Here is a 68,550-nt window from a genome sequence, read left to right on the forward strand (position 1 = left end):
TTAAAGTTTTTTTTTTTTTTTAAAGATTTTATTTATTTATTTTTCAGAGGGAGAGCGAGCACAGGCAGACAGAGTGGAAGGCAGAGTCAGAGGGAGAAGCAGACTCCCCATGCAGCAAGGAGCCCGATATGGGACTCGATCCCAGGACGCTGGGATCATGACCTGAGCCGAAGGCAGCTGCTTAACCAACTGAGCCACCCAGGCGTCCCGGACTTGGGTCTTTTATTTTTTTAAATATTTATGTATTTGTTTGAGAGAAAGAGTGTGTATGTGCACACGAGCTGGGCGAGGAGCAGAGAGAGGGAGAGAGAATCTTAAGCAGACTCCTCACGGAGCTGGGAGCCCAATGCAGGGCTCGATCCCAGGACCCTGAGATCATGACCTGAGCTGAAATCGAGCCAGCTTAACTGACTGAGCCACGCAGGCGTCCTGAGGACTGGGGCTTTTACAACGGGAAAGTTCCATTTTGTGTTAAGTCTTCACTTGCTTCCGTTCCTCCACTGTGACCTTGAGTCAAAGTGTCCATGCACTTGGCTGTGAAGGGTCAGGCTTGTCCAAGGGCACTCCAGGCCCAGGTGATGAGGAGAGGAGGAAGAATCTGCACGAGCATGTTCTCAGAACTGGTCAGGAAGGGAGAGATGTGGCCCTGGGGGTCCCTGATGATACTGGGAAGGATGCAGGTTTCCAACTGGACAAGGGCTGGGCTTTCCTTACCGCATAGGAGCAAGACAGCTCCGCAGGCTGTGGGACTTGAGGGCTGCGGATGGGGCAGATCGGGCATCCACCTGGGGCCCCTGAAAGTTGAGGGGTCAGCTCTGGCTGCCACAAACATCCCCTTTCCTGGAAACCCAAACTCCTCACTGTGGCTAACCAGAGCCTACAGCCCTAGGGGCCCTGGGTCCCCCACACTCGGACCCAGCCATGCTCCCGGCTCCCCCCGAGCCCCCACGACCCCCCGGTCCAGCCACCAACTGTCACACACGTACCACTCCCTAACCCACCTCTGCATACGCGTACACACGTGCGCTGCCTGAAAGCCTGTCCATGTCATCTCTCACGGCACATTATTTTTAAAATTTTGGGTAACAATTTTAAATTTACCAAAGAGTTGCCAAGATAGTGCAGAGTTTTTGCATGCCTCTGCCCAAGCTTCCCCGGGCCAGATCTCACACAACCAGCGTCTGCCCATCAGAACTCAGAAACCAACACTGGGACGATACTACAGACTACACCGACTTTATTGGGAGTCTGCTAGTTTTCCCACCCATGCCCTTCACGGTTCCCAGTCCCCTCCGGGGGCTGCAGCACAGTCAATCCCCCTGTCTCCTTAGACTCCTGCAGTCTCTCCTGGAATGTCATGACCTTCACCCCTGTGAAGAGTCCTGGCATTTTGCAGAGTGCCCTTAGGTTTGAGCTGTGCAACATACCCATGATTCGACTAGAGTTACGGAATTTAGGAAAAATAACACAGGCCTACAGTGCCCTGCTCGCCTCTCCTTGGGGGTCCATTACACTAACACGACTTAGCCCCGGTGAGGGAAGCCCCCGCCCGCCCCCTGTGCTTGGTCACATTTACAAGCTCTCCCCGCTGTGAGGTTACCCTTTTCCCTTTCCGTACTGTGTGAGAAGCAAGTCACCAAGTCCAGCCCTCACTGCGGGGGGAGAAGACTGAAACTCCACTCCCTGGAGGGGGTTCTCCCGTGGGTTACTGGGATTCTTCTGTATCAGACAACGGTCGCTTCCCTCGTGTTTGCTTAATTACAATGCGTTTTCCTTATCTCCTCTCTGAGAGCCTCAGAGCTGAGAGGCTAGAACAGCTCTGCCCACCAGACTTTGCTCTCCTGATGCACCTGTCAGACCCCATCATTGTCATTACTTTCCTTGTGAGCCTCCCGACCACGGGACAGGTTTCTAGTCATCATTTCGCGAGTACTCGGTATATAGTAGGCACCTCTGCCAACAATTTATAGGCGCATCAACTCATTTAATCCCCACAACATGCCTTTAAGTAGATATTTTTTTTTTTTTTTTTTTATTTGTCAGAGAGAGAGAGGGGCAGAGAGCAAGCACAGGCAGACAGAATGGCAGGCAGAGGCAGAGGGAGAAGCAGGCTCCCCGCCGAGCAAGGAGCCCGATGTGGGACTAGATCCCAGGACGCTGGGATCATGACCTGAGCCGAAGGCAGCTGCTTAACCAACTGAGCCACCCAGGCGTCCCTAAGTAGATATTTTTACTATCCCCATTTGACAGATGAGGAAACAGGCTCAGAGAGGTTAAGCAACCTCCCCAAGGTCACACAGGTAGTGAATGATCTCCTGGAGGGCGGGAACTGTGTCACACCCACATCTCCCCAGTGGCTAGCAGAGTACCAGGCTTCATCAGGAACAGGCTTGCTTTGCAACAAAAAAACGGCAAAACCCCAGGCTGTTGTCTTGCTAACTGCCCCGGTCAAGTACCTCCCGCCTTCCTGCCCAAGCTTCCTAGGCCCCCAGTGGCCAGCAGCACCAGCAGAGGCTTCACTCCTGGCAGGAGGCGGAGGGAAACGCAATGAAGCCATTCCCCAGCCAGGAGCACTGAGCACCTGTCCCCCAGCTCCACTGATGGCCAGGGCAGCCCCACCCAGAGAGTGACCCAAGAAAGGTGTTCAGGAAAGGGCTCAGGATATCGGGGCATGCGGCGTTTCCTAAGTTCAACCTGGCTTGGCCGTTGTTCTTGGGGAAGAGTGAGCCCAGTCAGCACCCGCCTGCTCTGCTTTCAGAGCCGCTGGAGCTCCCTGTTCAAGCCAGAGACAAGAGGGAGATAAGAACAGTGATCAGTGGGACTGAAAAGAGGCCACATGGGGAGACCGAAGAGGGTCACTGACGGCAGGCTGGGCAGAGGGGCAATCACAGCTAGCAGGGGCCTCTGCTGTCAGTCCCCTGGCGCCTGGGAAGCAGCTGGCCGTGGGCCAGGCACCTGGGTGAAGCTGGGCAGCTCCCCCTGGCTCTGCTGTGCGTGTCTGGCCTGTGTAGACAGGGCATCTCCTGCAAGGGGCTAAAACCCATTCCTGTGCTGAGTCAGGGGGCCGGCCAGCGCCGGGGACCACAGGAACAGGACAGCCTGACAGAGGCTCAGCCTGGCGAGCCCGAGAGGGCAGGAACGAGGAGCAGGAGGCAGGCTCAGGCCCCCGCAGGGCACTCACAAGTTCCCCCGTGGGATACTCCTCTACTGGCCACTCTGCCAACGCCCTGAGCCGCTGCTGGCCCTGCTGCCCATCGGAGCTGCGGCCAGCGCTGCTGCCAGCACTGCTCTGGGTTGCTGCAGAAGCCAGGCTGGGAGCAGAGCCGGCTCCGGGCAGTGGGCCAGGTGGACGGGCTGGGTGGCCCTGGGGATACGTGGAACGCTGCCCTCCCAGGCCAGCCCGCTGTCTCCGCTGTTGTCCAGGGCCACGCTGGCCTGCAAAGGCTTTTTCCTGGGCTTTTCCCGGGAGAGCAGCCCTGGCAGGGGTGGCGGTGTCATATGGTACAGGGCACTGAGTTGGGAGTGAGTCCGGAGGTGTGAGTTCTGTGCACCCCTGGAGGATGATTCGGACAAGCTGTTGTTCTTTGTTCTCTGGCTCCGTTCCTCTTCCCATGAAACCAGGGCATTGGGCTGTATCCGTGGTTCTCATAGCCTGGTCTCTGGGCCAGCGGTGTCGACATCTGGGAACTTGTTAGAAGCACAAATTCTCAGACCGCATCTGAGTCCTGCTGGGCCCAGCCGTCTGTGTTCTGACCCTCCCCCTTCCAGTGCTGCCCAGTGTGAGAACTGCTGGCTTGGATCTCTCCTGGTCTTTTCCCGAAGCTATTTCAGTCTCTCGGGCGCCCGCTCGGTATGTGATGTGGCTACGGTGCGTTGTCAGCTCTGAGGCGTCTCTTCTGTTCCCTGAATGGCTACCATGCACTTGTCCCTTAATGCTAGTTCCAGTGCCAGCTCCTGTGGGCAGCGGCCCCAGACCACTCTCCACCAGCTCTGTAGTTGGAGGGAGTCAGGTGTCCTCTACCCCCTCTGCACCTGTGTACAGTATGTCCCCCTGTCACTGCATCGGTTCCTCCTGCCAAGTGGGACCTGAAGGCCAGGGGTCGGTCTCAGTCCCCCGCGGTCCTGGAGCACCCAGCCCACAGGGGTCTCCTTCCCGTCCTGCCCGGGCGCTCAAGGTCCCCCACCAAGTACCGACCCGCTCCGAAAGCCTCCAGGGGCCCATCCTGAAGCTTTCCTTTGGGCAAGGTTCCAGCTTGAGACCCATGTGACCTTTCTCCTGGAGCGTGGGGGCCCGACCTGTCCATGCAAACTGGTTCTCCCCCTTGGAAGGTCTGAAGACAGACCACACAGGTGCCGCCTGGAGACAGACAGCCACTGGAGGCCATGATCAGCGAGGGCAGGAGCCAAGCAGTCCCTGCTTCCCCACCCCCTCCCCTTGTGTGTGTGGGGGGAGCCACAGCAGGGCCCCCGCCCCGCCATTCCAGCCCCACTTACAGGGACTCACAAGTGTTCTTAGCACCTGTGGTCCAGACAGTCAGGACAAAGCAGCAGCATCAGGAGACTGGAGTCCAGGAGACGGGCCATGGTGTCCAGAGCCTGCAGGGTCCCGCCGGCTGGTGGCTCTCCTTCTCCAGCTCTTGGTCAGCATTGAGGTTGAATGTCTGAACCCTCAGCCCACAGTCACGCGGCTAGTCGGTTTGCAGCATGTTCTTGTCCTTGTGGAGCTTCCAGCCACCAGGGAGTTCAAGGCGGGGGGAAGAGAGAAGGATGGAACCCGGGGCCCACGGGGAGCCAGTGCCCCCACCCGACGTCAGCTCTGCTGCCCCTCCCCCAGCCGGCTCTTGCTTCCCAGCGGGGCCCTGGCCGAGGCTGAAACACTCGAGAGCTGGCAAAGGCTTGGGACCGCCAGTCAGTGACCCGGGGGAGAGGTGCCAAGGGTCAGTCAGGAGGAGGACCAAGAGTGCTCCCCACGGGCCCTGCCTCACGGCCGCTGCTGCCAGACCCAGGCCAGGATGCCGAGGAACTGGTTCCAAGCACCGTTTCTGGCGTTGAAATCAGCTCATAATCAGAAATCTGGGTTCTAGGGACGCCTGGGTGGCTCGGTTGGTTGAGCAGCTGCCTCCGGCTCAGGTCATGATCCCAGCGTCCTGGGATCGAGTCCCATATCGGGCTCCTTGCTCCGCAGGGAGCCTGCTTCTCCCTCTGACTCTGCCTTCCACTCTGTCTGTCTGTGCTCGCTCTCGCGCGCACTCATTCTCTGACAAATAAATACATAAATAAAATCTTTAAAAAAAAAAAAAAAGAAATCTGGGTTCTATTTCTCTGCCATTTACTCCCTTTAAAAAAAAAGAAAGGAAGAAAGGAAGAAATCTGCTCCTCCAGTTCAACATGGAAAGGAGTCCAGCCTGCCCTGCAGAATCATGGCTCTCAGAGACAGAATGAGCCTCTAGAAACAACCAGAGAGTCCCAGATTTGGGCATTTCACTGACCACAAACTTTCAGAACCAATTTGGGGGCTGCCAGTGTTCTGTTTTCACGGGTCACGGCCTTCTGTACCATCTGCCACCGCTACCTTTTCCTAAAACACAGACCGTTCCAACGCAAAAAAGGAGCGATCTCATCTCTGTAATAAATGATAGTCCTTAAATTGTACTTTACAACATGGGGGCAGGGGCGAAAGCAACAAAACCATGACAACAAACTTGGTCATAGTTCGGGACTGATTAGAATCACAGAGCAACGTCAGAAAACCGAGCTCAGGGAAGAGGAGGCCCGCTCCAGGTGACTGAGCACTTGAATCCCCGGAGCTAGGACAAGAGCCCAATGCTTGGTCTAGGGTCACTCCAACAGTATGACTGGGCCTGTGATGTGGCAGGCACTCGTCACTGTCCCTGGCTGAGTCAGCTCCAAATGCTTCGCATCCCACCAGGGCCCCTCCCGGGTAGATGCCTCCGACATCACCAAGAAGGCGGAGAATGCGGGAACACGTTGGCCTGCCTTCCTCTCCAACCCAGAATCTTCCTGGATCTCCAGCCATTTCTCTCCCTTGCCATGCTCTCCCACAGGCAATCCCTCCCTCCTGCGCAGGGTCAACTTCCCTGTTGCGCGTCCCCCATCCGCCCCAACACACACTTCCCCCGCCTCCTTCCCCCTGTCCCCTCAGCTCCCCGCCTCGGTCTTGCATCATTCACTTTTCTCCTCTGGCCCCTTGTCTCCAGCATATAAACATCCTCAGGTTTCTGTACTGTCATTTAAAATTCCTTCCAGGACGTCTGGGTGGCTCATTCGGTTAAGAGGCTGCCTTCTCCCGGTGCCTGGGTGGTTCCGTGGGTTAAAGCCTCTGCCTTCAGCTCGGGTCATGATCCCAGGGTCCTGGGATTGAGCCCTGCATTGGGTTCTCTGCTCAGCAGGGAGCCTGCTTCCCCCTCTCTCTCTGCCTGCCTCTCTGCCTACTTGTGATCTCTGTCAAATAAATGAATAAAACCTTAAAAAAAAAAAAAAAAGAGGCTGCTTTCTGCTCATGTCATGATCCTGGGGTCCTGGGATAGAGCCCTGCCTCGGGCTCCCGGCTCAGAAGGACGCTGCTTCTCTCTGTGTCTGCGGCTCTCCCTGCTTGAGCACGCCCACTCGCTCTCTCAAACAAATAAAACCCTTAAAAAAAAAATTCCTTCCAAAGTTCAAAGAAAACAAAATCAAGATGGCTTTCAAATACACGAAAAACTCTGAAGGAAACTCCATCAGAGAAATGCAATATAATATGAGTTCTCATTTTTTCCACTCAGCTGGGTAAAGGTCAGAAAACTTGAGAAGACCTGGCATTAGTGAAGAGAGAGAGGACTGGCTTTGCAGTCCCTCGTTGGTGGGATAACTCAGCATAAGTTCACGCTTGGAGGAAAACGTGACAATTTTTCTAAACTTAAAATGCATGTACTTACATACAAGAAGCGTCAAAGCAGCTGCGTTCGTGGTGACCCTGGGTTGGATGTCAGTCCACTGATGACCGGGCCAATGTCTCACGGTGTGTTCTGCAGCAAGAATGAATTAATTCTGGCTACAAGTGACTGCATGCTCGACCCCGGAGAGAACTGTAAGATTCTCCGGGTACAGGTGTCAGTACACGCAGAAGTGTCCTCTGGTCTCAGAAGCCACGATTGGGGTCTTCCTGGCTGGGCTCAGGGTGGATGGTGGTGGGACTCTGAGGACACGACTGCTGTTCTGTTTCTCCATCCAGATGCTGGTGACATCAAGCGTGTGCCTTGTACAGATTCAGTGAGCGGTACCTGTATGTTTCTACGTTTCCTGGATCTGTCTGGTGCTTCACTGACGTTTACCAAAAGGAAAAATGATAGAAAAGAAATGCAAAGGCAGCTGACGCGGCAACCCCATTCATGGGAGGGTACTCGGTAGGTGTCCTCGCTCGTGGGCAGACGATGCTTGGAATCTCATCCTGGCAAGTTAAGAGCCTGAACGCTCCGCTGATTTAATCAGGAGTAAAGTAAGTCACGACACATTCATACAATGGAGCATCTCTTAACCCTTAAAAAGCACACGCCCTATCTCTGAGAATGGGGAGGTAACACGCTCTAAGACGTCTTGTGAAATCAGAAACTTGGGCTCCAAAGGCGCACAGAACACTATGCGCTGGGTAAGGGCACGTTTGCACAGAGAGAGACTGTCTGGAAAGTCACACTGGAAGGTGGTGGTGGTCCGTCCACTCAGGGACACATCAGTCTGTCCACACTGTCTGAGGGCCTCAGTGCTGTCTCCGAGCGAACGAGTTGGAGCCGTCTTTAATTCACAAACATGGCACTATGCCTCTGGGTCCCCGCGGGACCAGCACCCGGGGAGGGCGGCAAGCACAGCCCCGTGGGCAGCTTTGTGGAGAAGCAGGATCTGGGTAGGGGGGAGGGGGAAAAAAGGAGGGGCCAGCAGGACCCAAGACCTGTGTGTCTGTCCCTAACCTGGGCTAGACAAAGGAAGGCTAGGTTCTCATGCTTGAAGAGCCCTGAGCCGGCCTGCCGTCCAAGATCCCCCGTATTCCCGCCGTCCCAGGGGCAGGCACAGAGTCTGAGAAGCTCATGTGTGGTCTTCATGGCCAGCTCCTGCCATCTCGTATTCAACAGAGACATGGCCGGCCATGTGATGGGGCCACACTGGCCTGGCTGGGATTTGCATCCAAGTCCAACTCCCAGCTCCTGCCCTTAGCCTTCTACTGAGCTGTCCCGCTGTGTGGGAGTCAGGGAGGGCATCCCTGAGGAGTCGCGCAGTCCTACAGAGCCAAAGTGGAGAGGGGCTGCCATGTTCATGCAGAAGGCAGGCCCTGTGCAAAGCAGGACAGAGCGACTGGGCCTGACATTGTTGGGGGGCAGGGGCTGCGTGCACAGAGCTCTGTACTGGAGCACTGGGGGCAGGGCGGCCAGAACCAAAGGGACTCATGTAGGGACGCATGTAGGAAGCTCTGGCCCAGGCTGGTCATGCAACATAACGGACTCCTGCCTAAGGAGTGAGGTTCAGTCCTGTAGCTACTTGGCTCCCAGCTGAGAGTTGACACACTGGTTTGGTACTGTCTCTCCTTCCAGAAGATCATTCTAGCAGTGAGCTGAAGGGCGGATGATAGGCAGTGAGGCTGGAGGCAGGGACACCTGCTGGGAGGCAGTGGCAAACAACTCAGGGGACAGAGGACGGACGGTGGCCTGGGCCGGGCGCGAGTGGGTGATGAGGGAAGCTAGCGGTCTGCGAGAGATTGAGGAAGAAGAAGGACATGAAGTAATTGGCAAAAGGAACCACGTTCAGGAAAGGGAAGGTTCCCTGGTGATTCCCCTCTCTGGGTGAAGTCTCGGGGTATCCGGTGATGCCCTGCCCAGAGATGAGAAATGCAGATTCGGGCAGACCGTGAGTTCAGTCTCAAGGACACAGAATTAGAGCTGTCTGTAGGATGGCCAAGTTGGGAGGGAGAAGCAGTAGGTGTTTTGCCTTCATTCATCCATTCAACCAATGGTTACCGAGTTCCTGCACTGAGCCAGGCACCGGGCCGCAGTGGGGAGGGGGGTTGTTCCGCAGTGACTGGGACAAGCTGCCAACCTAGGGAGGGGAGACAATTAATAAATAACTAAAGAAACAGAAAAGCAACAGATCCTAAAAGGTGCCAGGGTGAAACTGAAGAAGAAATGGAGAGTAGTTGGTTTGCTTACCCCTGTCCACCCAACAGCGCAGAACTATGAGGAGAAGCAGTACCCTGATCCCAGGGCCTCCCCTGCTGCCTTACCAGGAGACCCTGCATGCTCCTGTGGCCTGTCCCTTGGGCCCAGGGCTCCTCTTGCCCAGAGCAGAGCCCCCACAGCGCAGGCATGGATCCTATACCTAGTCCAGCAGTTTGCTTTTAGGGCGGAAGACACCTCACGGTGGCCTCTAACCCTTGGCTGCGCCCACCCGTATCACAGCTCAGCCACCGTGGGCCCTGTGGGTGGATGCGGCGTTGTCCCACGCCGAGCAGCAGGCTGGAGGGCTACACATAAACACAGCCTGGTCCCTGATCTTCAAGAACTTAGAGCTGCAGGGGCACCTGGGTGGCTCAGTGGTTTAAGCCTCTGCCTTCGGCTCAGGTCATGATCATGGTCCTGGGATCGAGCCCCGCATCCATTGGGCTCTCTGCTCATCAGGGAGCCTGCTTCCTCCTCTGCCTGCCTCTCTGCCTATTTGTGATCTCTGTCTGTCAAATAAATAAATAAAATCTTAAAAAAAAAAAAAAAGAACTTAGAGCTGCAGAAGAAGGTAAACCACACGCAGAGACAGGGGCAACCCAAGTACGCAGGGAAGATGCCAGTGCGCATCCCTCTCATTCAAGCCAGAGGACTTCCTGTAGGGGGTAATGCTTCCACCGGGTTGGGAAGAATGGGAGGGTGTCACCAGGCACCCTTCAGATCTTGGTTCACCCTACTCCCCTTAAAAGAGTGGAAAAGGGGCCCAGAGCTGCCTGGGAAGGGAGGTCAAAGGCAGACCCACGTCTAGAAGATTGGGCCCTGGGAGCCTGCAGAAAGGAGCCATGGATGCAGAAACGTCACCTGCAGCCAACCAGCTTTCCCTCAGGGATGCACTCCTAGGAGCCAACCAGAGGTAAATTGAAGAACAAAAATAAAAACAAAAAACAAGCAAGCAGAACCTGCTGGGTTCCCTCTACCGGACGAATTCACTCCATGGGGACCTGCGCTTGGGCAGGTCGCGAGAGGGACCTCTTTAAGCGCGCCCCCCCTCCCCAGCCCAGGGACTCCCCCCCCCCGCCCCCGCCCTTCCCTCCAGCAGCAGCCGCCGCGGCCGCCGGGACCTTTCCCCTACTTTCCAGGGCCTCAGGCCCCGCCCCCCACTCCGACCAAAACACGTGCCGCATCCCGCCCTGCCAGATCACGCCGCGGCCAGGCTCCGATCACGCGGCTCCCCGCGGCGCCCATTGGCCTGCAGCGTAAAGCTCGGGCGCGGATTGGCTGGCGGGCACCCGGCCCCGCCCCGGCGGGGCGCGGTGTATTTTGGTTTGCCTTCGCGCCACGCCCCCACGGCCGCTCCCTCCGCGGCCGCCCCGCCCCTCCCGCACCGCGAGGGCCGCGCCGGGGCAGAGCGGCGCGAGCGGGCGGAGGCTCCCGCGGGCTGCAGGGGCTCCGGGTCGCCGCCTCCCGCGGCGCACGTGCGACTGCAGCCGTGCGCCGAGCTCCCGCCCCGCGGCTGCTTTGTTGCCTCCGTGCCGCCGGCATCATGCACACTCCGGGCTCCGCGGGCCCGGGCGACGCGCGTGCGGTGAGTGGACGCCCATCTGAGCGAGGGGCGAGGCGGGGACGTGCCGCCTGTGCGGGGCTCGGGCGCGGAGGAGGGCAGGAATGCACGGGGCTTTGTGGCGGCCGCGCGGTGCGGGGCCAGAGCGGGCCCCAGAGCTGGGAGGGGCAGGGGACGCGTCCGGCCGGCCGGGGGCGTGTGCCCCGCGCCGCCCTACGCTAGCTTTGTCTGGCGTTTCCGCAGCGGCCGCCGGCTCCCGGCGCGGGGCTATTTCCAGCCATGACGTCACCAGGCCGTGTGAGGAGGCGGGGCGCGGCTGGCGGGAACGCGACACGCGGGCGGCGGGTGTTCGGCGAGCGGACGGTGGAGGGGGATAGGGGGCGGGGCAAAAGCTGGCGGGAAGGCGCTGCGGGGGGCGGGGTGGGGGCGGGGCAAAGCTGGCGGGAAGGCCCAAAGGCGAGGGGGTGGAGGCAGGAGGCGGGGCCGAGCTTGAGAGACGGTGGCGGGGCAGAGGGTGGGGCAGAGCTGGGAGGAAGGCCTTATATAGGGGGCGGAGCAAGTTCTTATGGAGGGGGGCGGGGCAAACCCGGAAAGGTGGTGTGTTGGGGCAGGGGCGGGGCAAAGCGGGTGGGGCGGGGCAAAGTTGGCGGGAAGGTGCAAGCGGAGGTGGGTGTCTTTGGGGTCAGGTGGGGCACTCTTCTTAGTCGTAGCCCTCAGGTGTTGGGCGTGAGGGCCCTGGGAGTGAGCTGGCTGGCTAGACCTAGGACTTCGGTCCTCGAGACTGCCGGGCCCTGAGGGCCTGAGAGAGAGGTGTGGGAGCCCTGTGTGCCTCCAGACATCCTGCCGGTGGTGGTCCAGGGGGAGGCGACAGCCCCATACCTGTGACCTCAGGGTTCCGAGGCCCCGGCTTTAAAGTGCTCTTTAACGTGCCCCCACTTGCAAAGGCGGGCACTTTACCAGCGTGCACTGCAGAGGGACCTGGTGGGGACGGAGGGATTCCATGTTCGCTCGGGCAAGCCAAGTGGAAACAGATCTTTAGAGAATGGACAGGGTCTTTGGGAGGACATCATTTGATTCCAGTCACTTCTCTTTCCACCCCTCCCACCCCTGCTGAAAAAGGATGGTTTGACAAAACAGGAAGGACAATTGTCTCTTGGGCTGTGCTAGATTTTTAAAATTCTTTTTCTTATCTCCTTGCTAGCCCTGTGGCAGTGAGGAGTGACTGTTCCTGAGTAAGGAACAAGGCTCAACCAGCATGGGCTCCCCTTCTTGGCGCTGTTAGAGTTGAGCCACTGGAAAGTTCTGCCATGGTAATGCCCTGACTTGAGAAGACTGTGCTGAGTGCCTCAGAGTTGCCAAAAATGCATCTGTAGGGACGCTTTTCTGCCGGCTTTGCCAACTCTGAAGAGCCATGTGTCCTCTCAGCCAGCTGAAGGCTTGGAGCTGGTGTCCGTTTCTCCTCCCAGCTGGACAGCATCACACTGGCCACTTTGGCTCATAGCTCCGGGATTAAAGTCTTAAATGATCATTGCTGAAGGAAAACACGAACTTAACTTTTCTTAAGAGTCAGGGTTTTCCATGGAAACTGCTTGCCAGCCAAGTCCAGTCATATTCACTCTTCAGAATGCTGGCTTAAAAGTGAAATTGTGGTCAATGTTCTGTTGACGTGTTTTCCTAGACTACAGAGCATGTTGTGTGTTGAGCTTCATGTGTGTGTCACGTGCATAGAGCAGGCGCTTGGTGTACGTACCCACGTGCCCATCAGGGTTACCCTGTCTCTCTCCCCTGGACTGAGAATCCTTTGTGTTGTGTCGCGTTTAGGTGGACATCATGGACATCTGTGAGTCAATCCTGGAGAGAAAAAGGCATGATAGTGAAAGGTCTACATGCAGTATCTTGGAGCAGAATGACATCGAAGCAGTTGAGGCTCTTGTTTGCATGAGCTCCTGGGGTCAAAGATCCCAGAAAGGTGACCTGTTAAAGATAAGACCCCTCACACCTGTCTCTGACCCTGGGGACTTCACCAGCACTGTGCATGTGGACACAGCCACGCCTGAGCTACCAAAGGACTTCGACTCTTTATCGACTCTGGTAAGAAATAGGGAGGAGAGCATTTTGTGTAGTGACTGGAGTGGGTTAGATGAATGTGCCGAAGACGTGGGTCCGGAGGGTGAAAACTTCTCCTACTTCTCGGAAATACGTTCTTTCCATTAATAGATCATAGCTTGCAGCCCCAGTGCTGAAATGTTCGTAGGGGGAAAGCTACAGAGTGATGTGAGAAAGTGAAATGTACTTGCTTTCCTGGGGAACTCTAGGGTGGGGGCTTGGCTTCCCCCAGGTGACTCAGCGTGGGATCAGGATACACGGGTGACAGCTAGAAGCGGCCCGTGCTTTGGCATCAGCCATAATTAGCTGGGTTGCAATCCTGGCCTCTTCCTCCCTGGAGAGCCTCACTTCTTACCTGTGCGAGCTGAGTGCAGTCAAGCCTGGTTTGTGTTTTTGTCTTCGTAACTTGCCAGAGCTACAGAAGCGTTGGGAGAGGTTGCTTCTCCGCTTGGAGAAATTGAGAGTGGGCTAACAGATGTGAAAATTAGAATCTGATTGTCTTGGGCTGGAGGCTTACCCTGGAAAGAGAGCATGGAAAGCGGGCTTGGGGAGAGGGATGAGAAGGGACTTGTGGGCAGGGGAGAGAGTTGTGCCAGTAGTGGGCCAGCAGCTCCTGGCAGACTTACTTGGCACTGAGCTCTCCCACAGGGAGGCTGACAGTAAGTGGGAGCAGGAGAGGCTTGGTTCACTTAGAGCCACTGGTTAGAGCATGGCCTTTGGAGGATCATTCTGACGGGTTTTTACCTGGCATCTGGTAGGCACTGGGTAAGTGTGTGTTAAATGATTAGCATTGGGATCTAAAAAATAATAATAATAAACAAATAAATAAGGTTTGAGAATCAAAAACTACTGTGAAAAGCTCTTATTTTGAATATAAATTTGCTTCCTCATTTGGGGTTCTTGTACTTCAATTGCTTGTTTCAGTAGCTGTGGAAGTCCAGGGGTGGAACTGACATTTTTAAAATTAAGCAAGTGGTTTGGTTCGGGAGCGAACAGGAAATGGGGAGAAGCTTAGAAAGTGCAGTCCTTCACGTGGTCTGGAAATCCACTGGGTGCCGTTGTGAGCAGGCGCAGAGGAGTCTTTCCTACATAATTTTTAAAAGGCATGAGGGGCACGGTGATCAAAGTAAGTCCTTTTAAAATTTAACCACAACAACCTTTTCACACGGTATTTTCTTTTTTTTAAAGTGCATGACTCCTCCTCAGAGCCCTGATCTTGTGGAGCCATCGACGGGGACACCTGTTCCTTCCCAAGTAACTGATTCCAAAGCGTGCATGGTCAAGACCATCACCCCAGCTTCTGCTGGGGCAGCCAAAGTGCTGAGCAGGAAGGCTGAGAGGGGCCCTCCGGATCTGAAGACGGAGTCACTGGAGCCAGCCTCCAGCACCCCCTGCAGGCCCATGGTGACAAGTGTCATCCGTCACACGGCGGGGAGTCCTGCTTCCGGTCAGTTGCCTACTACCCAGATTCCAGAATGCCAACTTTCCATCAACAGAGAAGGAGAAGCACAGTTTCTGGGACATCCTGAAGCTTCGCTGGGCACACAGCTCACAGACAGTCTACTGAACACTAACTCGGTGTCGTGTCAGCCTTGCTTGCACAAGTCTGGTGGCCTGGTCCCCGTTGACAAAGGCCAGCAGGCAGGGTGGCCTGTTGCAATTCAAACCTGCTCACCAAAGAATTATGAAAGTGACTTGCCAAGGAAAGCCACCCCTCTGATTTCTGTCCCTGTCCCCAGTTCCCCTGTCTTTTGCCAAATGATCCCTGTGACTGGACAGAGTGGCATGTTCTCAGCTTTTCTGAAACCTCCTCCCCAAGTGTCTGCAGGGACCGTCAAACCCATCCTTCCCCATGCTGCTGCAGTGCCCCAGCCTGTGTTCGTGGGACCGCCTGTGCCTCAGGGAGCTGTGATGCTGGTCCTACCCCAGGCGGCCCTCCCCCAGCCTGCCACCTCGGCGTCCAGTGTCGTGGCTGTGGGGAATAGCAAGTTCTTGCCCCTCGCCCCTGCCCCAGTATTCATTGCCTCCGGTCAAAACTGTGCCCCTCAGGTAGACTTTTCCCGAAGGAGAAATTATGTTTGCAACTTCCCAGGTTGCCGGAAAACCTACTTCAAAAGTTCCCACCTCAAGGCTCATCTTCGCACCCACACAGGTGAGTTTGAAGGCTGGTGGGATGTTAGAGCTCCAGAGCCTGCGGTGAAGAACCACACGCTGAGCCTTCCTGGACTGGGAGGGAAGCATGAGATCGCCCGGAGAAGGCGGAGGGCTGCCTGTTTTTCTTTGGTTCCGAAAAGCCTTCAGAGTCTTATAGGGATTGGGATTAACATTAGTGCAGCCATTATTGGTTTTTCTAGAACATGTCATCAGCTTATCCCAGTAGGTAAAATGTGGTGTAGTTCTAGGATTGTGGTCCCTTTGATAGGTTTTTAGGGTGACGCTCATGTTGCCCCTTTTGTTTATGTTGTAGGTTCCTCAGTCTTTCTGTGTTTTAGAAAATGTGCATTTCACATTCAAGAAACATCAGTGTAACTTACTTTGGTTCACTATGGAGAAAGGGCCCTACAGCATGGAAAAGTTTAAATTCGAAAATGTGCGAACTTGAAGGGGATGCGGTGTTCTTATGTTGAGAATGTATCGTTTCTAATTCAGAAGGAGAAGTCATCCAAGAAACTGTGACTTAGTAATACCTTTATTATCTTGTCAGCCTGCTCCGAGAGAATTTTTGGTGATGAGAGAAATACTCCCTGTCCAGTTAAGGTAGCCACCAGCTGCAATGTGGACAGTGTGACTAAGGAAGTGACTTTTTTCATTTTCGTTAAGCTTACGTTTCTGCAGCTCCAGGGTGCCGGTAGCTCTGGCTTTGACCAAGGTCTGGTAGACTGTAGGCCTTCGTAGGTCCCGTTAGAATATTTCAGATGTTCGCGGCTCTCTTGTTTTTAAGGCTCCTTTGGTTAAGGAGTCTGTGAAACTCGCCTGTCAGAGGTTCACACACACACGTAAGTTGTAAGCACAGTAGCAGGTCACAGTCTGTAAAAAAGACGTGTGTCATGAACCTGGTCGTGGAACCCCCTTCCACCAGAATGTCCGCTAACGGCCTGTAGGACAGCAGTGAGTCCCTGTTGTGTTGTCTTCCAAAATGCACTTCAGATGGGTGTGGGGCTTGGAGCTCATTAGAGCTCTAATCGTGCCGGCTCCCACTCAGCCAATGAAACAGAGTCTAGTGGGACGCCTGGGTGGCTCAGTGGGTTAAGCCTCTGCCTTTGGCTCAGGTCATGATCTCAGGGTCCTGGGATCCAGCCCCGCATTGGTCTCTCTGCTCAGCGGTGAGCCTGCTTCCCTTCCTCTCTCTGCCTGCCTCTCTGCCTACTTGTGATCTGTCAAATAAATAAATAAATAAATAAAACAAGTAAATAAATAAGAAATAAGAAAAATAAATAAAATCTTAAAAAATATAGAGACTAATCTCTAATCTAATAGAGTCTAATAATCTCTATTAAAAAGTGACTAAGCCACCCAGGCGCCCCTAAGGGGCTGCACTTGAGGTAGGGAATTATTCTTTTCAAGAATCTTCCCCCCTAACCTAAGCTATAACGAGAGATTTATTTTTATTTTTAAATACATTTGAGAAGAACCCTGGTGGTGTAGTCCGTTGGGCATCCAGCTCTTGGTTTCAGCTCGGATGATGATCTTGGGATTGTGGGATCAAGCCCCGAGTCGGACTTCACGCCCAATGCAGAATCTGCTTGAGACTCTCTACCCCTCCCCGCTGCACGCTCGCGCACACACCTGCACACACGCACGCGCACGCTCGCTTTCAAATGGGTAAATCTTTAAAAAAAAAAAAAGAAAATTCGGAAATGTGAGATTAGTTTGACATCTTTGGGCCCCGACCTACATCTCAGGCGCGGCAACAAGAAGGGGAGGATTTCTTGACGTTTGGTCAGCCGGGTGCGGAATAGCAAGACACGACTTTCCCAGAGTTTGACGAACAACATTTAAAAAACGTCGAGTTCCCCAGCTCGGGAAGCTGCCGAGTGCTTACGTTTCCTTGAACGTGTGTTTTCTCCCCCTTTAGGAGAGAAGCCTTTTAACTGTAACTGGGACGGCTGTGATAAAAAGTTTGCTCGCTCCGACGAACTGTCTCGCCACCGGCGCACTCACACCGGGGAGAAGAAGTTCGCGTGCCCCGCGTGCGAGCGCCGCTTCATGCGCAGCGACCACCTGACCAAGCACGCGCGGCGCCACGTGACCACGCGGAAGGCCCCGGGCTGGCAGGCGGAGGTGGGCCGGCTCAGCGCGCTCGCCTCGGCCGAGCAGCCGGGGGCCCCGGGGGCCGTGCCCGCCTCCGCCTGAGCGCTCAGCCGGGAGCTGCCCGGCAGTTCGTGGAGGCAGTTTTCTGGAGCAGGAACTGAGGGTTTTCTCTCCCCAAAAAAAGGGGGAGGGGTTGTTGCAGGAGAAAGGGGGAGCTGGTTCTGATGGAAGTATGTTAAACTTTTCCTTTTTTGGTTGGGACCCTGTTCAATCTCTTTTGGAGTTTCACAAGTTATTTTGAGGAAATGGAAGAAAATTGGATCATCTGAATCACCAGCATTCAAACCGACATTTCGGCAATAAAGTTTACAAAATCTGGATTTTTACAACCTTTCTATTCATGTTTTGTAGAACTGAGACAGGGTACTAATTTTTATACTGTTTTTTATTACAATATTTATATTGTTGGTGTTCCAACCACCAATTTCTAGATAGTGATTTTACAGTCTTCTTTTCAGTGTTCAACAATGGTTTTCATAATAACTCTACTTTTGGTAAATTTGGCACATTATTCAGCCACAGAAAAAGACAAAACAAAGAAACAAAAACCACGAGTCTGTCATCAGGCCTTTTAGGTCTACGAATTTTTTAGAACCAGAACTGGTTGAATAGGAGCTTCTTAAATGAGGGGGGAAGGAGGGGAAGAACTTGAGTTTAGCGTTTTCATAGCATTTTCAAGAGAAATTCCAGGCAACGATGCCTTAAGGCCGGAGCCTAAAGAATTAAAATTTTGGTTATGTAGGTCTAGTCATTTACCTGTGTCCATGGTGTGACTTGTAAAGAATGTACCCCAGGGGGTCATTTAAAATACCCGACAGAGACCCGGTGAACAGTGAGCTGTGGGGTCTGAGTGTCCTTTGGGGCCGTGGCTCTGCTGAGAGCAAGTTACTCAGTTTGTTTGTACCTCAAACACCAGAACAAAGATAACGTAAGCTCTCAAACCCAGCCGCTTTGTTTATAATCTGTTGACTTCTTTTTCTGTGGCCTTAGCGTATTTTTTGAGTAGAGTAACTTCTTAGAGAAGGAAAGGTCCTTAGCGGTTGGAGGAACTTTCCACCAAAATACAGTTTAGCTGGGGTGAAGCGGACCTGCAAACAATCCAGCTCTGAGGTTCTGAGTCCCCTAGTGATTAAACTTGGAGAACTACAGGAGAAATGCTAGTTACGTCCAGTCAACTTTACTCTGCTCACCTTTCGTTCATTATATTTGAAGAAAGTTGAAGAATGACTTGGAATGGGGTGTTCTGCAGTGTGCTTAGAAAATAGACCCTGGGCACCACTTTGGACCCGTGCGATCTCAGGTCCTGATTCTCTATAGAGGCCACAGTGCAGGGTCCGGGCAGTCTCTGAGCTGCTCACGGTGGGCGGCGGCAGGAATCCAGGCAACACAAGCCTGGGAAGGGGTTTTTTTTTGTGTCGAATGCATTTAGGTTTTGTCTCTGCCTCTTAGTCATTGGCATTTACTTTTATTAAAATGATGGTAACGTGAAATATTGAATAAATACGATTAGCTTTTATGTTCGGGTCCTTTTAGCCTGGTTATCATCACCTGGTGAGTCACTGTGTGTTGCTTGATACCCGGCAAGTCGCCCTTTGGTGTCAGCTGCTTGCGACGCGCACGGCTGAGTGCCGAGTGCTCGAGTGCTGGCGTGTGTCTGAGGGCTTCCAGATTTTTGGACATTTCCTAGCCGACTTTTCCTGCAGCTCATCAGACAATGCCGTTGCAAAAGAACGTAATTGAATGTATATAGTTCATGCTTCCCCCCTGCGCAGTCTTCTCCCACTTCTATCTTAAATCAACAAAAACATCTCTGTGTCTGTGCCGCTGAATGGCATTAAATTTGGGTATTTTTCTTAATTATGCCAAATAATGGAAGTCCGACTAACGTTCTGGTGGATGATACAAGGTCTCAGAGTGTTGGGTTACTTGTGGCGTTAGAGGTCAGTCTCCCAGCAGTGTTGTTTCTAAGGAATAGCTGTGTTAAAAATGGTTTTGACCCAAACTTCCATTTCCTGATGGGATTTAGAAATACCTTCTGTAAATGACATTCCCCCCACTCTGTTGACTGAGAACTGTAAATTGGGAGAGTTTCCATCGAAGGAACAGTGTCCCAGGAACTCGGGGCCTTGCGTTATCTCAGCGCGGAGGCCGCGGCAGCGCCTCTGGGCCCCGGAAGCAGAGCGCGCCCCTCCCCCCAGTGCACTTTATCGCCTGAGCAATTTTGCTTCGTCTTTTTTTTTTTTGACTTGGAGCCTTTTTAAGTAGTTTCAGTAATAAAATTGAAAATGCTTTGGAATTATGTTTTCTGTAACAGACTTTGACTTGTTATTTAAATGAGTATGTGTGATGTAACTTTTTGCTTTGAATCCTATAAAACCTTTTTGATTTGCAAACTGGACTTGTGTCCTGTGTCGTGTAGCCGCGTCAGAACGTACCCGCTGTCTTCCCAGCACAGAGTCTACAAAATTCACTGCGCGTTGGCCCTCCCCGAGCCTCCCCTCTGTTTTCCGGGGCTCTGCTCAGCTCCCAGGACGCCCTGTAGGTTCCTGGGAGGGTCCGCTGGGAAAGTGTGAGGGGCTGCTGCGGTTCTGACAGGATGGGACGGTGACAGCGGGGTGGCCTGCGACGGGAGGCAGAGCGAGCGGGAGAGTCTCTTCCTCCCTCCCTCCCCGTCCAGCCCGGGCTTGACAGGCTCCTGCCCTCGGGCCCACGGCAGCCGGCGCTGTGCCTCCACGCCCCGCCGAGCGAGCCGAGATGTGCTGAGCTCAGGCCCCAGCCGTCGTGCTCGTGTGGCAGCAGCCCCGGACAGAGCCGATCACCCCCGCCGGCCACACTCTGGCCTTCCTTGTGCCGGGCCCCTCCGCTCCCTGCTCACCTCGCGACCGTGGTGCTCGCGGCCCATCTCGTGCCTTAGGAAGAGCCTCCACCGCAGAGCCCCGCGTGCCTGTCCGTCCTTGGCCCCTCTCACCGAGCAGCGGGGTCCCACATCCAGCCGTCCCCTCCGACGTGCGTCCAGTCGGCTTCTCGAACTTGACCAAGCTCTTCATCTCTCCCACGCTCACTTCTCACAGTGAAGCCGACTGTCTTTTTTTTTTTTTAAGATTTTATTTATTTGACAGAGATCATAAGTAGACAGAGAGGCAGGCAGAGAGAGGAAGGGAAGCAGTCTTACCGCCAAGCAGAGAGCCCGATGCAGGGCTCGATCCCAAGACCCTGAGATCGTGACTCGAGCCGAAGGCAAAGGCTTCAACCCGCTGAGCCACCCCGGCGGCCCAGCCCACTGTCTTTAACACAAGAACGGGGCGTACACCTGAAACCTTGGAGGCACCTGGACTCCTTCCTCGCTTCCTGCGCCGTCTGGCAGTCCGGTGGGCTCCCTGCCTTCCTGGGCCCCTGGGGCGTGATTCTGGAGGCCATGTGACTCCTGGTCGTGGGTGTGCGCCAGGGTGGGGGTGGGGAGTGGTAAAGGATCATAATGAGTTTTGCGTCCAGCAGTCCACCCAGAAAAGTCTCTCCAGCTCCGAATACCTTTGTTTCCGGGGGACAGCGATAAGCTTGGTACCTTCAGCTTTGTGAATTTGTACTTGCTGTCTTTCCTCTTGTCCCCAGGGTTCTGACTGCTTCCTGTAACATCCACGGTCCCCATGCTTCCCCCTGCCTCTTTGTTTAGGGACTTCCACAGTGAAGAACTTGAGACATTTTCCTGATGGCTGGGCCGCTCCTGGGAGAAAGCCCCGAGGCCAGGCTTCCCTCCCTAGAGGGGTGAGACACAGTCCCCTCTAAGTGAGGAGGGTCCGTCCCCAAAGTCCTCTTATAGCCCCCTACGAAGCTTAGTGAGGTCCGGGATCGCCTTGAGCCGGTTCTACGGATGGGCTGCTTCTCTCCGGCGTGCCTCACTGAGCTCAGAGGGCAAACTAGCCAACAAGTAAGATTATAAAGAAGAAACAAGATGCCACAAGCCAAGTGCTGGGAGAGGCACGTGTCCAGGGAGATGACAGTCACACCATGATGGGCTTGTGCTCCCTCCTCAGCTTGCAGCAGGCTGGGACACCCCTTTCCTGGACTCCTTTAGAACTAGAGGTTCATGGGTGCCTGGGTGGCTCAGTGGGTTAAGCCTCTGCCTTCGGCTCGGGTCATGATCTCAGGGTCCTGGGATGGGCTCCACATTGGGCTCTCTGTTCAGCGGGGAGCCTGCTTCCCCCTCTCTCTGTCTCTGCCTGCTTCTCAGCCTACTTGTAATCTGTCTGTCAAATAGATTAATAAAATCTTTAAAAAAAAAAAACAACAAAAAACCCAACAACAAAAAAAAACCCTAGAGGCTCACTCTTTAAGATGAAAACTTGTTCTATTTTATTGAATTTTATCACAAGTCTAATCTACCTGCCAAAATGTCGGGTCCCACATGCCAGAAATTGGCATATTGCATCCACCTACCCTCCCACTCACCTCCCATCTACCCCCTCCCCGTCCTCCCGCTGCCCCCCCCCCCCCGCAGCCATCCCCTTCCCCTCCACCCATCCAGACCCCAGCCATCCATTTACCCACCATCCAGCAGCACTTGATGAACCCCCGTCGTGCCGGGGCAGAAACCCGGAGATGACTCATTCGAGTCTCTGCCCCCAGGGAGCTCCCGGTCCAGCAGGTGAGACGTGAAAACACACGAGGAACAATTTGAGCTGAAAACGCAGATAAAAGAGGATAGAGGGGCGGGGAGCCCCGCGCCTGAGCGGCTGATGGCCTGTGCTGCTGGGAAGGTCTTCTGGAGGGGAACTGACGGCGAGGAGAAGGTTTTCCAGGCCCTGGACGGGAACAGCAGCGGGCATGGGACAAAGATGCTGCCGGCCCCCTCCCCCGCCCACCCCAGGCTGTAGGTGCCCAGGGTGGGGTGTGAGGGCCCTGGTGGGAGTGGAGGGGGCAACCCTGGGTGGGGGCAGCCTCGGGTCCTCCCTAAGGGCCGCGCAAGTATGGCCGAGGGCTTCCCAGGGTGGGAGGAGAGGAGCAGCCCACACGTGCCGTGGACTCATCTGGATTCTGGCGAGGGACGTGGGGAGGACGGGGGTCTGTGCTCCGTCTCCCCCTTTCTGAACCTCCCTTTCCTGCCAACACCCTACCGCCTCCCCTCACTGCCCAGCCTTCTTTCCTGGCACCTGTCCCTGTGATCACGCCTCTGTGTTTACCTGTTTGTCCCCTTCCGTAGACCGTGGCCTCCCTGAGGACGAGGATGGCAGCCAGTCCTCGGGGCCGGCCTGGGTCCCTACGGCCTAGCATCCTGGAGGCCCAGGCGACTCTTCGGTATTTGTTAAATGGAGGGAATTCATGCTCCGTGCTGGGGTCAGACTCGAGGAACTGGAGGGGTGAGGCCGGGGCTGGAGTTGAGCCAGGAGACCCCTGACTCGCAGACCCAGGAAGAATGCTCAGAAGTAGACGGGCTTTGAGTGGCAAAGGCTGCGAGGTCTTGACAGGAAACGGGAGGAGGCGGGCGGTGCTCTCTCCCAGCGTGGAGTCGGAGGCTGCATGCAGAGGAGTGGTGGCCCTGGGCGAGGGCAGCACGGAAGACTGCGGCCTTCTTTTCTTTTCTTCTTTGCTTGTTTTTAAAGATTTATTTCTTTATTTGGGGAAGGGGATGGGGCAGAGGGTGAGAGTGAATCCTGAGGCCAACTCTACTGAGCCCAGAGCCCGACTTGGGACTTGATCCCAGGACCCTGAGATGATGACCTGAGCCGAGATCGAGGGTCAGACACTGATCCAACTGAGCCATCCAGACAGACCCCTGAGCGGCCTTCTTTTCTGCCAAGGGTCTGACAGGCCCTGGCCTGCCTGCAGGCAGCTTCGGGGTCCAGAGCTGATTTGGCCTGAGGTGGGCCCACGCCATCCAGTCGTGAGCTGCTGAAGGATACTTCTAAGCTTTAATGTCCTTATTTATGAAATGACACCCAAGTAAAGACAAGGGGCCACACGCCGAGCTCAGCGGGGCACTTTGATTCTGTGTGGAGAGGAAAACCTTAGCACGGGCGCCTGCAGTTGGTTAAGCGCCTGGCTCTTGATATCAGCTCAGGTCTTGATCTCAGGTTGTGAGTTCAAGCCCCACAGCGTGGAGCCCACTTCAAACAAACAAACGAAACCTTAGTTGTTTCCTACCCAAGGAGCCAAGGATCCTAACTGCTCTGCTCTGCTCTCTTTCCCTCTGCTTGTGATCTCTTTCTATCTGTCAAATAAACAAATAAAATCTTTGGAAAAAAAAAAGTGTCAGGGACTGTACTAAACAGGGAGGAGGTCATTCTCAGGGACTGCCACGGGCCGACTTGTGACAATATGAACTTTAAAGTCAGAGGATTATGGATTCACTTCCACCAAGACGGCGTAACGAGACCCGAGTACACCCTCACGTCTGAAATAGCAAGGGAGGGGCCCCCCGGGTGGCTCAGTTGGCTGAGCCCCCGACTCTTGGTTTCTGCTCAGGTCGTGACCGCGGGGTGGTGACATCGAGCCCTGAGTCAGGCTCTGCGCTCAGCATGGGCTCTGCTGGAAGTTCTCTCCTTCTGCCCCTCCCACGCGTTCTCTCTCTCTCTGTCTCTCTCTCAAATAAATAAATCTTAAAACAGCAAGGGACAACCCACCCAAACCAAATCGCGATCGTAGCATTTTCAAGGACCTGGACTGTGGAGAAACCCCTGAGAGACAGGAAACGAGTGGGGTGAACCCAGCGATTGCCTCCGATGGCTGCCTTAAGGAAGTTTCCAGGCTACAGTGGAGGGAGGCGAAACCAAGCAGGACTCAGGGGAGTCCCTGAGTTGAGGAGATGGCCTTGAGGGTCCAGGGACACCAAGGAGGTGAGGGGTCAAAGGACAGAGAGCCAAGGGAGAGAAGACCGCGAGAGGACGCTGGCGATCCGCTGAGGGAGCCCTAAGCCACCATGTGCGCACCAGCCTGGAGCGTGGCCGCACCTGAAGCCGAAGGCAGCTGTGCACATGGTCGTGTGCCCACTTTTCGGGCCACTGGGCTGCTAATTTTGTCAGCTCCTTGAAGGGGGACCCCGCACGGTTAGATCCGGGCTCCTTGAGGACGGGGCTTCTCAGAGCACCGAGGGCTCTCGGAGGGGGCAGGGCAGTGGCTGGGCCTGGGGCTCGGTGTGCAGGAGTCCCCAGCCCCACGCCCCGCCGGCTCAGCATTCCAACCCTGGGAGCCAGGGCTTGTGGTTGGCCTCACTTGGCACAGCTGAGCACAGGCTCCCCAGGCTGGCGACAACGCGGCTGTGGGGAGCTCTGAAACGTTAGTATAGGGAACCCCAGGAAAAGGCAGAGCTCCGGCTGCAAAGCCCGGTGGGGCTGGAAGCCGTAGGTCCTCACTTGTAACCTTGGGGGTGTCCCCGAGGAAGAGTTCTGCCTCTTGGTTGACCCCCAAGCCCCCAAGCCCAGACCCAGCCGGCTTCCTGCGGAGCACAGACCAGCTGTTCCACCTACACCGAGTGGCCCGACAGGGTCCCCTTCCTCGGGACCAGGCCCCCACCTGCTACCTGACAGAGCTCCCTGCCAGCCATGGGCCGGTCGGGCCTCCCAGGAACCGTGGGCGGTAGGAAGGACAGGAGCCATCCGTCCACCGAAAAGACGAGGCGGCTAAGATCCCCAAGTCATTCGCTGGAAAGTGAGGCCAAGACAGGAGTCCGGGCCTCCGCCCCCTGCGCCGGGCTCTCCCCGACCCCCGCTCCCAGCTCTTGCTGCGGAGAGAAGCTGATCGGCCTCGTTGGGGAGCCTGGCTCCTTCCTGCCCCAAGTTCTCCAAGGATGAGGGAGGGAGCGGTGTGGACAGCAGGACCCAGACCCCCAGCGGCTCCCCCCTCATCTGAGCTCGCACGGGACTTGGCTCATTCCTGTCACATCTGTCTGTTATCCCTCCAGGGCCCCCTAGCCCATAAGGCCGTGTTATTTTTATTTTTCACTCAGATCCTCTCCTGTCAGATTCGTAGGAAACTCAGCCCTTCCTTCTGCTGCTCCTCATCTTTTCCTACAAATTGTCCTAAATCTCTTGGGGCTTAGCGAGCCCAAATGGGGATCTTTCCAACTGCAGCTCCCCAGGGGCTGAGCCAGGAAGTCCTAACGGCTGCTGCTGCTGTGATCTCGCTGCCCAGTGGTGTCGCTATTGACCCCTGACCACAGGCCCCTGACGCTGGCAGAAGCCCAGGTCTTGGAAGGGCAGCCCTGGGCCCTTGGTGCCACAAGAAACCACACACACTTCCAGCCTCCCATGTGGCCACACCCCAGACACCGACCGGCTCCACGGGGTGCCCATGGGATGGTCGCCTCCTGGAGACTTAAAATAAGGGTCACCTTTCCTTCCTGGGGTCCACACCCCACAGAAAAGGCAGCTTTTACTTTCCAACTCTGAAAGCAACCAACTCTGACGACTTCACCACAGAAAGTACAGCCTTGCGCACCTGTTACCGTCAGATTAGTCCTCGGGGGTCCATATGCCCCAGTGGCGAAGGGCTGACTCCATGCCACCTTCTTCCTAGCAGAGGGCATGGGCCTTCAGAGCCTCTGACGTGGTTTATCCTCTCCCTGGCACCCAGGAAAGGTTTCTTCCTGCCTAATTATCACCAGAGCAGCAGGACCGCCACCCCCGTGGCTTAGACCTCTGTGGGGAGCCATGGCTACTCTTCTCTGACAGCCTTTCCCCTCTCTGGACTGAATACATGTCTACAGGTGTGCCGGCCCCTGGGGACAGCGTGGCATCCCTGGCGGAGACCGGATCTCACGCCTGAACCAGGCATCTGGCAGAGGAGGGGAGGCTCACAGCCGTGGGAGTCGGGAGATGGAGGTGCAGAGGCTCTGGGGGGCTTCCCTGGGTGGCAGCACAGCTCACGATGGGCAGCCCAGTGGGAAGTGGTTCTAAGACTTTCGACCACCGAGGGGCACCGGGGTGGCTCAGCCAATAAAGCGTCTGACTCTTGGTTTTGGCTCAGTCATGATCTCAGGGTCCTGAGGTTGAGCCCGGCCTCGGGCTCCACACTCAGCGGGGAGTCTGCTTGAGATTCTCTCCCTCTGCCCCTCCTCTCTCCCTCCCTCTTTCTCTCTCAAATAAATAAAATCTTTAAAAAAAAAAAAAAAAAAAAAGACGATGACTTTGGCCCGTCCCAGGAAAGCGCATCTCACAGTGAGGAGGAGGGCGGCCGGATGAGGCTGGGAGCCCGGGGGCCGGAGAGGAGGGGCTTGGGAACGCCAGTGGCAGAAGGAGGGGACAGTATGTCTCTGCCTCTGCCCCAGGGAAATGGCCATGACGTTTCTCAGAGCCAGGAACAGAGTGTGTTTCCTGGATTCCTGGCCTCTGCGACCTCCCCGTGGAGCGCGCCCACCACAGAAACCGGGAGACTCACTTGTGGAGTTCAGACGTCCCAGACCTCGACACGTGTCGTTGTCACTTTTGACCCTGAAGCCTTTCTCTTCCTGCGTCTAGTGGAGCCTCTTCCCTCCCCATCTGTGAACAAGACCCGCATTCAGCTCTGGAGCCAGAGCAGGGTGCTGGGGCCCCCGGGGCGCATGGAGCTGCTCCAGGAAGGGCCGGAGCAGCGAGTGGCCACCACAGGCCTTCGGACCCCATGTAGGCCCCTGGGCCTTCCCCGCCGCCCCCTGGGCCAGCGCCCCACAGGGCCTACTTGGCCACCTTCCACCTCACAGCTGGGGCACATAGTTTATTCAGCTGGCCACTGTCCAGAAGATACTTTCCTGAATTCAGGGAATTAAAAAAAAAAAAAAAAAAAAAGACCTGAGAACAACTGCTTTGCTTTGATGACGGGTTCTCACTTTGACACTGACATAGACCGTAGTAGCCCCAGGGGGACGTCTTCTTTTTCTGAATACTTTCATCTCATGAACGGTTGTGTGAGGTTTCCACTGGAAAATGCAGGAAACTGGCCAAATACGTTCCATTTTAACAAAATAATGATGTAAAACTGTAAACATTTTAAATCACGAAATTCAAGGCCTAATGTGTCTGGTGGTGAGAAAGAAAATATTAACCACTTTTAAGAGAAATATCTATATTATTAAAATAGAAATGGCTTTCATCTTTGATCAAAAGAAATGATTTGGGCTTGCATGGGGGGGAGCTCTCGCTGTTGGAGGGACTTGGGGCTGTTGGAAGGCCCCACGTACCGTCCTCTGGCTCGGAGGTACAATCTCCCAGCCATGGAACATCTGACCAAAGGCTGTCTTGCCAAGTAATAAAAGTTGATGGAAACACCCGTTTGCCTGTGACGGCAGCAGGCCTGTGGGTCTGGGGACAGTGCCAAGGGGCCTCGCATCTGTGCCCGAGAAGATCTCATGTCTGGCCGGCGACGCCAGGGAGGCTGCAGGAGTTGGTGGGAACTGTGTGTGACAAGTTGAGACCTCTTCTGGCTTTGGCAAAAGCTAACGTTGCACCCACGTGCCCCTTTGTTCGGACACCCTCCCAGCTGCTCCAGGGGGACCTGCCACCTGGATCCAGAATGCACGCCAGCCAGAGCCTTCTTCCAAGGCCGGCCATGCCTGCGCCCCCGCAGGGGTCCTGCCTTCCGGTCAGCCTCTGGCTCCCCCGGCCCCATCTTGGATTCACAGCCATCCCCGGCAAATCGGCTTCTTCATCTGTCAGACAGGGACGTTCTTGGGCTCTCTTGGCCTCACCACAATGACTTTGTGCCTTCTCCCAGGTGGGAAGAGAGGAAACCAGTCCCATCAGGCTGGTGAGAGCAGGTGTTCTCAGGACCTCCTCCAGGTGGGGCTGGGGTTCTCCCTCCACCCCACCCCCCTACAGCTGCAGAGGCAGCTCTGTGCCCCAGGGGGTGGCAGGACAGCAGAGATCTAGGAATCCTGGAATTGCCTGATCCCAGATTGTCAGGGCTGCTATGCCTGGAAGAGCCTCCAGGGGTCAGTGTCTAGAGAGGGAAACTGAGGCCCAAGGGGTAAAGTGGCTGCTGGCTCGGGATCAGAACTGAGGGCTCCAGCTCGCAGCCCCGCATGCTGTGTCCATCACATCTGCCCAGGAGGGGAGCAGGCCTCTGTCCAGGGAGCAAGGCGGGCGGTGGCTCTCACAGCCCCAGTGCCGGGAAGGAAGAGTCAGATAAGGTCTAAAGCTTAGACTCAATCCTTCCTACCCTGAGTGAGGCTGGGGTCCAGGAAGAGGGGTGTCCCCCAGGGACCTGTTAGAAATGCAGACTCTCTGGCCCCGCCCCAACTCCCCAGAACCCCAATTCACACATCCACATCTCCAGGCAGCTCGTGCGCAGAATCAGGGACGTGTTAGAGGCCCCAAGGGAGCCCGTCCGGGAGGAGCACTGAGCACTGAGCACTGAGGAGCCCCAGTCCTGGAGCAGAGAGGGCCATTCGACATGGGAAGCATTTCAGGCTCTAGGAGAACCCCGCAGGCAAGCCCTCCCCAGAGACCGAGAGAGGAGCAGCTGGGAGAGCACCTGCACGCACACCTGAAGGCAGCACCTGTGCCTGCACCTGGGGGCCGCACCTGTGCCTGCCTTCGCACCTGTGTCTGCGCGGCTGACCACCCCTTGCCAGCAAGCTTGAAGCTGGATCTTTGAAAGAACCAGGAGTAACTGCATGTTGGAGGGGGTCGGCTCCAGCCAGAGCCTGGGCAGGGCAGGGCTGGGGGGCGGGGGTGCAACCCCAGTCTTGTGGGGGTGGGGCAAAGGAGCAGCATCCGGCTGGCTGGGACAGGGGCCTGCAGGGCTGCTCCGGAGGCCTCAGCGACAATACTCCCGCTCGATGCTGGCCATCAGCTCCTCTTCCGAGTAGTCATAGGAGATGGCACAGATGCCCGACTGCCTCTCAGGCCTCCTGCAGCTGCTGTCCGGGGCTCTGGGGGCCAGAAACACAGACAGCGGCGTCAGGAGACAAGATGTTACCTTCAAACTCATCATCTCTCCGATGGCCTACCCATTCGGGGACGTCTGATCCGTGCTAAAACCAAAACCCGAAAACCTTTGCCCTTCTTATTCTTTTACAGGACAGGCCTCTGCTTATTTCTCTTGCTTCATTGCCTATGACCTCGTCTGCCAAGACCTTACGTACCCTGCCTGGAAGCCAGCCCCTGGAGCGTTTCGGGGTCAGGGCCTGAGTTCAAATCCCAGCTCTGCCACTTACTAGGGCCGCGACCTTGGACAAGGCGTTTGTATCTCTGAGCATGGGTTGGTTTTTTCCTCCCCCTCTAAGTGGAGACATATTTCTAAGTCCATTCTGGAGCATGAATAAGATAACACACAGCATGGGACACCCAGTCCTACACATGGCCTAGCCCTCAGCAAATGTGTGCTGCCTTTCGAGACACCCGTTGCCTGATTTACTCACGGGCCGGCACCCTTGTTGCAGGGGCAGGGGCGGGGGGTGGTGAATAGAGCTGCTCAGGACAAAACTGGGCATGGCAAAAGTGACCAGAGCCACACCCCTGTTCCTGTTGCCCGGGCTCCAGAAAGTGGTTCCCACCAGCCTGTACCTGGCGGACCATCCCCTCTCTGACTTTCTCGACATCACAGGAACTTTTGGGTGGTGTACCCTGTACCCCAAACTTCCCTTTCTCTCAGGCTGCTCCCTGCTAGTGTTGCCTGGCACTGGCCTTGGCCTTCCCGGAACCTCTCACAGGAGGGAGGGCGTGGGCACGGTTCAGGCTGCATCTGGAGGAGAGCTGAGCTCTGCAGCCCAGAGCTGCCTGTCGCCAGTTGGGGGACAGCAAGCCTGCCAGCCTGCTCTTTCGTGCTACAGAAGGAGCCCGCACGGCTCCGCCGGTCAGACAGCTGGGGCCACTTCCTCGTGTGAACTCAGGGAGCCGGGCTGGGAGATCCTTGGACAAGTGGGGACAGGAGCCTCCAGAGCCACCAAGCTCCCCACCCCATGTGCCCTCAGCTTCTGTTACCCAATCCTGAGACCTCAGGTCAGGCCAGCCCTGTCCTCAAATCCTGCCCGACCGGCTCAGCCCTGCCTCTTCCATGTCCTTCTGCAGATGTCATCAAGGATGATCGGGACTGGGGGGTCAAGGCCCACATGGCCCAGGGTCACATCAAATGTTCTTCCAACAAGCGTTTGGGAGACACCTGACCATGTGCCTGGAACGGTGAGGGACCAGACATGGGTCAGGTGTCCGCGCTGCCTTCGAGAGGCAGAGTGAGGCCGGAAGCCAGATGGCCATGTGCGCCTCCTGCTTTACAGGTCACGAGTGTGGAGGCTGGGGGCCCGCCGACAAGGGGACACCCCAGCTTGCCAAGGATGGGGGTGGGGGGCGAGCGTTTGGGGAGAGATACTTTAACAGGGCTTTGAAGGATTTTTTTCTTCAGCATTTTATTACAAAGACTTCTAAGCATCCAGAAAGTTTGAAATTGTAGATTCAACAATGAAGTAAATACACTTTTTTTTTTTTTTTTTGGCTGTATTTACTTTATCACACATCTCCTTCATCTGATTTCTGGAGGTATTTCAAAGTAAACTGCAGGCGTTGGGACATTTCTCCCAGAAATGCTGCTCTGCCGGGTTCTGACAGCAGAGCAGGGACTGGGGGAGGAGGCCGGAGGGAAGAGGGGCCGCTGCCTCTGAGAGCTGTGTGGGGGCCCCGGAGCACCCGCAGGCAGGGGGAGGGCGACGGGGAACTATGGCAGATGTGGGGCGGGATCCAGGGGCTCTCCTTAGAGGCCACAGAGCCCAAGTTTGGGGACCAGAGGAAGCGCACTCCAGTCTGAGCCTGGGGAGGGCCAGCCTCCCTTGGAGCTTGGCTCCATGGCCCTCCCCTCCTCCCGGGCAGCAAAGGGACGGAGCCGTCTGAGCCTCCCATGAAAGCAGGGGAGGGAGGGAGGGAGGAGTGGACCCCGGTGAGGGTGGTGGCCTTCTGGAGTGTGCAGGGAGCAAAGGGGCCCCCTTGGTTAAGAGGCAGAAGAAAGAGCTGATTGATTCCAGGTAGAATCTAACCCTTCTAAACTTCTCAGGTTGACGAAAGCTGGAAAAGTCACACTAATTCTCTTTAAAATCAGTGGAAACATTCAGCCAGCGCTGAGCTGGAGCCCACAGGCAGGCGTGTCCCCAGGTCCCCAGCACGGAGCCGCAGGCACGGGCCTCTGGGTCAGCCCAGCCGCGCCGCCGGGGCCCCTGGCGCAGCTACTGCAGAGGGACCCCGTGTCCCCCCTTGTGTCCGAGACCACCCCCAGATGCCGAGTGCCAAGCCCATCCCCGTCCATACAAGGAGGGGAGGCGGGTCGGAGGGAGGACCAGGGCTCTCCACCGAGCTGACCAGGGCTCTGGGCCCCGACCACTGGTGCCGGCGGGTGTAAGTGTTCCCACTTCCCGGGGTCCCAGCCTGCTCGCACTCGAGAGCGATGGCCAGTGACCGCAGCTCAACACTTGGTGCCCTCTCTACCTGGGGGAGCTCCCGGCTCTCCATGACCTCAGGGCCCTGTGCTAACCGCCACCTGCCAGCACCCAGCGTCCTCAGCTGGAGATGCTGCCCGGGCGCTCCCTCCTCTTGCCCCTCTGCGACCCCCCACACGGCCTTCCATCCAGCTGAACCATCACTAGCTCCGCCGGGAGCCCTGAGGCCTCTCCCGTCCCCTCTCTGAGCTCCCAGGAGCCCACTGCCTGCGCTTGTGAACAGACCGAGCTGCTCAGGGAGACCCACACATGTGTGGTCGCTAAGGGAAACCCAGCCAGCTTCTTGCCCTGCAGCCATTGGGAATTGGTCATAAAACAGCTAAAACATACGCCAGCAGTTTTACACCTGTTCACATCTTAATACCAGAGTCACGCCCGGCTCGGGGACAGGGTAGATCACTGTGATCCCTTCAGAGGTGAGGAAGCCAGGAGGATGCGGTGAGGGAGAACAGGCCAGGGCCCCAAGGTCACCCCAGCCGAGCCTCATGCCGGGCTGCTCTTGATGCCCTGAAACCCTCATGCAGCCCGGAGCCATGCGGGATGGCCCTCAGCAGAGGAGGTCTGGTCTCTGGGCCCAGGTCCTTATCTGACTCTTGCCAGGGGTTTTAAAAGCATTTTCCTGATAAAATTGAAACAGAATTAAAGGGGCCCCATCTGCAATCCCTCTGGGCTGTAAACCCCAGAAGGATCGTCGGCAGGTGCCCCAGCACACAGTTTCTGCGTGAATGAGGGAAATCGGGAAGGCCCTCAATGATCTGGGTCAGAGCCTCTCTCTGGGGGAAGGTCACGGCGGCCGTGAGACCGGAGGGCTTCTGCATGTTTCCATGGAAGGGACCTTCCCTGGCGGGAACCGTTCCTGGAAGGCGGGAGCTGCATCGGGCAGGGAGCTGGGACCTGGGACTTGGGGGCCACACAAGAAGCTGTGGCCTCTAGTGGAGGGAATGCGCTTGCCCCAGCCTCGCACTCACCTGGACACTCCGGCGCTCTCCGGGGGCTCATCAGCGCTCTGCTTCGAGGACACCTTGAGAAGGACAAAAGGAAGAAGCATCAAAGGTTTGTCAGGGGTGCGGCCCACCGGGGTCCTGGGTTTCTGCCGGCAGCGGACGGCCACCGCGGGCCACCGCGGTCCTCGAAAAACCACAGCCGGAAAGGCTCCCTCTGGCTTCCTGGGTCCGTCTGCTTCCTTCACAGGTGGCCAAGGTGACTTGCCGAAGTTCACAGAAGCAGCTCCCTGTGACCGACCGCACCCCGCGCTCTCTCACCTCCAGGCCCCCCCCGGAGCACACGTCCGTCTGTGGGCTTTTCCAGCGGTCGGGGCCGAGCCCTGGGCCCGCACCAGCCTGTCCCGGGGACCACAGCTTTACGATGAACTTGACATCTGGTAAAGCAGGTCCTCCCACCCCACTTTTTTGTGTTTTTTTAAGAATCTTGAATACTCTCTGTTCTTTGCCTTCCCGCATATTCGAATTGGCCTATTCCATGGGAAACAAAAATCTTGGGGATTTTGTTGGGGTGATATAAAGCCACAGATCATTTGGGGGGGAATTGATATCTTTATAATAATTGGCCTTGTGATTTATGAACTGGGACTGTTTCCCCTTCATTCAGGCCTTTAATGTCATTTTTTTTTTTTTTACGTCTTTATTTATTTATTTATTTATTTGAGAGAGAGACAGTGAAGGGGGGGTAGAGGCAGAGGGAGAGGGAGACGCAGACTCCCTGCTGAGCAGGGAGCCTGACCTGGGGCTGGATCCCAGGACCCTGAGATCATGACCTGAGCCAAAGGCAGATGGTTAACTGACTGAGCTGCCCAGGTGCCCCGGATGTCTCTTTTTAGACCAGTTCCTAGATACTTGTATTTGCAATGCTATTATCACTGTCATCTTTTTAAAATTTTTATTTTTAAAAATTTTTTTTTTAAGATTTTATTTCTTTATTTGACAGACAGAGATCACAAGTAGGCAGAGAGGCAGGCAGAGAGAGAGAGAGGGAAGCAGACTCCCTGCTGAGCAGAGCCCAGGGCGGGGCTCCATCCCAGAACACTGAGATCATGACCTGAGCCAAAGGCAGAGACTTAACCCACTGAGCGACCCAGGCGCCCCTTTATTTTATTTTTTTTAACGATTTTATTTACTTATTTGAGAGGGAGTGGGGGGAGAGAGAAGCAGACTCCCCATTGAGCAGGGATCCCAATGCAGGGCTCGATCCCAGGACCCCAGGATCATGACCTTAGCCAAAGGCAGATGCGCAATTGATGGAGCCACCTAGACACCACAACATAAACTTTTTATTTTTTTTTATTTTTTTTATTTTTTTTTATTTTTTTTAAAGATTTTATTTATTTATTTGACAGAGAGAAATCACAAGTAGATGGAGAGGCAGGCAGAGAGAGAGAGGGAAGCAGCTCCCTGCTGAGCAGAGAGTCCGATGCGGGACCCGATCCCAGGACCCTGAGATCATGACCTGAGCCAAAGGCAGCGGCTTAACCCACTGAGCCACCCAGGCGCCCAACATAAACTTTTTAAATAAAATTTTATATCTCTTGTTGCTATAGAAATATACCTGAAATATATATATTTGGGGGGTTGGTGAATTTACTAACTCTTGTATTAGCCCTAATAATTTATTTATAGATTCTTTTTGTATTATTTTTGTTCTCATTCACATTCTCTAACAGCCTTTTGATTTCCCCCTAGGCTTTCTGTACTCCTGGTGCTACAGGAAAAGAAATGATGATAACTGACTTCTTTGTCTTGCTCCCTTAGAAAGGGAAAGTTTCTATTGTTTCACAACTTAATGTTTGCTGTGGGTTTTTTCTCAAGCATCCTGGATCAGAGCCTCGTCTGGGTGCCATGGGCTGGTCATTTCTCCAGCTCCGTCTTCCAATGTGCTGATCTCTACATCTTTGTCTGGTCTCCTGCTAACCCACACCATTGGGATCTTTGACTTTATTTATTCTAGTTTTCCTTTCTACAAGTTCGGTTTGGTTCTTTTTCAAATACATCATGTCACTTTCTCTAGTCCCTTGTGCTTTGCAGGTATTTTCTTTAAACATAATAAACATAAATCAACCATTACCTGTTCCTGGTAATCCAAATAACTGAAGTGTTCACTGATCTATTTTGGAGGGGCGAGGGGCAGGAGCAGAGGGAGAAGGTGACCCTCAAGCAGATTCCCCACTGATCATGAAGCCTAACCCAGGGCTCAATCCCAGGACCCTGAGATCATGACCTGAGCTGAAATTGAAAGTTGGACTCTTAACCAATTGAGCCACCCAAGTACCCCTTCATTCATCTGTTTTTGTTAACTATTTTTTCTTCTGGTTTTTACTGGGTTCCTTCCATAGTTGGTTATTTCCTGTTGTGTGCTGCTCATTGTCCTTGGAAACGTCTTTGTGAGTATTCCTCGGGGCCTAAGAGGAAGATGACTTTTTTCCAGGTATCTCGGTGGCATTTCTAGTCTGGGACCACTTGAAATTAAATCTATGCATTCAGGCCTGGTAGAGGGACCTTCCTTATTCTGCAGACAATGGGGAGTTTTAAAGGCTTTGGTTTTTTTTCCTTTTCTTAGTGGAATAATTGCTTTCCGTCACTCCATGATCCTACATAGCTAATAGAGAGAACTGCACTTTTCCCCCATTGGAAGCTGCTTATATCCCCTCCGATTTCTGTTTTAAAGCCCTTCTCCATCCTCCGACTCGGAGATGTAATCACATGGGTCAATCACTCACCAGCCCTTCACCCAGCACCCCAGCACGCCCAGCGCTCCATCAGCGGCCGCGCAGACATCCGCTCTGCGCTCGAGGTGCCAGAAATGTGACCAGAGAAGTAAGTCTTAAACACAACAAACAGTTAGCTGGATGTGTAAGAGCACAGTGCTGGGTGCTGGGAGGTGGATGTTGCTATAAAGTGTGCGACTGGGGAAGGTGAGCACTACGTAGTCAGAAGCACGAGTTTCGAAAGAGAGATAGCCCAAAGCCTGGCCTACCAGCACTGTGGTTCGGCGTGGATGTCTTGACCTTTCTAAGCAGTGGTTTCCTCGTGTGCAAAGCAAGTTTACTGGGAGATACTTTAAAGTCATCCCAAAGTGCCTGGCACTTAGTAAGTTCTCAGTAAACACTGGCTGTTACTGTTTCTATTGTCATCAGACAGATGCTATAGACCATGCTGTCCTCTAGTTATTAACCCATTAGATTAGTTAGTCCTCCCCAGCAAGAGTACCACTTCTCCCAAGCTTACAGCTCTCCAAGCTGAGCACAGGACAAACACGGGGTATTTTCTGAATTAAGCCGAATGTCAAGTTGCTGGGTTGTTATAATCTTGAGTTTAAATTCTGTATAGCAGTTGGCATAGTAGAGTAAAAATGGCATAATAGAGAAAAGGGTTCAAATCCCAGTTGTGTCATTTAATAATGATATGCCTTTGGATGGATTGTGAGGCTCTCTGAGCCTCAGTTTACCCATTTGCATAATGGTATCTTGGCTCCTCAGGACTGCTGTGAGATGAGAGATTATCCATCCGGCTCATCCTTAGAGTAACAGCAATCCTACAGATGACCAAGAAACACCACTTGAAGTATGTGAACCAACATCCAGTCTAGGGTAACCTCTGATGAAGCCCCACAGGCAGATGACCAGAGCGCGTGATGAGGTTGGTCCAGGGGACTTGGTCTTGGTCTTTGAGGTTCCTATACAATACACTCTTTCCTGAGAAAAGCTCTGATGTGTTTCTTGGGGAATGTTAGTGATGGGAAGTGGAAGAAAACACACACTGGGTGTGTCCTGTCGATGCCAGCCCCGTGGGGATGGGCAGGGGAGGGCCAGCCAGCCTCAATGTGCTTCCGGTAAAGGTTGTTCTTGCCTGCCCAACATGCCAAGTGGAGGCTGGCCCCAGAGCAATGGTGCACAGCCCAGTCCCAGCAGTACCACCAAGAGCTGACCGTGACCGCTGGTGGCTGGCGACCTTGCCATGGGGAACTTACTATCATAGCACATTTCTTTGAACACTCATTTTTGCCTTTGGGGAATATAAAGATGAAGAGGAGATGACTTCCAAGTCAGCAAGGAATTCACAGTCGGAAGAGGGACAGAGAGTAGGGATGGAGTGAAGAAAGAAGACAGGAAGTAACACACACACACACACACACACACACACACACACACACACCCCGCTGCCTCTTAAAGCCACCCATCCCATCTCAGAGCAGCTCAGACTATCTGAATGTTCTTTTTTTTTTTGTTGTTCTGTTTTGTTTTAAGTAGGCTCCACACTGGGCATGGAGCCCAATGCAGGGCTTGAACTCATGACTCTGAGACTGACACCCAAGCAGAGATCAAGATTTGGGCGCTTAATCAAGTGAGCCACCCAGGTGCCCATGAATGTTCTTTTTAATTAAAAACAAAATTCCATGATAAAATGCACATAGCCTAAAATTCACCATCTTAACCATTCTGAAGTGTATATTCCAGTATTTTTTTTTAATTTTATTCATTTATTTGACAGACAGAGATCGCAGGTAGCCAGAGAGGAGGGCAGAGAGAGAGGCAGAAGCAGGCTCCCTGCTGAGCAGAAAGTCTGATGCGGGGCTCGATTCCAGGACCCTGGGATCATGACCTGAGCTGAAGGCAGAGGCTTTCACCCACTGAGCCACCCACACACCACAAAGACTTTATGTATATTCCAGGATTAAGTACATTCATATTGTTGTGCAACCAATCTCGAGAGCTCTTTCCATCTTGCAAAACAGAGACTATGTCCCCACTAAACAGCTCCACGTCCTGTGCATCCCCACCCCAAGCCCCCTCCTACTGGCTCTATGAGTCTGACCACCTTGTCTAAGTGCAAACCTAGAGCATTTGTCCTCTCGCATCTGGCTGATCTCAGCTGACGCGTCTTTGGGGTTCATCCATGTTGGATCAGGTATCAGGATGTCCTTCCCTTTTAAGGCTGGTTAATATCCTGCTGCGTGCGTGTACTACATTCTGCTTCTCCATCCGGCTGTCAGGTCACTTGTATATTTTGGCTGCTGCGAATACCACTCGTGTGAACAGGGCTAGACAGAGATCTCTTTGGGACCCTGCTTTCAACTCTCTCGGGTGCCCGTGAAAGTCTTTGCTTACATGGCCACCAACCTGCCTCCCGACGGCTTTCGGTCACTGGGCCTGCCTGCATTCCCAGGAGCTCCAGAGAAGAGAAGCAGCAGTTTGCCAGCCATCCCCAGCGTTTTCAACGTCATGCTATCTGCACCCTTGCACCTCTCGTCAGTTTCAGCCGGAAGCCGCTTCCATCGTCACCTGCTTTGGCCAGCCCCCTCATCACCAGACTCTGTGAACGTTGTCACAAATACAGTTTCTCCCAGCGGGAGAGTCAGACCTTTGCAGGATCAGCCTGTCTCCACTGCCTCGCTGCTTTCCCTGCCACCAACGGCGACACACTGCTGGCCTCACGGGGCAGTGAGGACTGGGCACACCGTCACCAGCAGGGACTGCACACCCTGCAGCGGGGTTCGGAAGGGACATGGTGCTCTTGCTTTCATAATCTCCCTGATGGCTCAGGCTTTTTCCATTTGCTCCATCTTTACTGAAGTTTCTTCCTATGCGTGAGGTCTGAGTGTGCGGTCCTTTCCTTATCAATGCATTTCAGCCTTTCGCTTGACTTTGTCAGATGTGGACTATGTTAGCCAGCTCACTGAGGCAGCAAAGGGAGGTTGGATGAAAAGCAAAGACACAGCAGCCCCTGCTGGCGGCTCCAGGCCTAGCGTGGACACATGTTCCAGCCACCAGCCAGCTGGCAGCTGGCCACCTCTGGGCCAGACAGACACTGGGAGCCCCGGGGGGCCATGGCGCCCGGGCTGAGGCCGGTGGCCGTGGGAACTGGGCTGAACTCAGGTAGCGCGTGAGTGTGTGTGGGTGGGCGGGGGGTATGTGTGTCATCACTCGCGATCCTGTGCAGGCTTGGAGGAACACACCAGCGCTGGGGAGGGAGCGAATCAGAGGGTCTCTTAGTCTCCTCACACTCCTACACTAGGCGCTTTGGAAAAAGCAAATTATCAGTGGTTAATTTTTAGGAAATGTACTGTATCTTTTATTTACCAAAATGTCTCTGCTCTGTTTCTTCTATTTAGAGAAGAAGTTTTAACTCTTTTAACTCTTCATGTTCACACACACACACGCGCGCGCGCGCATCAGTGATGTGCAGAATTGCCACAGATGTGTAAGGAATCCAGTCTGGTAGCCTTCCACGGTAAACCACCCCGGCCGTCAGCACCCTCTGTGGTCCTCCCTGCTTCCCTTGGCCATGCTCCTGCCTCCCGGCAACCACTGTCCCTGTGGATTTGTGGCTCCATCTGGAAGCCACGACCAGTGTGGAATCACAAAGCATGCGCCCTTTTCCTGGCTTCTGTCCCTCAGTGTAGGATTCTGAGATCCATCCACATTGTGTGTAGAGACATTTCACTGTGCCCAGTGTGGGGCTCGAACTCATGACCCCAGGATCAAGCATCGCATGCTCCACCCACGGATCCCACCAGGCATCCCAGTAGTTTTCTCCCTTTTATGGCCGGGAAATAATATTCCACAGCCCGGGAAGATGTCCGCTTCTTCATTATCGAAGAATTCTCCTTCTTGGAAGCCCAGGTTGGTCGGGTTGGTTGAGGGTTTTCTGGCTCCTTGTCTCACGATGGACACTTGAACACATAGTGTGGAGAGAACAGCGTGAGGGCAGCCCTGGCGCCTGGCCTCCCCACCTCCGCCAGGTCCCCTGTTGTGCCTTGGGTTGCGGGGGGTGGGGTGGGGGGGTGGGGGGGTGTCCAGCCCTCCTGCCGCCAGGGGGCGCGCCTGTCCCGACACGCCCCACTCCAAGGAGGTTCTGCGTGAATCAAATGACAACCAGACTTTTCCCGAAGGAGGCTCTGACTCTGAGACCATCGGTCGGTCGGGGAGCCCCCACCTCCCTTCACAAGCCCACGCCTTCACGAAAGTGTTTCCAAAGAGAATGAAGGCCTGGAGAAGCGAAACGGGATTGGAGGAAAAGGACAATCAGTTGCATGTATAGTGTTTTCTCACCTTATAAAGCACAACCACATTCATTTTCACACCATTATAGACACTGGGGCACTGGGGACTCAGCTGGACTCACGGATGGGCTGCAGGCGGACCGTTGCCCACCCTGGGAGCGGCCCCGATCTGGGGGCGCGGGCCCTTGCATGGGGAGGGAGATGACCTGGCGTGGCTCCCAGGGGGCCTGCCCGGCCCTGGGGCAGCTCTCCCTGCTGATCCCCAAAGACCCCCGATTCAAATGAGATGGGGACCTCATGGCCTTGACTCCCTTCGGGGCTAGTGCTTGATTCTCCAACTGGAAAGAGACCACCAGGTTCCTGGACACTGGATGTTGGGAGGAAGAGGCCAGTGGTCTCCTTCCTTGCTGGTATCGGGCTCCTGGCCCTGAAGGAGGTAAGAACCTTGGGTCTCCCCAGACTCTTGCTGGCCCCTCACCAGAGCCCAGGCACCCCTTGTCCCAGCCCCTGAGGGAGCGAGAGCTCCTGGGCCCAGAAAGTCTTCACCAGCACCGCTGGGTGTCAGGCATGTGACCGCGACCCCCACCCTCCCTGCCCTTTGCCTCTCCACCCGCACTCAGTAGCCACTGCTGAGGCTCAGGTCAGGCCAGGCGCTGTGGGGCTGGGCTCTCACCCCGTGCACAGCGGCCGCCATCCTGCAGCCAAGGAGGGAGGGAGCCCTCTGAGGTCACCCGCCGACCCACATCTGCAGGCACTGTGCATCTCGCAGTTCACAGCCTCACTGTGTTTACAGGTCCCCTGAGGGGAGGACTCTGCCTTCAGCGTTTGATCTTCTCCAGGCTTAATCTCCTTCTCCCCCAGTCCAAGTGCTTCCCCCCACCACACCCCAGCCCCGCTGTCTGCAGGCTGATGTTCACGAACCACTCTCTGCAGTGGACATGAGTCTCAGACGGCCCCTGGAACTGGTCCGCCTCCCGCCCCGACCCGCCGTGTAAGGCACTGAGCGTGATCATCGGCTCAACTACACAAGCAAGAAGCCCCGGCGTCTTTCTAGAAACTCGCCTTCCTTTGCTTGTCGCACCTGCCACCCGGTCTTCTCCCGCCTTCTCTGCCCCGGATCAGTGCAGTGCCCGCCTACCCAAGCGTCCCACTCCTGCACGGTCCCCGCTCATTCGCTCCCCGCTGCCACCTCTGACCTTCAGAAAGGGAGGCTGGCCCGGAGAGCAGGCACGAAGCACGAGAAATAAGGCGATGTCTCCGGGAGGGGACCTGGGGAAAAGGTGGCGACGGTGGGAGGGACACTTGCTTTTCGGGACATCTTTCACATCTTCTCGCCTGTGCGTGTCTATTACCTCTTCTGATTTTAAAATCAACATTTAAGTATAATAAACACAGACAACTTCTATGAGCTCCCCACTGTCTACAGGATGAATTTCCACCCCTTAGCCTAGAGGGCTGCGAAATCCGGACTCGAGGCGACCCGCGTGCCTTTTGCACTCCACCCATCATCCCCTCGCTGTCCGGCTAGAAGGGGCTGCACACTGTTTCATCCCTTTGGGTTTTCCACACGCTGCCCCCTCTGGAAGGCTTCATCCCCTTCCTGCTGCTGGTAAACTCAACCGATCCTTCAGAACCAGCTCAGACGTCAGGCCCACCGGGAAGACGCCTGCCTCCGGTGGGATTATTCAACCCCCTGGGTGTGTAATACTTCCGACACACCTGTGCTGCGGGGCTTCCCTGATGAACAACAAAGGTGCATTTATACGGCCCTCCAGAACACAGCTAGGAGCTTTCTGAGCGTCAGCACTACATTTGACTCCTCCATGTTTCCTAGATTGCTCAAAAACTGCCTACTCCCGCTCAAATTTGTGTGCTTTGGTATAAATCACATCTGAAAGCAGACGGACAGTAACTCTTCAAAACAGTGGCTTTATTTTCTTTGCCAAAAGTCCATCACATCATCCATCACGTTCAAGTCTCTCTGGTGATCTGCTTCCCAGCCACGTAATCATTTGATTGCTGTCTTCCCCTTCACCTCCCACGGTAAATGTGAACCTGGGCTACGCCGAAGTCCTGGGCTGGTGGGAACACAAGCCTTATCCAGGTCCTCCTCTGCTAGAGCAAAACGGAACCTTCACAAAAATGCTGAAGACGGATTCATTCCGCCTAACTAGAACGCATGATCGGCCTAGACCTTCTTGTAAAAAAAAAAAAAAAAAAAAAAAAAAAGTGATACCTTTGCAGTAACAATAAAGTTTCCAGAAAATGAGGGGCACCTGGCTGGCTCAGTCAGTAGAGCGTGTGATTCTTGATGCTGGGGTTGTGAGTTCAAGTCCCGAGTTGGATATAGGGATTATTTAAAAATAAGAACTTTAGGGGTGTCTGGGTAGCTCAGTCAGTTAAACACCTGCCTTCGGCTCAGGTCATGATCTCAGGGTCCTGGGATCAAGCCCCGCATAGGGCTCCCGCTCAGCAGGGAGCCTGCTTCTCCTTCTCCCACTCCCCCTGCTTGTGTTCCCTCTCTTGCTGTCTCTGTCAAATAAATAAAATCTTCAAAAAAAAAAAAACCAACAACAAAAAAACTAAGATCTATAGGGGCACCTGGGTGGCTCAGTTGGTTAAGCGTTGGACTCTTGATTTCACTCGGGTCGTGATCTCAGGGTCCTGGGGTCTGGCCACTTCAGGCTCTGCACGCAGGAGGGAGCCTGCAGGAGATTCTCTTCCTCCGCCTCTCCCCACTCACTCGCATGCTCTCTCTGTCTCTCTTTTTTTCCTCTCTCAAACATAAATAAAATATATCTTTAAAAAATAAAAACAAATAAAATCCTAAAAAAACCCAAAAAACTTCCCCAAAAACAAACTTCCCTAGATCTTGATCAGCCCAGATTTATGAGGCAGGAGGGGGAACTAAGTCTGAAGGACATAATGTGGTAGCAAAGGGGCAGAATTTGTGTTTATTGGGTTGTATCAGAATTTCCTCTCTAAGAGTGCCCTTGAATTTTACTAGTGCATTTAATCTCAAAGACTTTGTATATCCAGCCCGTCTGGGACTGAGGTTTTATGGTTCATTGGGCTTCCTAAAAGAGCCATCCTTGACCATCTACTGCCACTGCACTGGAAAAAGAACCTTCCCGAAAGCATTGACTACACTCTGGTCCCTTGCTCCTCATTCTCCATGAACCCCAGCCCGCCGGGCTTCCCCCACGCTCTTCCCGAGGGCTCTAGGGGTCTCCAGGTGGCTGAGGTCAGTGGCCAGCTCCCTGGCTCCACCCTGTTCGTCCCATCGAGCAGCGTTTACAAGAGCCGCTCCCCTCTCCCTTCTTGAAACACTTCCCTCCCTTGGTTTCCAGACATGGCGTCCTCTTGGATTTTCCCCCGTTACTGGTTGTCCCCCTTAGCATGTGTCCTTATCTTTTCTGCGTCTAAACACAGCAGGGCCAGGTCCTCGGCTCCTCTCACACCAGCTCACACACATACACTCTGGCAGCCGTGCTTGCCTGGCACACACGAAGGTGTTAGCTGGCATCGTTGTTACTGGTGTTCTGGTCGACCCTCCACGCGCCTCTGCTCTGCCGGCTCCCACACTCCTAGGTCCAGCCACAACCTCTCCCCTGAGCCCCAAGCACTTACAAAGACCTCTGTGTCCACGGGCCAACGGCCTAACAGTGGCCAAAGGACCATGATGCTCTGCCTAGACACTGGGCACCCATCCTGGGCACCAGCCTGTCTCCCACTACCCTGACCTTGCCCTCTCCACTCCAGCCACACCGCCCAACCCGCTGCTCTCTGGGCAGACCCTCCAGGCCCCCCAGGACCTCTGACTGGCTGACCCCTCAGCCTGGGACAGAAGTTCCCACAGAAGCGGGGCAGTCCTCGCCTCCTCCACGGCTTTCCCCAGTACTGCCCCTTCAGTGACACCATGCCTGCCCACCTATTAAAAAAAGAACAACCTGCACTCACTCTTGTTCTCCCCAGCCCCTGCTGCTGTATTGTTCTTTTTTTTTTTTTTTAATTTGAGAGAGAGGCACAGGGGGGAGGGGCAGAGGGAGTGGGACAGACAGAATCCCAAGCAGACCCCACACTGAGTGCAGAGTCGACATGGGACTCAGTCTCACGACCCTGAGGTCATGACCTGAGCTGAAATCAAGAGTCAGACGCTTAACGGACTGAACCACCCAGGTGTCCCTGCTTTTATTGTTCTTTGTACTTTATTTTGTTCCCTGGTGGACTTACTGTGATCAGAATGGTAGCAGAAGTTCTGCCTGTTTGGGTCACTACGTACACCCAGCACCTCAAACGGCACATGGCCCGAGCTGAGCGCACGGATCAACCGTGCACGGTACCTCCTCCAGCTACCAGAGCTCTGAGGACCAGAGATACCACTGCACTGTTAGAAAACTAGAACTGGATTAAATGACTTAATACAACCCAAACCTAAACCGTCAGCTCTCCTTAAATAATTTTTCCATCCTAAATAGTTTTCCATTTTAATATCCCCCTAAAATGCTCTTGATTTTAAAGTCCCACTGGCTTTAGAAAAGGCATTCTGTCTTGCACACCTAACGTTTCACAGGCACAAAGGTGGAAATGAACCCAGGACAGCAATAGGAGACGGTTTTGCTATTGTATATGGACTTGATGGATATTTTGCATTTATTAAAATCATTAAGAATACTATGCAGCCATATAAAAGCTGTTTAAGAGAAGTTTTAGTATAAAAATTCAAAAGGGAATATTATAGTTTCACTGATATCAACACAGTGCCGCTGGGACCACATTACTTGTAGATACCCATGTAGAAAGGAATATATATATATCATACATAGCGGTATAAATGATTGATTTAAATACTTCTTAAAAGGGGCACCGGGTGGCTCAGTTGGTTAAGTATCTGACTGCTGATGGTAGGTCAGGATCTCAGGGTCATGAGATCGAGCCCCGCATCAGGCTCTGGGTGTGGAGCCTGCTTAGGATTCTCTCTCTCTACTCCTTTCCATCCCCAATCTCTCTCTCTCTCTCAAATAAATAAATAAATAAACGTAAATACTTCTTAAAACTTAACTTTAAAAATGCCAGTTTTAGACAATGGCAATACTTCACTCTTACCCAGCAACCTTCACGGTATCAGGAAAACAACCAAGAATTAAGAAATGAGACAAACATGAGCACTAGATTAACTTGAATATTTGCCACAAAGCCCATTGGGCAAAGAGATGATTCTCCGGGTCAGGGAAGAACCTCTCTCTGGCCTGACCTCAAAGGGTCCTGCTCTTCCTTTAAACACAGAATCAGCAGGCGTGGGTATGTGACTCCAGCCCCTCCCCCAAGGCCAGCTCAGAGAGGGTCCACTAGGGTGGGGGTTGCTCAGGACAGACAATGGGTTACAATGTGACAAGCATCATAACTGTTAGGGCCATAAGAGAACAAGGTACAGGAGCCTGACTGCCCAGAGTCTGATCTCCACTCCGCCATAACTGTGCAGCTTTGGTTAAGTTGCTTAACCTCTCTGTGCCTGTTTTCTTTCCCATCTGTAAAAATGGACAAGCATAATGTTAAAGATGAAAAGAGTTAATGCATGTCCGAGACCCCAGTGCATGTTAAAATATGAGCTACGACTATTTTTGAACAAAGTCGAGTATAATCCGTAATATTCAGGATGATGGTTCAGAGTTATGCATAATCAGTCTCCAAGAGAGTCTAATCAACAGTGGTTAAAATTTTTAAACATGGGTGCTTAAAGGGATAATTTCACTTGAGTCTGATACTGTCTTATGAAGAATACCTCTCTCTTTCAAAATGCTAGACAGTTTAGCACCTAAGGAAGGTTTTCATCCTTCCCTCCTCAAGAAATTTAAATTGTGTCATTTACTTACTCAATGAAAAATTTGCTCTGTCCTTGGGAACAGCATCTCAAACATTTCGGAGAAGGCGCGACTTCTATGTACAGGTTGAAATTGGCCCTTGGGGTTTTGAGATGGTCAATATTGATACATCTAAATACCAATTTCTTCCTAGCTCAATGATGTCTTATCGACTCGGAATCTTATAAGATGTGCAAGTGCCAAGAGAATCAGTCCAAGGAGGTCATCTATACAGCAAAAAGCATAAAACTCACAACTGAGCGGAAAGGCAATTGACCTTCTAACTGTGAACTTTACAGTCAAGAAATTAGGAGCCTGGACCTTTTCACTTTGTCTCCCCACATCTGAAAATAATTGGACTCGAGGAGCTTTCCTACAGATCTAATAATATAAGGTTCTAGGATTGACTCAAGAAATAATTATGGCACAGAAGGTACATACAATCCACCTCCAGAAGAACCACCCCGGCTGGCCGATTCTCCCTCCCAGGTACCTCCACCTCCCCTCGGCCCTCTAACTGTCCTGCTTCATTCAGGACCTGCTCACCCAGACCACCAAAGCAGCCCCCAGTTGGCTATCTTGGTCCTGGGCTTACTTGGCCCAGCCCATCGTCCCACAGCTGTTCGTGTCCTCTTCCTAAAACACAAAACGCTGCACCCCCCAGCCCTTCAGAGATAGCCATAGCTTTTAGGATGAAGTCCAAATTCCTTAACATGGGGAAACTCTCAAACAACCTGATAGCATGGTTAGGGACCCATCGGCGTCTTCCACCCAGGCCATCCCCATCCACAGCCTGGGCCACACCCCATTGCCTTTACCCACGCATGCAGGGTTCCTTCTGCACAAATACTCTTCCCTGCTGTCTGCCTGGCTAAGGCCACAGATCCTTCCAGATTCAGGTCAAGGGCTGTCCTTCTGGTGTGCCACCCTGACTTCTCCAGGGGATCAGTCCCTCCTCCTGTGGGCTCTGTGCAAGTCTGTCTCAGCACACTGTGTTCTGCTTTTTTTTTCTCTCCCCAAGCTAGACTGTGAATTGCTTTTGGGCAAGGACCATGTGCCATCTGTGTTGGCTTTAGCACCTAGCGGGGTGCTGGGCTCGTAGAAATGACTGGGACAGTGAGTAAGGCAGCCCTGCTCCCTGAGAATCACTGAGACTCAGCGGATCAGGGGAAAATTCATTCTTTTCCTTTTCCTCTCGTTTTCACTTTGAAAGTTTCCAAGGCGCTTGAAACTTGGACACTAGCTGATTGCTTCCATGCTCTCTGAGAATTTCCCCCAAGTTTCTGAACTGTTTATCCATTTCTAGTGTTATATAACTGAACGGTGACGTAGTCCTGAAGGAATCTTGTGAACGAATTCAGTCCTACTCACTGTGGCTCACTTTGGGAGGGTAGCAGGGGACAGGGGACAGGCAGGAGGATGGGGCGGGGGGGGGGGGTGCTGAGACACTCTGTACAGTCTGATTTGAGCCACTTCTCCTCCCCACCCCTCAGGGAGGCCTTTTCAGGATTCTGCTGCTTGTTGGCTCCCCCCAGAAGACACTTCCCTGGGACCTGGCAGTTAAGTCTGTCGGGCTCCAGAAAAGGGGGCGCTGCCTTTGGCGTCCACCTCATGCCCGGGAGCTGAGAGTAAAGATCTTGTTCATTCTGCTCTGCTGGAGAGAAGACCGTTGCCAAACCAGAGCGCTCGTTTTTATTGTTTTTCTAGAACAACAGGACTGTTATTACAAGTGTTCTGGAACAGAGGACCGCCGAAGCTAAAAACAGATTCCACAGCATCTTAAAAATAGCCAGTAGCATGTGAATTGCTCGACTAGCAAGGCAAGACTCTTGACGTGTCTGACACATTTGTGAACCACTGTTTGGCTACCGGTCCCCACTATTTCGCAGCCTCCTCTTAAGAGAAAAGCCAGCACCCCTGGCCAGCTCCCATCTCCGCCGGAAGGGCTCTGGGATGCTGTGCTTTGAGGGTAGACACAGTTCTAGAAGGCGAGCTCTGGCCAGAAGACAGCCTGGGAGACGCATTTCTGCCAAGGGATGTGTGTCTCCCCCACCCCCTCTCTTCCAGGCTGCTCCCAGCACTGTCACCCCAGACAGTGAGAGCAGCACCCAGAAGGGGCAGACGGGGAGAACATCAGAGGGGGTGCTGGGGAAGGACAGGCCCCGTGATCAGCGGGACATCTCGGAGGCATTCGGAGACACAGAGACGGTGGGTGACACTCAGGGCAGAGGGGGACGGGCGCCGCGCAGGCCGAGGGGCGGGGGAGGGGGTGCGCGGAGGCGGGTGGGAGGAAGCGCGCGGCTGGGGGCTGGGGGGTGCTGGGGGACAGGGCGCGGCCCCAACGGCTCCGCGGGCTCCCACACTCACCGGGCTCTCGGCGCCGGCTGCGGGTGGGGGCCGCGCCGGGCCCCGCGGGGCCAGCTCCCCCGGGCCCCAGGCCGCCGATTCGGCCAGCAGCTGGTCCAGCAGGCGCAGGGTCTCGTCCCCGCCGTCGGGGGGCGCCGCGGGGCCGGGGTCGGGCTCCGCCGCCCCCTCAGCCGCCTCTGCCTTCCCGGCCTCATCCCAGGCGGCCGCCGCCGCCGCCGCCGCCGCCGTCGCCGAGACCAGAGGCCGCGTCCCGCCCTCCGAGGCTGCCCCGCCGGACCCCGCCGGCCGGCTGTCGGGGCTGCGGAGCCGCCGCAAGGCCCGGCCGCTCCGGCTGCTGCCGCTGCCCATGGCGCCCCCGCCGCCCGCCGGGCAGGCTGGTCTCGCCTCCCGAGCGCGGCCCCGGGGCGGGAGCGCGGCGGGGCGGGGACGCGGGAGGGGGCGCGGCCGGGGGCGGGGGTGCCGACCCGGCCGGGGTTAAGCGGTGCGGGGGACGCGATCCGGGGCTAGGGATGCAAGACCCCGCGAGCCGGGGGTTGGGCTGCGGATCCGGGCCTGGGCGGGGGCGGGGGTGGCGAGGGCGCTAGAGCGAGGGGCGGCGGGGGGACCGGGACGCAGACCCGGGTTCGGCGGGCGGTGGAGGGGGGTCGGCGCGCTAATGAGATGCGGATCCCGGCCTGAAGGGTGAGGGGCGGAGATGGGGTGGAGCGCGACCCGGGGGCAGGGACCCAGGAAGGGGCGCGACCGGCGTTTGGGGTGCCGACCCGGGCGAGGGCTCCAGAGCAGGGGGCCAGGGCCAGAGCTAGGGGTGGCGGGGAGGCGGGGGCGCGGCCCCAGCCTGTGGAAGGTGGCGCGGGGAGCGAGATCGGGTGCGGGGCACTGGGGTGGAGGGTCGGGGGCACTGGGGCGGGGCGTTCCCTCCTCAGTCGTCTGACCAGTCTCCTTCTCCCCGCTTGGGGTGGGGACCCCCTTGCGGGCCCCCCTGCCCGGCTCTGGCTCCGCGACCCCTCGGGTCAGCCAGGTCCCCGCCGCCTGGAACTGAAACCCCCGGGCGCCGACAGGCCTTGGTGCGACCTCACACTGCGCGAGGACGGGGCGAGAGCAGGGAGGTGATGTCACAGCCTTGCCCCCACCGGGCTGGGTGGGTGGTGGGCGACGTCGCCTCTGCGAGCCTCGCACTCCTCGGATGGGTACCAACACCCGAGGTTCGAGGAATTTTGCGCGCGGGGCTTCACGCCTCAGTGGCCCCCGGGCCGGCCGCAGACTGAAGACCCTCTCCCTCCCGCGCCAGGGCAGACCTAAAACGCGACAGGGGGAGGGAAGGGGCAACCCTCCGCGAGGACAGCGGGTCCAGCCCTTGGGCGAGCGCCGCGGGGGAAAGCCCCGGGCCCTCCTTGCGTCCTCCACCCCTGCCTGCCCCGTCTGAGACCCCGCGGCCCAATGCTGCGCCTCACCCAAAACCCCATCATAAAAAGTAATCGCTGTTAAGAAAGAAAAATTATAAAAAGAACAGAAAAAGCACCCCCCTCCGAAAAAAAGCAAACGAAATACCAATAGGTATAAATCATTATTCTAGCTTTGGGTCATGGATAGTAAAAGAAAAACGTTTATTACTGTAAGTGAACTAACTCCCAGATAAGGACAGGCGGCTCCCCAAAGCTGTCTCCCTCAACCCGAGGGATGTTATTGTCGGTCTTGCTTGTATTGTGCTTAGACTTGATTTCTTCCTCTCTTTTTTCCCACTGACTTAAAAACCCAACTTTTCCAAACTAAGGAAATGCCAACACCGTGAGTCTCACTCACCCGTCTGGGCTGGGCATTAACCAGAATCCTGAATAAGTTTCAGGAAGAGGTCAGGAGAAATATTGGCCATTGGCCAACCTCTTCCAACCGTGGACTTGAAATGTTACTGTTTTATGGCTCCAGGAGTCAAGATTAAAAACTTTATGCGGCGAAAATGGAATAAACATGGGATTCAAGTCCATTTCCATCGACTGACAAGGAAGCCTCTTTTTTTTTTTTTTTTTGCAAGATTTTATTTATTTGACAAAGATCACAAGTAGGCAGAGAGGCAGGCAGAGAGAGAGAGGGAGAAGAAGGCTCCCCACTGAGCAGAGAGCCCGATGCGGAGCTGGATCCCAGGACCCAGGGATCACTACCCAAGCAGAAGGCAGAGGCCTTAAGCCACTGAGCCACCCAGGTGCCCCCAAGGAAGTCTTTCCAACTTCCTTTTTCCTCTCTTTCTCTCTTTTTGACCTGCAGTCTTAACCATCCAGATGTAGGAGATGGGCCAGACACATCATTTGAAGTCATCTACAGATGTGTCTGATTTGAAAGCTATTAATATATGTTTTCTCTTTAGCAAAACAAATTTTATCTTAAAACTCTTTAAGCCTCGGGAGGAAAACATTCAGAAGGAAAAGACATTTTTCTTGAACTAAGTTCAACTAAGTTTAATCATTTAAAGGAAAATATGTTTTTTTCTTCTGCCCAAGTAGAGTCTAGTCATGTGACTCAGTTTAAATATATGCGGAGTTCCCTGTGTTCACTCTCAGGGCAGTTAATGTTTCTGACCACTCTAGATCCCAATCTGGTTTCCCCAGACTTGTCTAGCTCACTTGGCTTCAGTGACAGTAATGCCAAAGCCTACAGGCTTTCCACTCGAGAACCCATTTAAAGTCAGCTGCATTTGGAGACCTGGCTTCCACTGAACAGGCTAAAAACCCAGATTGATTTTATTACAAGTTTCCCATAATGAACAGACAACCTAAAGTTTTCCCACATGACTAATGTGTCCTAAGATCATCTCAAGAAATAAACAAGAATCTCTCTGTCCCACGGGGTTAGCGAAATCCCACAAATATCGGGACATGGAAAATGGGGACATCTTGGCAGCCACACCTCTCCAGCTAAAGGACTTCCTTATGCAGTGACCGTGGTGGTGGCTGGTGAGGGAGATGGAAGATGAGACCCAGCCTGAGACCTGTCTGCTGCACTTCTGGAAAATAATTTCCTTGCAGTGAGCAAATGAAACTTGGGGAGAGAACTGTCGATGTTGATACTTTCAGCAGGAGATGGGTCCCGAGCGATGTTTTCCTTGGCTATAGGACTAGCCTGGCATCTGGAGCTGAGGCAAGTCCTCTTCTTACCAGAGCCCAAGGACCACCTCCCTCTTAAAGCCCCACTGCAGGGCCCTACTTCAGGGACTCTCCAGATCTACTCTCCCTGCTCCGGACCTCTCTGATCGCCCGCCATTCCTAACACACCACTAGCGGTCAGGTAGGAGGGACAGACTGTGTAGGTCCTACTTATTATGAATATACAGAAAAATCACATTTATATTCAGAGGAAAAATGAGAGCACTTGAAACAGGCAAGTCATCTTTCTATTTTTAATGTTTAATCAGGAACTTGAGAGAGAGCCACGGTGCTCTCAATGATTGCTGATACAGTCGGACAGCAGTAATCTGTAACTGCTATGGTCTCCCCGCAAAGCGTCCCATGCTTTTGCATGTGGTTTCATGACATCCCCACCGAGAGAGGTGGAGAGAGAGATAAGAAAGAGTAGACACTACTCATTAAGGATAATTAATGGATTTAAAACTCTCCTGCAGTATTCACTCAGAAAGCAAGGTTAATGATGCAGGCTTTCCATTAGGTGATCAGCTCACGTTGCTGAAGGGGGCTCTCTGGGCTTCTCGTCCAAAATGGCAGGTTTGGCACAATTTACTTCTCTTGTTACTTGAGACCCTCCCCCTCCACTGAAATCAAGATATTAAAAAAAAAAAGAGAGACAGGGAAGGAGTGGTAAAGGGGAGAGAATATTACAGATGAGAGATTTCGGCACATTTCTGGAACATGCAAAGCTGATCGTGGAAGGTTTCCAGGTGAACCAGGAAGAGGAATTACAGCCTGTGGTATGATGTCAGGGGCTGAAGGGGAAGCAAGAGGCAGTCTTCTGCCCGGGAGGCTTGGGGACTCGGCAGCAGGTACGGACGAAGGTCGGAGCGAGAAGCAGGATGGAAGGTCTGCATATGGACAATGCATCAGCCTCCCCGCCACCCAGGTCACGTGTCAGGAGAAAGGACTGGGCTGCCGGTGCGGAGCTCTGGGGCTGTGGAGTCTTTTCCTGATGCCATTTTACTGGGAGTGGGGAGCTCTGGTTGGGGTGTTTACTAGTGGGCAGGACGCTGCCCACTCTGGAGTTAGGCTACTTTATGTTCAGGTGCCCACACCTGGCCCACGGGCTACAGTGCTGGCCCAGGTGGCGGGACCGTCCCCTCCCCGGGGGCTGGGGACAGCAGAAGCATCATGACCGTCCAGTACGGTGGCATCTGTCCTTGCCGGCCGCCCTTCTCCTCGCAGGTCCGCTGCACAGACAGCCGGGGGCTGACTCCCCTTTCCACAACCACAGTTTGGAGTTGGAGATTTGGAAGCCGCTCAAAGCATACATAGGCTCTAGGCTGGGTGAGAGCTCTTTTTCATTCCGAGGAAGTCTTGTAGCAGGAGGGGAAGGGGAGAGGGGGAGAGGGCAGCAGTGAGGGGAGGAGGCAGTGAAGCTGGTGCAAACTTAGCCTTAATACGTTTGGATTATGGAAGTGAACCTTAGCACTACCGCAGGCTAAACAGCGTGCGTCCAACACTAAATGTCCAACTTTAAGCTCAAATAGCCCCACTGTGAATGACAACCCTGCTGTGTGGAAACCGCCCTGTTCTGGTCGCTTCTGCACAGAACCAGCGCATGGGCCCGGAGAGCTGGGGAGATGCTTACATCCCTCCTCCTCCTGGGAGACCTGAGAATCCCCCAGTGAACCAACCACCTAAAGGAACAGAGATGTCTCCAGTTAAAGTCCAGGTTAAACATTATGTTTGCTGGCCCTGTCGTTCATAGTGTTGTAACTTGTTAAGTGGCACCCAAGACTCAGCCTGCTCGTAGGGATGGATGCCTGTGAACTGTTTGTGCACATCGTCCTGGCCGGAAGGACCACCTGCCCTGTGGGATGAAATCAACCACCACCAGGGAGGTTAGGAAGCACTTCCAGGTCCCTCTACAGACCTGGGCTCCTTAAATGAGCCCCTCAGCAACCTCCTAGGCTAGATGTTACCTCTGTCCATGTCACAGACGGCAAAGCTGAAGTTCAGAGGAGCCGAGGACTCGCCCAAGGTCTCGAAGCCTTGAAGCAACAAAGGCGGGACTCGAACCCAAGCCCGCCTGGTCCTTGTGGTCTTTTCCTTATGTTCGCTGTACCAACTGTTGAGAGACCTAGCAGAACAGGCAAACGAGCTCCGGAAAAGGAGCTACTACCCCGCTAGCCAGGGCTGCTGTGCAGGTGGGGTGAGGACTGTACAGATTATTTTCTGATCCAAAGTGCCTGACCACGGAGCAAGCAGGGGCTGCCATTCAGCCGAGCTCTGTCCACTCAACTGTCCCCTCTGCATCAGGGCTGAGCCCTCCCCACCTCCGCCTCCCCTCCCCCCCCCAGGAAAGTGCAGAATGAGCTAGCATGGTGCGAGGACAGGCTTCCCCAGGACAAGCCACTCGAACATGCAGATTCTTTAGCACAAAACGCAATCCAGACCCTACAGTCTCAAGAGAAGCTTTTGCCCCTCCCTTAATTACATTGGAGAATCTAAATCAGAGATCTTTCCAGAGTAAGGGTTACTGCCACAGTTCAGTTTTATCAGAGTGACCCATCTATAGGGCAGGGCAAGCCTTTGTTGACCAAACATGTGCTCTTTTTCATCTTCCTGTGAATTACATCCCTTCCCTTTGAAGTCCAAGACCCCCAGCCCCTTCCCCTTGGTTCAGAATGGCGGAAATACCTGATTTGGGCTGTCTTTGGAATTTCCATGTCTATGTCTGTGTGGATTCCCTGTATGTATGCCTTTTTTTTTTTTTTTTTTTGTATGTACGCTCTTAAATCTGATTTTCTCTTGCTAATGTATCTCGTTTCCATTTGAATCTTAGTCCAGCTAGAAGGACCCTTGAAGGGGACAGGAAGTATTGCTTTCTGATACTCACTAGGGTCCCACCAATTCCTCTGACACTATTAACCTTGAAGTCTAAGTTAGCCGAGTGACTAACCTTTTTACCCTCTCTGGCCAGCAAATTTCTCCAAATCCCTGCACACACACATGCACACACAGGATCAAAGCACAAGTTCCTAATCACGGTCTTACAAACGACTCCTGCCGCTGATGGGAAGACTCCTGCCGCTGATAGGAAGTGAGCCTGGAGGGCTATGGTAGATCAAGAATGTTGTGTTTGACGGCAAACATTTCCTCCTGGGAAAATGGTGGGTATGCACTTTCCACCTTGGGATTGGGTGGTCCTGGGACATACCCTGGCCAGTGATTCCTGAGCAAAATTGAGTGCGTCCCTTTCGGACTACAACCATCAAGCCTGCTGGGAGATCTCGAATTCTCTTTCCACCACAGTGACTGGCAACGTTCGTGGTGGTATCTGTCACCCAGGGTCCTGGGTCACTGAACAGACCCCCTGGCCAACTTGTGATGGGCACGCAGCCGTAAGTATTTGCTGCTGTAAGCCAGCCCTGCGCCCGGGTTGTTGTGGTGTAAAAGAGCCCCACTGCCCTGCATGGTGAAGAAACCACATGTAATTCTGTGAACCATGTGGGGGGCTCAGGGGAGTAGTGGAGTCAAGTAGACAGTTTCCAAAGACCACCCTATTCTATCTCACTGGGGTTGTTAAATATAAGTTTAAGAATAGGGTTTGTCCTAAATATATTCTCAGAGACCAGGGTTTATTTTTAACCTTTCTTTTTTTTTTTTTTTAAAGATCTTATTTGTCAGAGAGAGAGCACAAGGAGGCAGAGTGACAGGCAGAGGCCAAGAGAAGCAGGCTCCCTGCTGAGCGAGGAGCCCAAAGCAGGACTTGATCCCAGGACCCTGGGATCATGACCCAGGCCGAAGGGAGCTGTTTCACCAACTGAGGCACCTAGGTGTCCAGGATTTTTTGATCTTTGACTGTAATTTTCTTTTGGTAAGAGTTACTCTAATAGTTGTTATGGTTAATTTTTTTTTTTTTAAGATTTTATTTATTTGACAGAGATCACAAGTAGGCAGAGAGGCAGGCAGAGAGAGAGAGAGAGAGGGAAGCAGGCTCCCTGCCGAGCAGAGAGCCGGATGTGGGACTCGATCCCAGGACCCTGAGATCATGACCTGAGCCGAAGGCAGCGGCTTAACCCACTGAGCCACCCAGGCGCCCCTGTTATGGTTAATTTAATGTGTCGACAGCGAGCTGGTAGCATATTATTTCTGGGAGTGTCTGGGAGAGTGTTTCCAGAAGACATTAGCATTTGAATCAGCGGACCAAGTCAGGAGATGTCCTCCCAGAGGAGGCTGAGGACCGGATTTGGTCAGGAAGGAGGAAGAGTGAATTCTCACCCTTGGGCTGGAGCTGGGACACCCACATTCTCGGGTCCTTGGGCATCCGTCCTCCTCAATCTTAGGCCTTCGGGCTCAGACTGAATTCTGCCACCAGCTTCCTGGGGCTCCCAGCTTGCAGATGGAGACTGTGGGACTGCTCAGCCTCCACAGCCCCATGAGCCCGGTCCTGTAGTAACCCTGTAGTAAGCCTATAGTAAGTTCCTGTAGTAAGCCTCTTCTTATATGTCCCCCACTCTCCAGACCCTATCGCTTCTGTTTCTCCGGAGAACCCTGGCTAATACAGTAAGTCACATAAAATCTCTGAGTATTCAAAAAAAGCAAATTTATTTTCCTACATTGATTAAAAATTAGCACTTCCAGGGACGCCTGGGTGGCTCAGTCAGTTAAGCATCTGCCTTTGGCTCAGGTAGTGATCTCAGGGTCCTAGGATGGAGTCTCGCATGGGGCTCCTTACTCAGCGGGAAGCCTGCTTCTCCCTCTGCCCCGCCCCCATGCTTGCTCTCTCTCTTTCTCTCTCTCTCTGACAAGTGGAGAAATAAAATTAAAACATAAAAAATAAATAAAAGTTAACCCTTCCATCTGGGGCCAGCGTGGGGTTTTGTCTGCGCACATCTGTACTCTGTGTAATAGATCAACACAGCCAGCAGGCTCCCTTCTGGACACCACAAACCTCAGACCTCAAAGACAGTGGGGGGCGGGGTATGGGTAAGGGAAGGGTCAGTTAGAGCAGGAGGTGGGCTTTGCCCCAGGCCAGAGGCCAGCCATCCTTCTGGATCAGAAACCACCGTTCAGACTTGAAAGGTTTAATTTTTCCATTCATTTGATTCTGTGTTCAAATTGCAACCCCCCTCCCCCTCCCCCCCATAATAACCTTAGAACTTGGTCAGCAGGGCTTCCTTTTATATGTGCTTGCTGGATTTAAGAACAGGGACGGGTAGACCTGAAGATGAGCTGTTTAGCTCAGGGGTAGGCATCCTACAGCCACTCAGCCAAATCCAGCCCCCACCTGTTCTTGTAGAAGTTTCCTTGGACACAGCCAGGCCCGAGTTTGTTCATGAGCGCTCTCCCGCTGGCCTTCCGTCACTCTGAAGGGTTGAGTAGTTGCCCCAGAAGCCCTTTGTCCTGCAAAGCCTAAAATATTTACCCCCTGGTCCTTCCCAGAAAAGGGTGCCACTTCCCAGGTTAGTTGAAAGGCCTCCGTGTTTCACCCCGTCAATCCGGATGATCCAGTTTATTCGTGAAAGAAAACAAGTTAATATTAACCACCTGCGACTTTTAGTAACTTATTTCTGCTTTCATGTCTAACTTCGCATTCTCGCCGGGGCCTCGGGTGAGCTTGCTGAGCTGTGAAATTCAAAGTAAAATGTTCTCATAGGCAAACCTGCCTTCTTAATTTTTAAAGTCCTTCTTTTGTAGGAGCCAGAAACTAGACCTGCCAGTCATCCTTCTGTTTCTACTTCTACCAGTTTTTTTTTTCCTTACAGATAAAATGTTGAAAGCATTTCTGTGCCCTCATTCTCTCTGATTCACACACAGACAAAAGGAAAAAAATCTTTCTGATTTCCAGTTTTGTACGCGTCAACACTAGGGATGTATTAAAAGTTATTTGAAGCCATTTAAGAAACTATATCCAGTTATTTTTTGATTCCTTAAACTAAATGCAAACTTAGACCAAAATGAAATCATCAGAAAAGAAACTCAATCTGTTTGAACAAGTATACACCCCACAGATATTCAATTTGATTAACTCTACAAACGTTTGTAAAGCACATAATGATAAACCTAGGGAACAAACAAATGAACCATAATCCCTACCCTCGGGGAATTTGGGGAACAGTGGGAAGTTTAATATCTAAAATAAAGGGAGAAATGATTTTCTGTGTTAAATAATTAAATAATTTTTATTTAATAATGAATAGCTATGTTAAATAATTAAATAAATTAAATAATTTTTTATTTAATAATAAATAGGTATGCTAAATAATTAAAATAAAGGGAGAAAGGGAAAACAACAGGTACAAAATGCGGAGGAAGGAGGGTTAACATGAGTTAATGTCTCTGGGAGCGGTCAAGAAAGCATCACGGGGCCAGCACCAGGCTGGGTTTTAAAAGAGGAGCAGAAGGTGAGTTTGCAAAAGAAGAGGTCAAGGCACCGGACGTGTGGAGGCTTGGGGTTGGGGGCAGAGAAATGAGAGCTGCTGTCTTCTTCCAAATGTCCTCGCGGGCTCTTAACTAACTGCTCTAGTGGGGAAACCAGCATCCTGATTTTTAGATAGAACCCTGCACTTGGAACGACATGAAATCCTTGAGTAAAGAAAGGCTTCTCGCCACCCCAGGCCATCTCCTGCTCCCAGCGTGAATGTCATTCTGTTACTTGGAGCGTGACCCGCACGGTCCCCTGCCGATGCTGTGTTCTGGGCAGCCATGGTGAGGACGCGACACAGCACACCCAGGGGTGTGGAGTCGGCCCTGGAAGGAGCCTGGGTAGCAAACGCCCCCAACAGAGTCCTGAAGAAGGGGGGACTCACCCAAGGTCCTGCGGCGAGGATTTCAGAGCGACCACGTGTTGAGGGCTCTGGGGCCCTGGCCCTCTGTGACATTCCGATGGTTTGACCTGTAGCAGCATTATGGGGTAGATCCTGAGGACCCCTATTTGACAGACAAGGCACTGAAGCTCAGAGAGCCCAAGACACTTGCCCACAGTCACACAGCCTGTCAGTGCCAGAGCCTCAGGTGGTCTCACTGCTCAGCCCAGGCTCCCCTGACACCTGTCCTGGCACTAGGGCCACCTGTCCCGGTCCCTGGCTGTGCCCTCCATCACCAGTGAGCCACCCCAGCCAGCAGACAGTAGCACAGATGGTTTGGGTGGCACTGGCACAGTGTGTGCTGCTGTCCCTTGAGGATCCTCTCTCCCAGACTGAGCCGGCATCTTCCACACCCTGGAAAGATCTCTGTCCATCTTCAGTTTGCAAAGCCTGGCGCTCATGTCCCCACCTCTAGTGGCCGCCTGAGAAGAGAGTTATCTGAATGTGCGAACGAGGGGAGGCGGAGCCTACGCCACCTGGACAACATGCATCTCTAAGTCTCTCCTGTCTGGATGAGATGTGAGCACCAGACACTCTTAAAGCAAACTTTGGTTGCCATGGTAACTGGGTCTTCAGACTCTTCCCGGCTTGAACAGTGCCAGCCACGCAGCCGGGTCTTATCTCTAACACCCAGCGCTCAGTGAGTCACTCCCGCGTCTCTGGCTGCAGGCTGCCCAACTCGGGGCGGGGTGGGGGTGGCCAAAGGGGCGAGGTGGGGCAAGGGGGGGAAGGGAAGCTCTCCTTACTGGCGGCAGCGTTCTTCAGCCTCCAGAGCAAATTGCCAAGTCACTACTTGGATCCTGTCTTCCGTATTTTGTTGGGGGAACAGGCATCGCAAGGGGGGGGGTGTTGCTGCCTCCCAGACCCGGCTTCTGTTTCTTTGTTTTATTTAAGATTTTATTAAGTAATCTCTTCAACCCACAAGGGGCCCGAACTCACAACTCCAAGATCGAGAGTCGCAAGCTCCACCAACGGAGCCAGCCAGGCGCCCCCCAGCGGTGAGGGTCGGAAGGGACCCTGGTGTCCAGGGATTGGTGGCCCCGAGGAGAGAAGCCAGCAAGGGATCAGGGTGGTGGGCCAGGCCAGGGAGAGAGTTCGGCTGTGGCTGCTCCTCTTGTGGTGCTGGCTGCCTGGGCCTGTGGCCGGTGGGGGGGGGGTCCACATGGCCCCCCAAGACTGTTGCCCACACCTGGGGCCCAGCGGGAAAGAAGAGATGTGCAGGCAGTTAGCAAGGAGTCGGACAAACGGTCTCAGGTTGGAGAGTCAGGAGACATGACAACACAACACAGGAGGGGTTCTGCACCCAAAAATGACAGTGGGAAACCCCAGAAAATTGGAATCAAGTTTGCAGGAACGTGAATGGTATGGGACGTACCTCAGCCAGTGCCCCGGCTCTGTAATCCTTCTATGGTGATAGCACGTGTCAGCCCCCAGGGAAGCTGGGGCTCGAGGGAAACACACTGTACTATCTTGGCAACTCTTCCAAAGATGATTTCAAAATAAAATGTTTAAAAATCGTATGTTTTTTCTCATGAGAATAAAAGGAGTTACTGCCTTTCATATCTTGGGACCTCCTAAACTCACTTTGCCAGAGTGCCTTATTTCTTTGCCCCTCCCCCTGTGACACAGGCGTGTCACCCAGGCCATGGGTGTCACCCAGGCAAAGGGCCAAGAAGCTGTAGGGAAACAGAGGAAATAGCGGTTGACCTCTTCTTAACACTGTAACATCTTCCTAAATTCTTTACTGCTCCAGTTACTCAGGCAAAAACCCTGGGGTCATCTTGAACTCCTCTCTCTCACAGCACATCAAACATCAGTAGTTCCCTTGGTTTGGCCTTCTGATGACATAGCCGGAATCTGGCAGCTTCTGACCACCTCCACGGTCTCTCATTCCTTGCCAGACTCCTTGCTCTCCATCCCTAATCATGCCAGACACATGCATACCCCCGGGCCTTTGCACTGACTGCATCTGTGTCACTTTTTCAGAACGCTGCACAGCTCACGTCCATCCTCATGGATGGCTCTCACTCAGTGCCATTTCATCACTGCAGGGAGGCCTGTTTTAAATCAAGCCTGCATTCTACACTTCAGATCCCCTTATTCTTCTTTCCATAGCTCTTTCTGCTTCTAACATATAATTCACTAAACTTATTATGTTTGTTGCTTGCTTCTCTTTTCCTCCTGCTAGAATGTACACTCCAGAGGGCGGGGATTTTTTCTGTATTGTTCCCTGTTATTCTCCCAGCACCTAGAATAGTACTGGGACAATGCATCTGGGACAGGCAGGACTGGCTTCTTAAGCACGGCACAGTTTTGTTTACCTTCTGGCTCTGGACTCATCAAGCAGAGCAGAAATCAGTTGTCAAGGCTCAAAGGACACTTATGACCATCTTTCCAGGTGGGCAAGCTCAGGCCTGGAGAGGGTGTAAAGGACTTGCCCAGGGTCACACAGCTTCTTCCGTCCAAAGTCGTGTTGCTTTTGATGTTCAACATGACTGTATCAGTAACCATTAGGATGGAATAAAAATGTCTCCTTTGCAAAACAGATGTGTCCCTGCATCTTCTACATAATGAACTACTGTGTCATCGCTCTCAGGCCAACGTGAAACCTGAGCTCCCTCCCCCAGCGTCTCCTTGAAGACATGATTTCCATCAGCTTTTCTCCGGGTCTCCTAGGCAGGTGAGAGGTCCCGGGGTTTGGGTTTTGTTTTGTTTTTTTTTTTTTTCCTTCTCCAGCCTGGAGGCCAAGAACCTGTGACCGACGTAGTGCCAGCGCGCCCCCTGCCGACCAAGAGTGATATCGCCCTCCCCGGACTCCAATCGCAGCTCAAGCTGAATTGGCGGGGCGGGGCGCGTCCTCCAGAACCTCTCTTTCCCAGCGGGGCTGAGGGGCGGCCATCTGCCCTTAAGTTGAGGGTATGACAGTGGCTGTGGGACTTGACCTGGAGTCTTTGCGACGCACACTGTCTTATTTGGGTGGGGCGTCCGTTTGAGGGGTGCTTAGGAGACATGCCCCATCCGCCCACCCCCAACACCCCGCACCATCACCAACTCGGTCCTTCGATGGCACTTGACTGAATGTAGTATTTGGCCTGTCCTACCACGTGCAAGGCATGGTGCTCAGAGCGGTAGGAAGTACAGAGATGAGTAGGATCTTTACATAAACTCACGAAGACGAAAGCGCAGCCCCTAATAGGTGCCCCTGACAGGTACCAAGGAGTGTCCTCTGCGGTTGTTCAAAGGCAGTCACGGGCAGCAGCCTCCACTGTGAGGGTCGCCGGCGTGTGACACCGTGCACGCTCCTTAAGCGTTAGGGTTCATCATCTTCACCCCTGGTCAGCGTAAATGGACTCAGGGTCCGGGAGTGGGAGATAAAGTGTGGAATTAAGGGTGTTCGTATATATCCGCTTTGGTTCAAGGGCTTCTTCTCTCAGTGCGTTCCTGACGCTGGAAACAAAGAGCTTGAGTTTAAATGGCTTCTCTCCTTTCCCGGAAAGGCCGGTGAGGAGTGGAGTGGGCTCTTACTTCCCACATCTCCTCCTAAAGCTGAGAAAGATCAGGGGCTGGAGGCCAGGCGGTGGGCCCTGCGTCCAGGAGCGGGGCTGGGGGAGCCGCCACCTGGGCCACCTGCGCGGGTCCCAGAGGCTTATAGGGTGTTCCCTGCAGGATGTCTTGGGTCTCCAACCTGCTGAGGTGGCATCTGGGAAGGAGATGGGGGGTGCTATTTCCCCAAGGGCTTCCCCAAGAAGCCCTTGTGGAGGAGTATCTCTTAGGGATAAGTTTTCAGAGGAAGAGATGGAGTCCCCGTGGCTTTGTGGGGACCCGGTACAGCCCACTGCGATGGCAGCTGTTCTTGACGCTTCTGAAATCAGCCCGAGGCCAAGTGGAGTCACCTCGAAGAGCGAAGCTGGCCAGAGCCCGCCACAGGGGAAGAGGAAGACAAGAGCTGGTTTCCTAGGTATGACGCCTGCGCTCCCGAAGGCTGGGAGAGTGTGTGTGTGTGTGTGTGTGTGTGTGTGTACCTATTTTTAAGGGAATATTTTCTGAATTCCAGAGGCCTATGTTTTGTTGTCAGGCCCTAAATTAATCACCAGTCTCTATGAGGAAATAGGTAAAAAACACTAAGTTAAAAGTTCAGATTTTAAAGAACTAAGTATCAGTAGGATTTTTTTTTTTTTTTTAGTAACATTAAGTAATGTTTAGACCTTTTCTGCACCGTTTCTTTAGCTCTCCTTGAACTGTTAACACAGAACCGGAGGGTCTCTCTCTCACACACACCCCCTCTGGTCTCAGAAGGGGCAGGAGGGCAAGAAAGGTGAGCCACGTGTAGGAAGATGCCTGGGAATGAACAGGCACGGGGGTGACCAGGGCCGAATGATGATGTCAGAGATGGGGCGGAGGTAGAGGGTGGGCAGGGGTGGGGTGGGCAGGGTGGGACAGCCACTCTGGGCTTTTCAGGCACCTAAATCAATAAACACCCTTTTGGCTCAAGTGTCTTATCACTTGCAACCAGGAGAGTCCTGGGTCCCCTTCTCGGTTTGCTCTGCTTGGCTCTGCCTTGCGTCCGCCTTCCATTCTGTGCTTCCGAGTCTCAGACTTTGTTCTCTCAAGCTCCAGATGCCGCAGGAAGTCGGAGTTTCTCCTTCTGCCCGTGGCCAGCAACTGGCCTGAAATTGGGTTTCTTTAGCCCAAGGCTTGAGTTGGTTGCCTATTCCCAGTGAGGTAAGAGCCGAGAAATTGCCTGGGCCGTGTCCTTCCCCTGTGCCCCTACACCTTTGGGGGGCAGGAGGAAAGTGGGGGGCTGACCCGTGGGCCTTGAGGGCCTTTCAAGGACTTGGCTGTTGGCTTGCGCGAGCTGAGAGTGAAGTCAGCGCACTCAGGCTCACGCTGGGTGTGCAATCGGGCATCCTGGTCCTCTACTTCCTGGAGCACCGTCTGGACACTTTGGGTTATATTAACCCCCGCCCCCAGCAGCCCCATCACGAACCTCCGTAATCTCCCCACACTGGTGTCCTCAGCCGTGGGCCAAGCCTAGATAAGCCTCCCTGGGCCTGCCCATCAGGCCCCAGCGAGAAAGAACAGTGGTGCCACCTGCCCTGGGTCTCATCAGGCCATGCAGTGGAGAGTTTGGATGGTGGGTCCAGGGATGGGGGCGGGGCTTGGAAAATTCTGGAACAAAACTCCTAATCCTCATAATAGCTACCAATTTTTGAGAACTACCGAATGCCAGGTGCTGCGCTAGACGCCATAAAATCTTTCACTGAAGCCTCACACGTCCTGCTGAAACATTAACGCCCCATTTTCTCAATGAGGGTGGTAAGGCTTGAGAAAGAGGAAGCTTGCTCAGCTCCCCAAGGGATGTGGCAGAGGGCAGCAGACGAGGTCTGTGACCCCAAGGGCCACGTTTGGAGTTATGGCCCCTCTGTTTCCATGTCCCACCTCAAATGAACCTCTGGTCTCTTGTCAAATGTTTTCGACCTCTTTCACCAAATAGGGTGGGAAGCAACAGTTAACAGTATCCATTTTCTTCCAAACTCGGCATTATCAGCCCATTAAAAACACTCCCATAAAAAAAAAAAAAAAAAACACTCCCATAAAAGTTAATGCTGGAAATGTAAAGCCAAACCATAATAGGTATTATTTAAAAAAAAAAAAAAAAACCATAAAATAGGGACACCTGGGAGGCTCCGTCAGTTAAGCATCTGCCTTCGGCTGAGGTCATGGTCCCAGGGTCCTGGGATGGAGCCCCGCATTGGGCTCCTTGCTCAGTGGGGAGCCTGCTTCTCCTTCTGCCTCTGCTTCCCCTACTTGTGCTCTCTCTCTCTCTTTCTCTCTCTGACAAATAAATAAAATCTTTTTTAAAACTTGAAATTTAAATAAAATAAATAAACTCATAAAATAACAAGTGTTGTCGAGGATGTGAGAAAAAAGGAGCCCTAGTACCCTCTCGGTGAGAGGTCAGAGGGCACAGTCATTATGGAAAACAACATGACAGTCCCTCAAAAAAAACTAAAAATGACATTATTCTCTGCATATTTTTAGTTTTTAAAAAATGAGGAAGGAAGGAAAAAGTACATGCCACATTTTCTGGTAAACTATATCAAGCAAAGAAAATATGTGAAGTTTCTTAATTTTATTCTAAGGAAGCCACTCCAAACTATGTGAGAAACAGAGTGGGAATGAAAAGATATCTGAAACGGAAATCAAATATATGGATAATTAACATTTTGACTTTCTAAATCACTCAGATCAAGGTAGAAATCAAGACCAAAAATTCAGAAAGATTGCAAAAATTAGATCACACCCATTAAAACCTGAGGAACTTGGCCAAAATACACTCAAAAATCCATACAGGGGCATTAATGATTTCATTAAAAAACGAGAAACAAGACAAACACATTGAACTCAATGTGGAAGCCTGGGCTGGATCCTCACAGGGAGACGACCTTAGTGAGATATCTGGTAGAATCAGAATAAAGTCTGTAGTTAATCATTTGGTACCAATGTTAATTTTTTCACTTTTAACAAAGGTAAGATGCCACTATTAGAGGAAGTTAATGAAGGGTTCATTGGAACCTTCTATAACATCTTTGCAATTTCTCTATAAATCTAAAATTATTTCAAAATAAAAAGTTCAAAGAGACAGAGCAGCTTCTAGCTACCTGGGGGTCAGAAGGAAAGGCACAGAGCATCCACTCTGTGGCAAAGATCCTGGCTAAGCAGTGTGGACTTGACCGCTGCACGGGGGCCTTGACCTCTCTATCCCAGTCCTCTGGTCACAGCCCTGGTGGCCCAGTGGCATTGTTCTGGAAGTTGATCCTGGAAGCTCCTCCCAGAGCCCACCCCTCTAACACTTTCAATAATTTTGTAAGCACGGACTCCCCCCAGTTGACCCTTTTCTGCCTAAATTGGCTACAGTAGTTTCTGCTATTCTCAAATGACCCCTCACTGAAGTGCAGATAGAAATACTGACTGTATATACCCCATAAAAGGATGTGGAAAAGTTATTCGGGCTCCCTGCTCAGCGGGAAGCCTGCTTCTCCCTCTCCTGCTCCCCGGGCTTGTGTTCCCGCTCTTGCTGTCTCGCTCTCTGTCAAATAAATAAAATCTTACCCCGTCCCCCCAAAAAAGTTTACCTCCCTCTGCACAAAAAGGCACAATTCTTTTTTTTTTAAATATTTTATTTATTTGACAGAGATCACAAGTAGGCAGAGAGGCAGATAGGCAGAGAGAGGAGGAAGAGGCTTCCAGCTGAGCAGAGAGCCCGATGTGGAGCTCGATCCCAGGACCCTGAGATCATGACCCGAGCTGAAGGCAGCGGCTTAACCCACTGAGCCACCCAGGTGCCCCAAGGCACTAATTCTTGATAGTTTTTATGGGCAAGTGCTATGAAGCTTACAAGAGATAGATCATTTAAACTCTATCAGAGCAAAGAAAATATGTAAAGTTTCTTAATATGATTCTAATGAAGCTACTTAGACTCCAAGCTATGTGAGAATAGAAAATGTAATTTAAATATTAGCAATTTTTTTGTGTGTAACTGATGCAAAAATCTAAATAACGCCACTGGGTCTTGTAGAGTAGTAAAGGAATAAAAGACTGTGATCAATACAAACTGGCTCTGGGGTTAATAGCACAGATTCTGGAACAGGACCACACGGCTCAAATCCTAGTCTCACCTGTTTGCTGCCTACCGCCTCTGTGTCACCTTCTTTGTCTGTACAATGTGGGTGATGACATGCGTACCTCGTGCAGTTGTCAGGAGTTACAATAAAGAAATATACAAAGTGCTTAGGACAGTCTCAGGATATAGTAAATGCTGCATATTAGTTGGCGGCTATTACTGACATCGTGCTGGGATGCAATGTAGCACATCGCGTCTAAACAGATTTAAGAGGAAGCATCACACAGTTTTCTTGGTAGACACTGAGAGAGTATTTGACTAAATTCAGCACTTCTCATAAAAGCTCTCTGTGATCTAGGAAGACCGTGACATTTATTGAACATAATAAAGAATATGCATCAAACACTGACAACGATATCTCCGGAGAAAGAGGGAAGTGATGTGAGATCATGGATTCTCTGCCCTGTTAGTCATTCAGTGAGTATTTGTCAAGAACATACTGGGATTCCATGTTGGGAACACAGCAGGAAACGGCTTGCTGGGTCCTGTTCTCATACGTTTACATTCTAAATAAGAAAAAACTCAAGTGGGTGCCTGGGTGGCTCAGGGGGTTAAAGCCTCTGCCTTCGGCTCAGGTCATGATCCTAGGGTCCTGGGATCGAGCCCCACATTGGGTTCTCTGCTTGGCAGGGAGCCTGCTTCTCTTCCTCTCTCTCTACCTGCCTCACTGCCTACTTGTGATTCCTGTCTGTCAAATAAATAAATAAAAGCTTTAAAAAAAAAAAAGTGAGTGCATGTGAAAAGAAGTTTAATAACATGACCCAGCTCCATTAATACATTATTATACACCTACTAGAACGCTAACATGGAAACTACCAACAATATCAACTGCTTGTGGAGATGTGGAGCCACGGGAACTCGCATTCCTTGCTAGCGCAAATGTAAACAGGGCAACCTCTCTCCAAGACAGTTAGGCTGTTTCTTATAAAGGTAAACAGACACTTAGTGTATGAACCAGCAATTACACTCTTGAGTATTTATCCTAGAGAAATGAAGGCATATATTCTCACAAAAACCTACATGTTAGTATTCAACACAACTTTATTTGTAATAGCCAAAACTAGAAAAAACTCTAGATGTCCTACACCAGGGGAAGGGTTAAATACACAGTGGTGCAACCACACCATGGGACTCCACTCAGAAATAAAAAGTAATATTCTATTCTCAGGCTGAGCAACACAGATCCAGCTCGAGCTCATTATGCTGAGTGCAAAAAGCCAGTCTCCAAGGGTTGCACACTGCAGGATTCCACTTATATCATATTCTCGAAGTGACAAATTATGGTGATGGAGACAGACCGGTGACTGCCAGGAATTAGGGATGGGCATAGTATGGACAATTAAGGAGTAACACAGGGACTTTCTTTGTGGCGGTGGAATACTTCTGGCATCCTCATTTGGTGATGGTTACTTAAGTCTACACCTGTGACCAATTTCTAAGAACCAAGGACACTCAAACCCTCCCAGAAGTGCATGTAGAAACTGGTGAAATCCAGGGCCCCTGGATGACTCAGTCGGGTTTAGCATCTGCCTTCTGCTCAGGTCATGACCCCACACAGGGCATGGAGCCACAGGGGACAGGCTCCTTGCTCAGTGGAGAATCTGCTTGTTCATCTCCCTCTTCCCATCCCCCCCTCCCAGCTTGTGTGCTCTTGCTCTCTCTCCCAAATGGATAATAAATAAAAACTTTGAAAAATAAAAAAGGAAGACAGTAATGGGTGAAGTCCAGATAAGTTTCAATGGTATTGCACCATTGACAATTTCCTGATTTTGACAATCCACTATGGTTCCGTAACATATGGAGGGAATCTGGGTGAAGGGTACACCAGAACTCTGTATTAATTTTGCAACTTCTTGTGTGTCTTAAATTATTTCAAAATTAAAAAGTTCTCATTTTAAAAAAGACATAGATAAAAAACTGGGAAAATATAACTGCTGTATATGGAGTAGAAAAAGAAGTACCCTCCAAAACAAATAGAGCTCCTGTAAGAAAATGATGACTAACCCAATCAACGAAGCAGCAAACATCCGGAAATTCAGAGGAGAAATATAAATGGACATTAGATAAATATCCATATGTTAAGGTGCCTGGATGGCTCAGTCAGTTAAGCTACTGGCTCTTGATTTTGCCTCAGGTCATGCATGATCTTGGGGTCATGAAATCGGGCCCCACATCGGGCTCTACATGAAGCGTGGAGTCCGCTTGAGATTCCCTCTTTCCCTCTGCCCCTCCCCCCACTTGCATGCGCACTCTCTCTCATTCAACAAATACATAAAATCTTTAAAGAAATTTTTAAAAATCCATGTGTCCATATTCATTCTCACTAATAATTAAATCAGTTCAGATGAAGACAATAAGCAGATATCAGTTTCCATCCGTACAGACTGATGGCAGCATATAGACAGAGGGACAGTCCCATTCATTCATGTCAGTGTAACTGGCCAACTTTCTCACAGGCAGCTTGATGGCACTGACCCAAACGTTAGATGTTTACACCACTTGACTGAGATGTTCTTCTTCTAGGAAACACAACCCTGTACAGTGCAGCATTGTTTCTAATAGTGAAAAATCGGAGATGACCGAAACATTCCTTACAGGCGGTTGGTTAGACAAAAATACAACAACGGCCACGAATACCTGGTGCTTTTGACATTCCAGGATCTTTCTTAAGTGCTTTACATGTATTGGTTCACTTCACCCTCACAATAATCCTAGGAAGTAGTTTCTAGGTACTGTTAGGCTCATTTTGCAACAGGGGAAACACACTCATTAGCAAGTGGGGAAGCTGGAGTCACACACAGGCAGCCTGGGTCTGGAACTTGTACCCTTAACCAAATACCACATTCCCAGGTGCTAACGTGGAGGGATGTGCAGGCATATTAAGTGAGAAAGTTGGTACGTACGAGAGGATTCCAGACAACAGTGCGGATATAAAAAGAAAGTTCTGACACCATCTTCAGGGCTAGCTATTATGGGAAAAAATACCTTTTGTTTATACATTTTTATATTGCTTGACTTTTATTTTTAAGATTTTATTTATTTATTTGAGAGAGGGGAGAGAGAGAGA

At 53.0% G+C, this 68,550-nt stretch overlaps 3 protein-coding genes and 2 long non-coding RNA genes across 9 annotated transcripts; 3 read left to right on the plus strand and 2 right to left on the minus strand.

The window, feature by feature from the left end:
• Positions 1 to 2,243: 2,243 nt before the first annotated feature.
• Positions 2,244 to 4,371, minus strand: LOC309871989 (uncharacterized protein). Its single transcript, XM_082745501.1, has 2 exons — positions 4,196 to 4,371; positions 2,244 to 3,687 (listed from the first exon to the last, which is right to left on the minus strand). Exons 1-2 carry the CDS (start codon positions 4,302 to 4,304, stop codon positions 2,813 to 2,815), a joined length of 984 nt encoding a protein of 327 aa, XP_082601627.1. The 5' UTR covers positions 4,305 to 4,371; the 3' UTR covers positions 2,244 to 2,812.
• A 6,040-nt stretch (positions 4,372 to 10,411) lies between these two features.
• On the plus strand, positions 10,412 to 19,571 carry KLF11 (KLF transcription factor 11). 2 transcript variants are annotated; one of them, XM_082745493.1, is made up of 4 exons: positions 10,412 to 10,785; positions 12,583 to 12,852; positions 14,056 to 15,019; positions 16,943 to 19,571. In XM_082745493.1, the coding sequence occupies exons 1-4, from the start codon at positions 10,744 to 10,746 to the stop codon at positions 17,218 to 17,220; spliced, it is 1,554 nt and encodes a 517-aa protein (XP_082601619.1). In that variant the 5' UTR covers positions 10,412 to 10,743; the 3' UTR covers positions 17,221 to 19,571. The 2 variants fall into 2 exon arrangements, with proteins under 2 accessions (XP_082601619.1, XP_082601620.1); XM_082745494.1 differs by lacking the exon at positions 10,412 to 10,785 and adding an exon at positions 11,358 to 12,071.
• A 4,286-nt stretch (positions 19,572 to 23,857) lies between these two features.
• On the plus strand, positions 23,858 to 28,264 carry LOC309871998. Its single transcript, XR_014315608.1, has 2 exons — positions 23,858 to 26,112; positions 26,158 to 28,264. It is a non-coding gene; the product is annotated as an uncharacterized lncRNA (long non-coding RNA).
• Positions 27,194 to 48,188, minus strand: CYS1 (cystin 1). 3 transcript variants are annotated; one of them, XM_082745508.1, is made up of 3 exons: positions 47,809 to 48,171; positions 32,536 to 32,588; positions 27,194 to 29,017 (listed from the first exon to the last, which is right to left on the minus strand). In XM_082745508.1, the coding sequence occupies exons 1-3, from the start codon at positions 48,154 to 48,156 to the stop codon at positions 28,903 to 28,905; spliced, it is 516 nt and encodes a 171-aa protein (XP_082601634.1). In that variant the 5' UTR covers positions 48,157 to 48,171; the 3' UTR covers positions 27,194 to 28,902. The 3 variants fall into 3 exon arrangements, with proteins under 3 accessions (XP_082601634.1, XP_082601635.1, XP_082601636.1); XM_082745509.1 differs by lacking the exons at positions 27,194 to 29,017; positions 32,536 to 32,588 and adding an exon at positions 41,493 to 41,695 and having other exon boundaries at positions 47,809 to 48,188; XM_082745510.1 differs by lacking the exons at positions 27,194 to 29,017; positions 32,536 to 32,588 and adding an exon at positions 41,493 to 41,692 and having other exon boundaries at positions 47,809 to 48,187.
• On the plus strand, positions 42,182 to 59,382 carry LOC309871993. 2 transcript variants are annotated; one of them, XR_014315602.1, is made up of 3 exons: positions 42,182 to 47,649; positions 54,604 to 54,807; positions 57,186 to 59,382. It is a non-coding gene; the product is annotated as an uncharacterized lncRNA (long non-coding RNA). The 2 variants fall into 2 exon arrangements; XR_014315603.1 differs by having other exon boundaries at positions 57,551 to 59,379.
• The last annotated feature ends 9,168 nt before the right edge of the window (positions 59,383 to 68,550 follow it).

The sequence above is a fragment of the Mustela nivalis genome (assembly GCF_964662115.1).
Source record: "Mustela nivalis genome assembly, chromosome: 8".
NCBI classification, from domain to species: Eukaryota; Metazoa; Chordata; class Mammalia; order Carnivora; family Mustelidae; genus Mustela; species Mustela nivalis.

Bases quoted from the DNA above. Each gene is read 5' to 3' on its own strand.
- LOC309871989 (XM_082745501.1), bottom strand. From the start codon at position 4,304: ATGGACAGGTCGGGCCCCCACGCTCCAGGAGAAAGGTCACATGGGTCT. The intron at 3,688-4,195 runs GTCGGTACTTGG...GCTTCTAACAAG, and splicing joins CCTGGAGGCTTTCGGAGCGG to TTCCCAGATGTCGACACCGC.
- CYS1 (XM_082745508.1), bottom strand. From the start codon at position 48,156: ATGGGCAGCGGCAGCAGCCGGAGCGGCCGGGCCTTGCGGCGGCTCCGC. The intron at 32,589-47,808 runs GTGAGTGTGGGA...GTCCTTCTCAAG, and splicing joins CAGCCGGCGCCGAGAGCCCG to GTGTCCTCGAAGCAGAGCGC. The intron at 29,018-32,535 runs GTGAGTGCGAGG...TCTGGCCCCCAG, and splicing joins GAGAGCGCCGGAGTGTCCAG to AGCCCCGGACAGCAGCTGCA.
- KLF11 (XM_082745493.1), top strand. From the start codon at position 10,744: ATGCACACTCCGGGCTCCGCGGGCCCGGGCGACGCGCGTGCG. The intron at 12,853-14,055 runs GTAAGAAATAGG...TTTTTTTTAAAG, and splicing joins TCGACTCTTTATCGACTCTG to TGCATGACTCCTCCTCAGAG. The intron at 15,020-16,942 runs GTGAGTTTGAAG...CTCCCCCTTTAG, and splicing joins TCATCTTCGCACCCACACAG to GAGAGAAGCCTTTTAACTGT.